Below are 72,089 nucleotides of genomic sequence, written 5' to 3' on the forward strand. Positions count from 1 at the left end.
TGTATTTATACCAGACAAACCCTCACCTCAAGGGTGAGGATGGAAGAGGAGATTTCTCTCCAACCCAGGCCATCCGATGGCCATCAAAATGGTATCGTTTTCACGCTGCTGCATGCGGCTATATTTCCCCTTTTTTTTTTAAGTAATTTAACAAAATGATAATAAAATAAAAAAATAAGTAAAAAAAAACAACAATTTAAGTAAATCATTTAACAACAATTTAAATCATTTTTCATTTTCATCATTTTTCTTTTTTTTTTCAAGAAAACATTGAATTAAAAAAAAACGACTAAATCATATTTTTTGAATGCTTTTCCTTTTTTCTTTTTCTTTTTCCTCTTTTTTTTCCTTTTTCGAGAAATTCTATGCTAAAAACTTACAAATAAAAAACTAAAAAAAACTAAAAGTAAATAAAAACTAACACGACAAATAAAAATAAAAAATAAATAGTAAATGAAATTACTCTAAAAATTTGGTGTCTACAATATGCTCTCTAAACAACAAGGAATACAACTGAACCATGCAAACCCTAACTCAAAATCCACCAAAAATCATCAAAACTACTTAGATAACTATCATTAGCCAAGAATTTAAGTTGCTATACAAACTTAAACAAGCTTAAGGGAAAGCAAAATGGAAAAACCAGCCTTAGTACCTTGCCAAAGATGCTTTCAAGAGCAAAATCAATTAGAATGTTTCTCACATTTGCATGTTTCAAGGACTTCAAATTATTCCAAATGGATGTTAAAAGTGCTTTCTTAAATGGATTTATTGATCAAGAGGTTTATGTTGACCAACCTCCCGATTTTGAAAATGAGACATATCCAAATCATGCTTTTAAACTTTCAAAAGTTTTGTATGGGTTAAAGCAAGTTCCAAGAGTTTGGTATGAACGTTTAATTGGTTTTTTGGTTGAGAATGGTTTTAAAAAAGGTATTGTGGATACCACTCTTTTCACTAAACAAAGCTTCAATGATCTTCTAATTGTGCAAATATATGTGGATGATATTATTTTCGGTGCTACTAATGAGTGTATATGCAAGAATTTTTCCACTACTACGCAAAATGAGTTTGAGATGAGTATGATGGGAGAGTTAAATTTCTTCCTTGAGCTCCAAGTGGTTCAAACTCAAGAGTGTACATTCATTAATCAAGCAAAGTATAAAAAAGAATTTCTCAAAAGATTCGGAATGGAGGATTCGAAGCAAGTTGGAATGCATATGTGTACATCCACCAAACTTGACAAAGACAAATAAGGTATGAAGGTTGATGAGAAGAAATATAGAGGTATGATTGGAAGCTTACTTTATTTAACCGCAAGTATGTGACAGCCCCACCTTCCCCTAAGGCGAACCAAAGGGGTTAGCGGACTACCTGCCCAACTCTCGCCAGGACTAACGGTTCAGTTCAAAGCGATCTAATACGTTCCAGAACTTACAAACGCGCGTAAACAAATCAAAATCACAAAAATAAAAAAAATGAAACCGGAGTCGGCCATGAATAGTAACCGACACGTCAAAATCCAACCAAACATCAAACAAATATTTACATGTTGAAATTAAGCATATACAATCCCAAGTGGCATACAAAAGTTATTCAAAAGTGGATACATGTACGGTTTGCCAAATCAAAAGAGAAACGGACCCAAAAGTACATTTAGGGTTTCAATCAAGGAGCTATACAAAAGATATGTCCATCTAGCTCAATTCGGCAACCAACTATCAAATCCAGTCCAAAAGTATTTATTTTCCTGTAAGGAAAACAAAAGGGAATAGAGTGAGCTTACGCCCAGTGAGATAATACCACTCAAGCAGCAAAGTTCACATAAGCATCAAGCTTTTCATTTCAATTCATCAAAAGTAAGCAAAGGCACACATCAATAGTGGTGATAAAAGGATACGGGCGGCTCTCAAGACCCCTTTTCCTCGTTTGCATTCTTGATCGGATCTCATTGACCCTCCGTCAATGTTTAAGAGTAACCAACCGTAGGCTCCACTTTACTTCCATTCCTTCCACCCAACATACCCCTACCGGGCCCGAACTCCAAACAGTAGAAATTTGGTAATACTCGAGTATACCGGAATCAAGAGTCTCACTACTACAAGATTCCATATAACAGTCCCCACGGCTCATCAATTTTCACGACCAAGCCCTCGCCGGCTCGATCCAATCGACTACCAATGGGGTTGAGCTCAGTCGTATCAGTAATGGTCGTTGGATACTCGTCCAAGCGACACCAAATTCATGAACCAATTCAGTATTTCATGTATCATTCAATCATTGCAGTAAAACAGTAGACAGTCATATGAGGTACTGTGCCGGGCAGAATGTAGGACATGAAACCCTAGTTTTCCAATTTTCCTTCCAAAACAGAAATTTCCTGCAATTAACTACTTTTTCCGCCTTCTAGCTTCCTTAAATATCATTTCCAATCATCATACATGACCACATAATAATAATCATATGAAAACAGAAAAATCACCAATAATTATAAAACTTCACCAATTCAACCAATATCAAGATATAATCCATAAAATTACATCTTAAACTATCACCAATCATGAATTAAACATCATTAGATGGAGGAGAGGGGTTCCTTCGCAACTCACCTTAGCAACACAAGAGAGAGAGCAACTAGTCACCTTAGCTTTCCAAACAACTTCACCAATCACCTCACCAACACTAAGTGAAGAGGTTTTATGGAACAAAAGCAAGTTTAAGTGGTTGTTTTGATGGATTTGAGCTAAATGGAAGCAAGAACTTGGTGAGTTTTCTTTCTTTCTTTCTTGGAGAGGGCCGGCTTCAAGGAGCTAATTTTTGAGTGATTTTTTGTCAATTTTTGAGTTATTTTAACCAAATGGTAAAAGGGTGAATAGTGTTCAAAAAGTGAAAACTAATCATATGGTGACACTTGTCACCCTAGTTAATGCATCCATATCTCTTTGTTCCCTCTCACATCAATCCACTTGGTAACTTCTAATTATCTCTTAGCACCCGATAATTTAAACCCAGTATCCGAAACTTAACCTAGTTGGCCGAATTTTTCCGAACTTTTCGCCTTAGTGGGTCCCACGTCCGGTATACGCTCTTAATTTCTTAAAACCTAACTAATACTAGAAAACTCACCTAAAAACTATATTTACTCATAAAAATTATCTAGACTTTTTGAATAAAGAAAATGCAGAAAACATGCCAGTAACCCGAATAAAACCTAGAAACTGGGAAAAATTACGGGTTCTCACACTCTCTCCCCCTTAAAAGAATTTCGCCCTCGAAATTTCTCACCTTAACTCACGAAAAGTTCAGGGTATTTCTTTCGCATTTCTTCTTCCACTTCCCAGGTAGCTTCCTCTACCCCATGGTTTCTCCACAGTATCTTAACCAACGGAATCTGCTTGTTTCTTAGCTCTTTGACTTTTCGGTCAAGCACTTGGACAGGTTTCTCTTCGTAAGCTAGCGATTCGTCTACGTCGATCTCCTCTGGTTGTAAGATATGGGATGGGTCGGGATAGTACTTCTTGAACATCGAGACGTGGAAAACGTCGTGAATTCTCGAGAGACTTGACGGCAGCTCTAGCCTATATGCTACCGCACCTATCCTCTGCAGGATCTTGTAAGGTCTGACGAACCTCGGTTGCAGCTTCTTTCCTTTGCCTGCTGTGACACTCCGTAAGGGTGTGATCTTGAGAAACACATGGTCTCCAACTTCAAATTCCAAGTCTTTTCTTCGATTATCTGCGTAGCTCTTTTGTCGGCTTTGAGCTGTTTGGAGTCGTTGCCGTATCAACTTGACCTTTTCTCGAGCCTCTTCCATCCATGGAATAGTGGTTGGATCTAAGGCCTTTCTCTCACCAACTTCGTCCCAGTAGATTGGTGATCGGCATTTTCGTCCATATAGTGCCTCGTATGGAGCCATTTGAATCGGTGAATGGTAGCTGTTGTTGTACGCAAACTCTACTAAGGTCATGTGTTAACCCCAGTTGCCTCCAAAATCCAGAATGCAAGTTCGTAGCATGTCCTCGAGAGTTTGGATGGTTCGCTCTGATTGTCCATCCGTCTGAGGGTGATAGGTCGTGCTCAAGTTGAGTTTCGTCCATAGCGTTTCCTGGAATTTCTGCCAAAACCTAGATACGAAACGTGGATCTCGATCGGAGACGATACTGACTGGAATGCCGTGTAGCCTTACAATCTCGTCCATGTACAGTTGGGCCAACTTGTCCATGGAATACTTCATGTTTACCGGCAGGAAGTGAGCCGATTTGGTTAACCGGTCGACGATTACCCAAACGGCATCGTGTCCTCATTGCGTTCGTGGTAAACCTGAAACAAAGTCCATTGTGATGTTCTCCCACTTCCATTCGGGTATCTCAAGGGGTTGTAACAAGCCCGATGGTTTTTGATGCTCTGCTTTAACCTGTTGGCAAACGAGACATTTTTGCACGTACAGAGCGATTTTCTTCTTCATATTATCCCACCAATAGGTTCCTTTCAGGTCCTGATACATCTTACTACTACCCGGATGGATTGTATACTTGGATCGATGGGCTTCCTCTAGAATCTCCGTTTTCAACGCTTCATCCTTCGGCACCACTATTCGGTTTCGGTATTTTAAAATACCCTCAGGACTGAAATTGAAATCAGTCGTTTCCCCTTTTTCCACTTTCTCTCCCCACTTCCGTACCATAGCATCCTCTTTTTGCGCTTCTTTAATCCGCTCCAAGAGGGTAGAGGTTACCTTAATGTTACCAAAAATCACTTTATGACTCCCAAGGTAGGGTTTCCACTCGCAAACCGACTCGAGCAAATTCCACTCTTTAATCATTAACCCTGCTACTTGCGCCTTGCGACTCAAAGCATCGGCCACTACGTTCGCCTTTCCTGGATGGTAGTTGATGGTACAGTCGTAATCCTCCAAAAATTCCATCCACCGTCGCTGCCTCATGTTTAATTCCTTCTGTGAGAAGAGGTACCTAAGGCTTTTGTGATCGGAGTAAACCTCGAAGGTTACCCCATATAAGTAGTGTCTCCACTTTTTAAGAGCGAAAACTACAGCAGCTAGCTCCAGATCATGCGTTGGGTAATTCTGCTCGTGAAGTTTCAACTTCCTAGAGGCAAAGGAGATCACATTACGGTTCTGCATTAACACGCAACCCAGGCCTTCTCGTGACGCGTCAGTATACACAGCAAATCCGTCCACTCCGTTTGGCAAGACGAGCACTGGAGCCATGGTCAACCTTTTCTTTAGTTCTTGAAAACTCGTCTCACATCGGGCATTCCATACGAACCGACCATGTTTCTTCGTCAGGTCAGTTAAAGGTCCTGCTAGTTTGGAGAAGTCTTTAATAAAACGTCGGTAATACCCAGCCAGCCCTAGAAAGCTGCGGACCTCGGTGGGATTTTCTGGCCTCTTCCAATTAGTCACAGCCTCTACTTTCGCCGGGTCAACTGAAATACCCTCTCGAGAAATTACGTGTCCCAGAAAAGAAATTTTCTCCAGCCAAAATTCACACTTGCTGAACTTAGCGTACAGTTGATGGTCTCTTAGGGTTTGTAAGACAACCCTCAAGTGCTGCTCATGCTCTTCACGTGTCTTGGAATAGACCAGAATGTCGTCGATGAAGACTACGACAAATCGATCCAGGTAGGGCTTAAAAATCCTATGCATTAAATCCATGAAGGCGGCAGGAGCATTGGTTAATCCCAAGGGCATAACTGCGAACTCGTAATGCACATATCTCGAGTTGAAGGCGGTTTTCGGAATATCTTCCTTCCTGATTAATAACTGGTAATACCCTTGGCGGAGATCCAGTTTCGAGAAGACCACCGCTCCCTGCAACTGGTCAAACAACTCATCTATGTGGGGCAGTGGATACTTATTCTTAACCGTAATATTATTCAGGCCCCGATAATCGATACACATCCTCAAACCACCGTCATTTTTCTTCACAAACAGTACAGGAGCTCCCCAAGGAGACCCACTCTCTTGAATGAATCCCCGCTCCAGAAGGTCCTGTAATTGCAACTTTAGCTCCTTGAGCTCTGCAGGGGCCATTCGGTATGGTGTTTTTGAGATGGGTGAAGTTCCAGGTAGCAGGTCTATCTTGAATTCTATCTCTCTTTCCGGAGGTAGGGCTACTAACTCATCAGGAAATACATCCGAAAATTCCTTTACTATGGCCAGGTCCTCCACTTTTAACTTCTCCGAGGGGGTGTTAATCAGAAAGGCTAAAAATCCTTATTCCCCTCTATTTAGCAGTTTCCTAGCCCGAATGCCCGAAATCAAAGCAGATGAGGCTAACCTACCCCTTATATCCAACCTTAAGGTTGCCTCACCCGGAATACGGAATTCTACCACTTTCGTTTTACAATCCAGTTGGGCATTATACTTGGCTAGCCAGTCCATACCCAAAATCACATCATACCCCTTAATGACCAAGCTTATCAAGTCCCCTAACAATCTCTTCTCTCCTACCCACACTTCACAATCCCTATAAACCATACTAGTAACCAAACGTTGATTCCCCGTAGGTGTACTAACTTCTAGGTCGTATGGTAAACTAGCAGGTTTTATATCGATGCCACACATGAAATCAGGGTTAACAAAGGAATGAGTGGCACCAGAATCAATTAAAACTTTGGCAAAACGGTGAAAAATAGGGATCGTACCTTCTACGACCTCTGAGGAATCTGGGACCTGTTGGGGCTCTAACGAATACACTCTAGCTGGCACCTTAGGTTTGGACCCATCTCCCTTAGCTGGTCCAGCATTGGTCCTCGACGGTGGTTGACTCCCTTTTCCGTCTTGTTTTAGGACTGGGCAAGTAGCCAACTGGTGGTTTGCGCTTCCACATCGCAGACATTTGCCCTCCTTCCTCCAGCAGTTATCTTCCATGTGGTTTGGCTTCCCACAATACCCACAGGGACCGCGAGGTGCAGAAGCTGAGCCTCCCTGAAAATTTCCTCTTTGGCCTCGCCCAGCTTGGCCACCCCTAGACGGAGTCCCTCTGCCTGTACCCGACTGTCGTCCACCTCCCATTCCTCGTCCAAACTTGGAGGGGGTACTCTTCTCACCCTATCCTGAACTACTCCCAGGAAAACCCCGCTTCTTTGCCTGGAAGTTCCGGACTTGCAATCTAGCACTCTATACTCGTTGGGCCTTTTCCACGACCTCGCCAAAAGCATTGATTTGAGCCACTACGAGGTCCTTCTGGATTTCGTCATTCAAGCCTTGGATAAAGTGCCTGATCCGCCGTTGCTCGTTCATGATCAGCTCAGGCGCAAATTTGGACAGGCGGGTAAATTGACTCTCGTATTCCGCCACAGATTGAGTCCCTTGGCGGAGTCGGATGAACTCATCTTCCTTCCTCTCCTGAACTAGAGGAGGGAAAAATTTCGCGTTGAATTCTCTTATGAAATTCACCCAAGTCCTGGGCGTTTGTTCTCGTTCCCATTTTTGCCGTATTACGTTCCACCAGGAACGGGCCGCCCCTTCCAACTGGAAAACGGCAAAAGTCACCTGCCGTTCTTCGGTGTAGTGCAAGGCCGTAAAAATATCGACCATCTTCTCGAGCCACCTTTCGGCGACATCCGAAATCGGGCCCCCCAAGGAACTTGGGTGGAGCAAACTTTTGAAATCGTTCGAGAGCTCTGTCTTCGCTCACGACGTGGTTGCCAGGGTTTCCAGGATTAGGATTTGGGTTTTGGCCCTGTTGCTGCACCACTTGTGCCAGCAAATTGGTCATTTGCTGCATAGCGGCAGCGATTTGCACGTTGGGGTCAGGATTAGGTCCAGATGAGGGTTCCCTAATACCCCTGTCCGGTGTGGGTTGTCTATTTCCGCGCCCACGTCCCCGTCCACTCCGTATACCTTCCATGAAGTCTACTTGGTCTAGGCAAATGTACTAAACCAATATAATATCAATGCATGTAAGTAAAACCCAAAAACTTTTCCAATAACATATATATACATTCCAAACAAGGCAATAACACACATATCAACAACCAGTCAAGTCAAGTACAGTCAAGTCAAGTACAAACATGGACAATCCACGAGGGAAAGGCCCCATCAAAAGAAATATACACGTAGCTAAGCCAAACATACCAAACGGCTAGCTTAGGCTCTTTCCATATCCCTATATACAAGAAACAAAACTATCCCAAAAACCTAGGAGTCGAGACCTAGTCCGTTGATGGGCTAGTAGACCCACCCGACGGGGTGGATCCAACCCCAGCCTCGGGCCCCGCACACGAGTCCTCGTCACTCACGCCCTCGACCACGTCGGCGCAGAGGTTCAGGATCGATGCGGCTCGAACCTTAACCTTTCGAGCTCGCTTAGACTCGCACTCACGAACGTCCCTAAGTTGAGTGCAGAGGTCATCAACCCTATCCTCTACCTCAAGCACGTCATACTCCAACCCCTTAATGCGCTCGGCCTGTTTCTCATTGGCCGCCCTAAGCTGGTTCACCTCGGCCTCAAGCCTAGCCTTATCTTCGGCCAACTCCTTACGCTCCTCGGCCACGGCCAACACCAGAGCGTTAGGGTAAGCGTACTTGTGTCGACACTCGCAACGTCGGAGGCGGTTAGCCGGGCTCCAACGCACAATAGCCCCTCTGGGCCGGATCTGGTACGGAATCACCGGAAGCACCCCACGGGGTAGCTCTCCAGTAGGGGGACTATTAGGCTCACCATGACCGTCTATCCTACATCAAAAGAAGAAATAAGTATAATAAGCTTAAATGACGTAACCAAAATAATCCTCAAATCAAGCATTTCTAATACACCCAGGCCAATTCAAACCTAGGCTCTGATACCACCTGTGACAGCCCCACCTTCCCCTAAGGCGAACCAAAGGGGTTAGCGGACTGCCTGCCCAACTCTCGCTAGGACTAACGGTTCAGTTCAGAGCGATCTAATACGTTTCGGAACTTACAAACGCGCGTAAACAAGTCAAAATCACAAAAATAAAAAAAAATGAAACCGGAGTCGGCCATGAATAGTAACCGACACGTCAAAATCCAACCAAACATCAAACAAATATTTACATGTTGAAATTAAGCATATACAATCCCAAGTGGCATACAAAAGTTATTCAAAAGTGGATACATGTACGGTTTGCCAAATCAAAAGAGAAACGGACCCAAAAGTACATTTAGGGTTTCAATCAAGGAGCTATACAAAAGATATGTCCATCTAGCTCAATTCGGCAACCAACTATCAAATCCAGTCCAAAAGTATTTATTTTCCTGTAAGGAAAACAAAAGGGAATAGAGTGAGCTTACGCCCAGTGAGATAATACCACTCAAGCAGCAAAGTTCACATAAACATCAAGCTTTTCATTTCAATTCATCAAAAGTAAGCAAAGGCACACATCAATAGTGGTGATAAAAGGATACGGGCGGCTCTCAAGACCCCTTTTCCTCGTTTGCATTCTTGATCGGATCTCATTGACCCTCCGTCAATGTTTAAGAGTAACCAACCGTAGGCTCCACTTTACTTCCATTCCTTCCACCCAACATACCCCTACCGGGCCCGAACTCCAAACAATAGAAATTTGGTAATACTCGAGTATACCGGAATCAAGAGTCTCACTACTACAAGATTCCATATAACAGTCCCCACGACTCGTCAATTTTCACGACCAAGCCCTCGCCGGCTCGATCCAATCGACTACAAATGGGGTTGAGCTCAGTCGTATCAGTAATGGTCGTTGGATACTCGTCCAAGCGACACCAAATTCATGAACCAATTCAGTATTTCATGTATCATTCAATCATTGCAGTAAAACAGTAGACAGTCATATGAGATACCAATGGGTGAGGGCGATCAAGTACACCCTCACTTAATTAAGTTCAACGCAGCAAACAAGCCTTCAAGGCATCCAATTCACATATACCAAAGCCACATTGTAAACAACAAGTGAGCGGTACACTCACCAATCAAGCAAATGATATTTCATGCACTTCCGCCTAAGAGCGTCTTGCACCACCGTCACGTCCTAACATATTCAAATAAGCACAATAAGACTCAATTACAAGTCATAAACCAAGTCCCAATACCACCAAAATAGGCTCCATAAGAATACATAAGCACTAGAGTAAACCAGGAAAATCCGGAAATGGAATAAGCTCTAACCCAAAAAAAATAGTTTTTGACATCATTTTGCGGTTTTGGCACCATTGACACTACGATTATCGGATGGAGATGCAAGATACACCGTTTCGAAGCTAAGAGATAGGGCTAAAATGTTGAAGAAGGCTACTCTGTCCAGTTCCAGGTGTAACCAGGTCAAAAATGCAAGATACTAACCCAGAACCGTAAAACACAGGTTCACAAACCACATTCTGGTTCAAACATCATAAGTCAGACTACCTAAGTCCAAATCAAGTAATTCCAAATCCATCCGAAAGCTACGATTCACGGCTACAATTCATCAGAAGACCTCAACAACCAATTCCGAAGTATTCCCAACCAAAATAACCAATTACAGAAGCAATTCTCAAGTTCGGGTAAAAACAGGGTAGCAGGGGTAATTCAGTCTTTTCACAAGCTACGTCACTCCGATTGACCTGAAATGTTTTAGGCATCTCTAAAATATCATTCCCTACAACTTTCATGTTTTAACCGAAGGCCAATTCGGCCTCTAACTATGAGGTACTGTGCCGGGTAGAATGTAGGACATGAAACCCTAGTTTTCCAATTTTCCTTCCAAAACAGAAATTTCCTGCAATTAACCACTTTTTCCACCTTCTAGCTTTCTTAAATATCATTTCCAATCATCATACATGACCACATAATAATAATCATATGAAAACAGAAAAATCACCAATAATTATAAAACTTCACCAATTCAACCAATATCAAGATATAATCCATAAAATTACATCTTAAACTACCACCAATCATGAATTAAACATCATTAGATGGAGGAGAAGGGTTCCTTCACAACTCACCTTAGCAACACAAGAGAGAGAGCAACTAGTCACCTTAGCTTTCCAAACAACTTCACCAATCACCTCACCAACACTAAGTGAAGAGGTTTTATGGAACAAAAGCAAGTTTAAGTGGTTGTTTTGATGGATTTGAGCTAAATGGAAGCAAGAACTTGGTGAGTTTTCTTTCTTTCTTTCTTGGAGAGGGCCGGCTTCAAGGAGCTAATTTTTGAGTGATTTTTTGTCAATTTTTGAGTTATTTTAACCAAATGGTAAAAGGGTGAATAGTGTTCAAAAAGTGAAAACTAATCATATGGTGACACTTGTCACCCTAGTTAATGCATCCATATCTCTTTGTTCCCTCTCACATCAATCCACTTGGTAACTTCTAATTATCTCTTAGCACCCGATAATTTAAACCCAGTATCCGAAACTTAACCTACTTGGCCGAATTTTTCCGAACTTTTCGCCTTAGTGGGTCCCACGTCCGGTATACGCTCTTAATTTCTTAAAACCTAACTAATACTAGAAAACTCACCTAAAAACTATATTTACTCATAAAAATTATCTAGACTTTTTGAATAAAGAAAATGCAGAAAACATGCCAGTAACCCGAATAAAACCTAGAAACTGGGAAAAATTACGGGTTCTCACAAAGTAGACCCGATATTATGTTTGTCATTTGCTTGTGTACTTGTTTCCAATCTTTCCCTAAAGAATCTCATTTAATTGCTATTAAAAGAATTATTAGATATTTAAAGGGAACCTTGAATTATGGTCTTTGGTATCTAAAATGTCATGAATTTGCCCTATATGATTTTTCAGATACTGATTTCGGTGGGTGTAGGATAGATAGAAAAAGTACTAGTGAAACATGTCACTTTCTTGGAAATTGCTTGGTATCATGGTTTAGCAAGAAACAAAATGTTATCTCTTTATCTACAGCGAAAGCGGAATATGTAGCCATCGGTGCATGTTGTGCTCAATTGTTATGGATGAAACATATCTTGAATGACTTTGGACTTATCTATGATTGTGTGCCTATGTATTGTGATAACACGACTGCCATAAATTTGACAAAGAATCCCATTCAACACTCTAGGATAAAGCACATAGACATAAAGCATCATTTCATTCGTAATCATGTCCAAAAGGGTGAAATTTGTGTAAAATATGTTTGTTCGAAAGACCAAATTGCTGATATTCTTACAAAAACTTTACCTTTGGACCAGTTTATATTTTTAAGGACAAAATTGGACGTTTTGAAGAAGATTATCTAAAATTTTCCAGTCAACCTTTATCGGACGTCCGATAGTTGATGAACGGACGTCCGACAGTGTTCTAAGCCATTTTCCAGAAAAGTTTTGCTTTGGACGGTAGTTCCAGACGACTTTCTTTGTTCGGCCGTCTGATACTCAAAATGGGCATTTTATAAAGGGTGCTTCTCTTCATTTGGCTCAGAAATATTCTCTCTCTCGGACGCACCCTTTCTTTTCCCTCTAATTTCAAAAATTCAAATTCGTTTCTTCTCAAGACAAATTAGGGGGAGTTATTCTGAAATTATAAGTTTGGTTGCAATGAGTGAGGGGGAGTCTATGCTCATATGCTCAATCTTTTTCCTTCCTTCCATCCATTGTTTTGTCATCATCAAAAAGGGGGAGAATGTTGATCTTGATCCCTATCTTTTGATGTTTACAAAACAAATGGATGATACTAATATTTTTTCAAGATATACTTTCAGTTTTGAAGTTGTTTGATGAACAAGTGCAATTGAAAGGGGACTAAGTATGCTGAAGCTGTCGGACGCTCAAATAGTCAGGATCGGACGTCCGAAAGGATGAAGAACATCAAGAAGGAAACTCTGTCGGACGCTCGTAAGGAAGCATCGGACGTCCTGAAGGATCGGACGCATGCTTCGGACGCACATCAATCTCATCGGACGTCCTAAAAATTCCACGAAGATTTGATAACTCTCTGGACGACGTTCGGACACAGAAGCTCGGACGATAAAATCCCATCGGATGTCCGAACGACAACTTGGCTGATTTTCGGACGATGGGATCGGACGGTGATTAATCTGTCGGACGTCCGACGTCCCCAACGGCTAGTTGACTGTTCAGCTACTTTCTATCCGTTGGATGCTTTAATGAGGCACTCTCTTGGTCCTATATAAATAGTGGTTGGTCAGATACTTCAGATAACTTTTGCACACTTTGTTTACAAGATCTCAAGAGATATTTTAGCTAGAAAATAGTCTCCAAAGCTAGATTTGTAGTCTTAGTGGTGTGAGGTTCATTGTAAGCTTTTCATTTGTGAGTGAATCTTTCATGAGTGTAGCTTTGTGAGGGTTGTCCTGAGGGATAGTAAAACGTCCTGGCTTGACCGAGTGGAGTTCGGGGCAAGGAGGAGGTGAACCTTCCTTTGTACACAAGAGTGATTATAATTCATCAACTTGAAGTAGCTTGTCTCAATTAATCTACAAGCTCAAGAGGAGTTGGGTAGTTAATTGGTTTGCAACTCTTTCCTTTTTATTTACTTATTGTTACGTTTATGATCTTTAATTTGTTTATCTCTTCTACTCACAAGCACTTGTGCTTTCTTATCAACTGTCTCATTGGTTGTCTTCGGGCCTTACATATATAAAATCCAGCAGAGGTCTAAGACAAGGAGACCCCCTCTCTCCTTATCTGTTCTTAATTTGTGCAGAAGGTTTGTCTCAGCTAATTAACAAGAAGGTAGACCAAAAACTGATCACCGGAATCAAAGTGTGTCAGAAAAGCCAGCAGATATCGCATTTGTTTTTTGCAGATGACTCTTTAATTTACTGCAAAGCAACAATTCAAGAGGCTAAACAGGTAAAAGACTTGCTAAAGTTTTACTCAGTGGTTTCAGGACAACTGGTGAACTTTGAGAAATCAGTAGTGTACTTCAGTAGAAACACCCCAACCCCAACCAGGACAGCTATTTGTGAAGAGTTAGGAAACTTGAAGGAGGCAGTAAATGGCAGATACTTGGGGTTACCAATGGCAATAGGAAGGACTAAGAACCAAGTTTTTGGCTACATCAAAAGTGCAATGAATAACAAATTGAAAGGATGGAGGAATAAGATGTTGAGTTTGGCGGGGAAAGAAGTGCTCATAAAGTCAATAATCCTAGCAATGCCAAATTATGCCATGGCATGCTTTAAACTTCCAAAAGGGCCGTGTAAGGATATTTGTAAGAGTATAGCCAACTTCTGGTGGGGTGGAAATCAGCAGGAAAAGAAGGTGCACTGGATAAGTTGGAAGAAACTAGCAAATGTCAAAGGGAAAGGGGGACTGGGGTTCAGAGATTTAGAAGCCTTTAATGAAACTTTACTTGCTAAGCAACTTTGGAGGATCATCTCTTCCCTAAATTTGCTTATGAGCAAAGTGATGAGGGCCAAATACTTAACAGACCTAAAAGCTCTGGAAACTCACCCTCCTCAATCAGCTTCTTGGACTTGGAGAAGTATCCAAAGTGCTTGGAACTTGATCCAAAAAGGACTATGGAAAAGAGTGGGGGATGGAGAGCAGGTGAACATATGGAAGGACAGATGGGTGTTGGGCTCTAAATCAGGAAAAGTTTCTATGATATGCCCTCCAAACTGCCATTTGCAAACAGTGGACCAACTAATACAAGAAGGAGGATGGAATAAGGAAATCCTGCAGCAAGTTTTTAATCAAAAAGACAGAGAGCAAATAGCCAATATGCCACTCAGTGTGTTTAAAAGACAAGACAGGTTCTTCTGGAGCTTTTCAAAGTCTGGAATCTACACAGCAAAAACAGGCTATGCAAATGTTGTGCAGGCAAGCAGTAGAGACGAAAGAAGATAGAATCTGGGGGAGGAAACAAGTTGGGAAATCAGGAAACACAGCATCTGGAAGCAACTTTGGAACTTGAGTTTAAAGCACAAGCTGAAACACTTCATCTGGAAGTGTTTACAAAATGGTATAGCTATTAAAGAAGCACTCCACAAAAGAACAGGAAAATGGGACATTATATGTACACTTTGTGGAGAGGGAGTAGAAACAATAGATCACATGTTTTTCCAATGTCCAATGGCACAAATAGTGTGGAAATTAGCACCAGTTAAATGGGAAGGGTTGAGGGATCTACAAAGTAATATGTGGAGATGGTGGGAGGCTGTAGCTTAGACAGGAACAAAGGAGCTAGGCATGGAACAGATCAGTCTGAATGCAAACATCCTATGGCAGCTATGGAAAGCAAGGAACAAGTCAGTGTTTGAACAGCAAAGAGGAGAAGCAAGAGACATAGTCTTAGGGCACAACAAGAATGGATAGAGTTTGAAGAGGCAATGCAACAGGAAACAAAAATGAAGCAGGGAGGAGTAGATTCAAACCAGAATGAACAGACAAGTGTAACATCACTAGAAGGAGTAATTAGAATCCACACAGATGCTGCCATCAATGCAAGGATGATCAGAACAGGGAAAGGAATAATTGCTAGGCACTGGACAGGAAAGATTATAAGAGCAAAGGTAGTAGTAGAAAAGAAGAAGGGTGAAGCTCTAATGGAAGAAACTTTAACCATTAGATTGGCTCTCCAAATGGCAAGAGAAGCAGGCTGGAGGAAAATTGCAATCCTATCAGACTGCATAACAGCCACAGACCAAATCAGAAGCAATAATGTGCATGATGGTATTATAGCAACCATTCTAGAGGACATTGAGGATCTAACACAAGGTTTTGAGTATTGCACAGTATCTTTTGTACCTAGAATGTCTAATGTAGCAAGTCATATGCTAGCACATTTTGCAACAAAACTAGTTAATGACATAGATTGGGTAAATGATTTCCCAAGCTAGTTGATAGAAGCAGCTAGGAAAGATGAGAGGGTTGTTGCCCCTTTTTGTAACTAATCCTTATATTATCAAGTGTTAATATATATAATGATATTGCCGTTTGTTGAAAAAAAATCACGAGGGAAAAGGATTGTAGAAAAGATGTTCTTAGATGGAAAAAGAAACAATTAGATAGAGCAATAAAGGCTCATAGTTTAGAAACTTTAGCTCCTGGTATTACATCTCCTTCGCCACCTATAAATTTAAGCAGTGTGCAAGCATGCGCGGCTGCATTATTTCAGTTTACAGGGAGATGAGCTTCCAACTTGACAAACTATCCCACATAAATGAGTGTGAGATAACAGACCAAAGCATCTCAAAGAAACCAAACTCTAGAGGTGGTCTCTTTAGAAAGCAGAGTGCAAACCGAGTCTTTTGTTCTTTATCTTCCTAGGCTGTCTTTGTTCGGTCCAAATTCAAATAGTATGCTAACTTCTATGAATGCATCATTTGAATTTGGAAAGACCCGATGTGTAACTGCGAGACATCATCGAAAAGTGACAGCTCTTACATTGGAGGTTTAGAGATCTCAAAAAACATTCAGGTCAACAAAAATGTATGAGATCACAGATTATAAGACCTCTTCCAAATGTCTCTAAATTTGTTCAGCCTCTTATACCAAAATTCGTTAATACATCTTCCCTACCAAATGCAGACTTGAATAGCCTGCAATCATATATGTTTACTCCAATGTAGGTGAATCTTCCCTCTATTGCAATTGAAGGAAAAAGAGAGAGCTTAAGCTGACAGTAAAACAAACTAAACAAAATCAGTTGCTTGAGCCAGAGACTATAAGGATGTGAGAGTTTGTAATCTCTCAAAACTACAACTGAACAACATAATGCTGAGATCTTTGAGGTTTCAAATCAGTCTAACCAAGTTCACCCATTACAGTCAATTGAGTGCCAATCTTCAGGTATTTAATGTAGCTTTCCCTATTAATATACTGCTTCTTATCAATTGAATGATTTCATCTAGTTTCAAAAGTCTTTCTATCTTCTTCGGGTAGTCTAACCAGCTTTTTTCTTTTCTTTACAACAGGAGTTTTTTCCATTTTTTTTAAAATGTAACTTTTGCTTTTCCTACTATAAATGGTTAGTTTTTAATGCATTAAATTTAAACCCATTTCAACAATCATGTAGTGCTATTGATTTTTCTATTTTTTAAAATGCATAAGCCTTTCACATTAACATGGAAGATATTATTCTGACATTTGTTTTGTAAATCTGTCAAGCAATATTATTGCTACCTTTTACTTCTCTGACAACAGACATTAATTGCTTTTCAATTCAATAGTCAAAGGCATTTTCTTTTGTCATTTAGTCAATTAAATATCTTTAGCTTTCAATGAATAAAGCATTTGGAAAGTTCTATATCATCTTTTTCTGTTTTAGTTTTAATTTTACTTTATAACTTATCCTATTTGTGAAATTGATATTGGAGTCTACTTGACAGGAATATTTGAACAAAACCAAGGGGATTGAGCTCTTTTCTTATGATATGTTAGTTATATGTAGTGCATAGAATTACATTTAAACTGTTTATTTGTAAAATACAAGGTATTGAAATCTTTTCTGAACTTGCATTTGCAATTCATAATCGTCTGGTCCTATGCTTTGTCCGTCATTTTGACACAGATTATCAAGGATAGAAAGATGACAAGTATAGCGTCGTCAAAGTATACACCATTGAAGAATTGGTTCAGATCAACTTGGTAATCACTAACGAAGTTGCCCTTGATCCTATAGGAGACCCTACTCCAACTGCTCTAGCAAAAAGTGAGAAGGTAGCTAACACTATTGAGGAGCTTGACTTAATTGCTAAATCCATTTCCATTGAACAACCTACTACTAAAGGGCAATTCTTCAGCCCAACAACAAAGATGATCCTTGATTCAATTGCCCAGAAGTCTGATGTTGCAAAGACGCCAACAAAAAAGCTTAACTTTTGAACCCGCAAATCCCAAAGTTAATGCACCTTCAGCTGGGAAGACAACAGTTGAGGTGGTGTTCCCTTGATTGCTGAGAAAAGCCCCATCAAAGACAACAAACCATTCTCTCCGAAATCTTATGATATTAGCCCCCTCAAGAAACAGCGTGATTCTGCAATGTGAAGCAGGCTATACAACTACATATCCACTTTTGTGTATCATATGTATTATTGAATTGCTAGGTTGCTATCTTTTGCCATCATATTAGAGTCCATTAGCATTCTCTCTATCATTAGAAGTTAACGGATTTTAATATATGATATTATTTAACTATAATAAACTTTTAAGTAGACAATTAGCATGCTAATTTATCTCTACTTAGGACCTAATTCTGGAAGGTGTGTAATCACTACTAAAATGGCTTGATAGTTATATATAAATGATTGTTATGGATTCATTATGTATCTGTTCTCTAACTAAAATTGTTATACATGCTCGTACGCATCCTGGTTTCACCTAGTATATACACACCAATGACAACATATCTATCTTAGAATTGTAGATCACGTTATTTACATTTTTTCCTTCTTTTTCTCGTTCCACCTAGGGTTCATGTCTTCATACGGATCTGAACTGAACACATCTGAGAATTCTTCATCAATTCGTTTTCCAGTTACGGATCCAATGCCTTCAGCTGGTGATTACATCTGAGAATTCTAATCAAACAAACTCTTTAACTCTTCCATCTTTCAATTACGAATCCAATGTCGTCGGCAGTTCAGCTGGACAACACATCTGAGACATCTATGATGCAGGCTGTTGATAAACATAGTTAATTGAAGCAAATATGAGCATTCATAAATGAATGGTTCATGCACACATGCACGCTTGAGTAGTTGCATTGAGCAAAGATGATCGTTTATTAAAAACTCACTTGGAAACATATCAACAGTTGTCCTTAGCTAACTTTGAGTTTAATAAGAAAATCAGAGCTAACAACGCAAAATTTGAACATTCCCCAACATAATCATCTCTAACTTCCCCTATTTAATCTCTAAACCCTAAAAGACAAAAAGGAAAATCCATTTAAAAGATGATTACAAGATTCTGCGTAAAAGTTTAATTATCAAATAGTGTACAAAAATTTGCTCATTTAGGAGCATGCACCTACTCTGACCCCTCCCACTAATCTTCTTACCACTCTAATCACAACATATCCTCTTCATCCCCGCTACTTAGAGATTCAAGCACCTCACTATCATCATCCTCCTCGTCACCTTCGGCCACAATCTCCAATATCCCAGCTGCACCTTCAAAGTCCCCATCATCCATTATAAAATCACCGTCTTCTTCCTCATCATCCTCGAGTTCACTCACGCTCTCATCATCATTGCTCATATCATCTGCATCACTATCACCATCCTCGTCAATATCTGGTCCCAATATCTCATCCTCATCCTCATCCACATCATCGTCTTCATCTTCACTCTCAGCATCATCTGGATCAGAATCATCATCAGTTGGCTTCCGACGACCAATTTCATATACCCTAGCAGAGGAATACATCTCATCCTGGTCATCCATTGTAACCAACCCAACAAAAGAATCGGTTGGCTCTGTAGCAAAGTCAAGAACACAGCGATCAACAGGAATTGTAGCAATGTCGGAGTAATTAACAGCATCCACAGTTCGAAAAGCAGCAAAGAGAGGATGTTTAACACGGCGAGTTTGAAATGCTGAAGTAACATCCTCGAGATTTCTCCTTAGAATTGCATAAATCACATCCCCACTAGCATTAAAAGTTATCACTGTTTGGTCTAAGGATGGCACACTTCGGAGAAGCCTGAAGTTCCGGAGATCCCAGACTTCAGAATTTATGATCACCTGTTAAATAATCATCAAACAATAAGAAAAAAGTAAAGGAACAAAAATGCAGATAAAGCAATCTCAGCATATACACTTCCACATTCTTCTAGATAAAAACAGGAATATGTGCATATTCACAGAATAAAAAAACAATTGAAGATTGACACCTAAGGAAAGAGAAAAGCTACTATCTCAATCATATGGGTGTATGGCTACTGACTAATTTATCTCTAAATTAGAGCTAGTCAAGAAGGTAGTCAGATACCTCATTCCCAGCAGGATGGAAGCCACCCCCACCATAATCAGAAAACTGATCAAAGCGATGCACTGGGCCAGAACCTCGGCGATCCCATAGGACCCCATTCCAGAGAAGCATGGTATCTGATGGGCTAAAGTGAATAAGAGAATACAAATGACCTCGACCTGATGGATTGTTTGACGTATCCGTAAGCTTTAGATCCAATTGGCTGGTCTGAATATCATACAAGAGAATCTCCCGATGGGATGATTCTGTTGATAAAGCAGCAAAAGCAGTTCCTGAATTGCTAAACCTCGCAGCTTTACATCCTTCGAATGAATGCTTGGGCCCAGCTGAAACTGAAGATACATCCCATAACCGCACATCATGGGCACTGGAGGAAAGAATCAACTGAGTATCTCCAGATATATATGACTGGGCAAGCGTCAAAGGATACTGGTGACTAGGGCAGCTATCAAGCACACAATTGCTGTTGGTGTCAAATATTTTGAGTTCCCCAGAATGGCTTCCGACAGCAATTTGCGAAGAGTCTCCAAGGAAAGTAACGCAAGTCAAAAGGGCACCAGCATCATCGCGGCAGGTTCGCCATGGCCTGAATCTACTATAAACAAACTGACGATCTCTACGGCTTCCGTGAATGCCACCATACATACTTCGAAACTCACGCATACTAAGGCGGGCCGTCATATTTGAGGGGGCGTCAAGGCTTCGTCTTGGTTCTGGGCACATGTGAGGATGTAGGAGAGAGAGAGGGGGCAATGTGGTAATAGGAGCCGGACACTGCCGATGTTGATGTTTTAGATACTGAACAACAAGAGAATCAAGGGTTAACCGTTCCAAGCTGGATGGTTGGGGCTCATTTGTAAGTCCATACTGGGTTGTAGGAACCATTTGCCTAAATTGAGCACCACTAAACTGGCTTTCATCCCCTTCAGCCGGTCCACAATTTGGCAATGATCTGCCATGATCTTTTAAAGAAGAACTAGTTGGTGAAAACATTGTTCCATCAGTCAGTTGGCTGCTTTTGCGAAGCATGCCAGATGTAATACAAATTGGAGACCGTAATGCATAATCACCTGTATTAAGTCGTTTTCCGGGTGACATTAACCCAGATTCCTTCAAGTCTGTCAACTTACGTTTCATTGGTAATACAATTGGAGTTTTACACTGGATATCGACATCCCCACTGGACTTAACAGCAGACACAGATGGAGTTCCAGGAGCACTTACAGCTGTAGATGATCTTTTAGAAGTCAAGTTAATTTTGGCACTCGACAATATTGGGGAGTCCTCAGCAGAAACCTGAGCTTTAGAGTGAAGACCATGTGGAGAAGATAAAGTCGTAGGCCTCTTTTTCAAACAGGAAACAGCTGAATCAGTTTTCAAGCCCAAATGCTCTTCCCGATATGTCAGTTTTAGTTTATCCGACATAAATCCACAATGAACTCTAGCAGATGGCCATTGAGTCAGAATAGATGAAGATTCCTGCACAGATGCCTGATGAACCAGGGATGCTGGTGTGGCCAAAGATGGTAAAGGTGTCAACTGAGCCTCTTTTAGAAGTACAGCTGCTGTTTCTGCCAAACCAGATGCCTGTAGGTGTTCGTGTATAAGAAGCAATAGTTCCCTGTAATTAAGAATTCAAAAGTTGCATGATAAAAACAAACAAGAAGAAGAAAAAAGAATTAACACTCATCTACAAAAAGTACTTCTTGGATAAGAGCCAGGTCAGCTACCTGGAATGGTATGTAATTGGCGTAGCAGCAGCTATAGCAGCTCTCTCTATGCGCCTCAATGTAGGAGTAGCAGCATCAGTTGCTGCTAATGCATTTGCACGGCCAGAATTTGTTACAACCTACAGGACACAGCAATGCTTCACATAACATATCTACCATGTACAAAGAACAAATCCAGCTCTACAATATCTTCTTAATCCTGTTCAACTGTCATTTCATAAACAATAATATGTACCAAGTATGGCATAAAAAGAGACCCAAGCTTGCAAGAAGACTACCAAAGGTTAAAAAGCAGTTTAATTCGCAAATATGATATCATGGAGCATACCATGAAGGGCGATCCCTTTCTACATTCTCAATAGAACAAAGGGTAAACAATTTTATTTTATGACATGGCAGAACCCTTCAATCAGGAGAGCTTATAATCCAGAAGGTTTTTCTAAGCCACTACCAGGCACTTATGGCAACAATTTTGAATCACCCTTATCACATGGAAACCAGTTTTCTAATGCTCATTAAATTGTATATAAGAGAATCAATAAAGTTGAATGGCAACAGGCCCCTCAAAAGGCATGCAATCAAAGTCTTAAAGTTATATATCCAGTTAAAGTACTATCAAAATTACCAAAGTACATCATTTACCAGCAGTGCGAAAAACTAAAAAGCTTTGTTCTTAAGAAATAATTACACATTCATGTGTACATCGATTGGAAAATACGTACAAGCTGATCCACCATGGCCCAAATCTTTCAAGGATACTGTTTTCTCTATACGCTACAGGTCTTAACGCACATGGGACATTCATTTAAAGCTCTGATCCACATGCTATCTAAGCAAGCATATTCCATTTTTAAACAAATGGACGACTAAAACACTGTCGCGGAACTGAATTGTCTACTAGCATCATGAAATGTGCAAGGTGAAGTTTCTTCACTAAATGCATGCACGAGTTTCATTCCTACATGCGTAAGCTTCGTACCATTGTCACTTCAGCCCCTTTTTTTCCCTTTTATATTTTTTTTTGGGAAGGGGGGGGGGGGGGGGGGGGGGGGGGGGGGGGGGGGGGGGTTACATAGCAGCATTTGGTATTACTTCCTCATGGAGAGTATTTTTAATGCTTACCCCAATCAACTCAATAGCCACCTGTGAAAGCTCCACCTGCCACCTACTTTGCTCACTACCAGGGGCCTGATTCCCTGAATCACGAATAAGTTCTGAAAGTTTTCTTCCAACCTGAAATACAAGTTGAAAATTAGACATCATAGAAGTAATCTACTAATCTCGCACCCAAATAGCTAAGTTTCACAATCAATATCATTGAAAGAGTTTAAAACAGATTTCAAATGATGTTTATCTACTTTGGAGAATTTTCATTTGTTGGATTGCATACTTAGGGATAGGGTTGCAAAGCCAACCGTCAAATACCTCATCAAAACCAAGTCCCTAGCATAAAAATGGAGTTTGAAACCCTGTTTAAAGTCACCAAGCTCATTGTGGCATTAAAACTTGTCTATCAAAGTTGAAGGGACAACAACCAACCAATTTGTTTTCACATAAGCAAGAGTGAAAAACAACGGCAGGGAAAAGAGGCTGCAAGGGAGTAGAGGGTGTTATGGCATACTATCTGCATTTATAAGCACTTCTCACCGAAATCTCTTGAGAAACAACTCAACTACCCAGTCTAGACTTTGCTTCTAATAAGAAAACAGTGCTCCAAAAAAAAAAAAGAGAGAGCATTCATTTATAGAAATTTCACCTACTTTATGCCAAAGACATTGTTTTCTTTCTCAACACCACAAGAATGTTATATCAATGTCACACAAAGGCGCTCACAGTACCAAAGCACATTGAGTGCAAAAAGGAGCAGGAAAGGAAACTATGCAACAAAACCATGCAAACAGGGTTCTGAAATGACAAATGCAAGAAGGAAATTTTGAATTTGCACGATGACATTCATGAAAAGGTGAAAAAAAAGAAACGAGGAAATAGGATGCAGGCACTAAGAGAAGCTACAAAACCCCACATAATTAGTAAATTTGTGATTTCAAACTTCCCCAATTTTGATATTTAAGTTTAGGCTTGAGGTATGTTCTTAATCCAATTGCAACAGATCCAAGCCCTGAACATGTGTCAATCATACTTTTTCAGTTTCATAGATTACGGACCAAATATGGACCATCTATGGACCAAAGGCTCATTTAACTTTCAAAACCGTTCGAATGCACCTAAAAAGCAGCAAAAACCAAGAAAAAGCCAAAACCTATGGCCAAAATTCAAAACTTAATTCTAAAGCAGGGCATAAGGATAAAAGATAATTTCACTTCATGGAAAAGCATTGCCAAGTATCAAGCCATTCACCTCAGGTGAAAGAAGTTTAATACATAATAGAAAACAAATAACTCAGAAGGTTAATCACGTGAGAGGCCACAATTTTCTACTTTGATGTTGATGCGACAATACTATGAAATTGGACAGTAAACACGAAATCTCAAAAATCAATTACCTTATGCTGACTCTTAAAAGAAACCTACAGAATCTGCATTATTAGCATCAAACATAAAATAAAAAGAATCTAATTATCAGATGCTACCCAGATACTCCTCTTTATGTAACAACAGCCAGTTTGAGAAGCAAATATATGCCATACCCTGACAACTCAGTAAGCTCCTTTCATCAAAAAAATAAAAAAGGAGAATCACAAGCACCAAGAAGGTGAATTCGTACCATAAAAACCAATGCACAGAGACAACCAATCTCAAATATCCACCAGTAAGTAGGACGATGTGTCCATTGCAAATGCAAATTTGCACAATTCAATAAGCATAAGGCACACTTCAAATGAAATGCTAACATATATACCAAATAAAAATCAACAAAAGATTAAAAAAAATGTTAGGACTTCATTCCCAATTTACAATGGCATTTTAAAAAACAGTGGACAAAATCACGAAGATATAAATGGCAAGCACTAAGCTTTACTACATAGGGAAAAAATAATATGACTGATTTTGACTTCATTCACAAGGCAACTTTATCTTGTATAAAGAAGGATAAAGATTAAAAGAATAGCTTCAGATAACAACTCAAAATACGAAATAAAGCTACCTGAAGCTTTGTTAGTATGTGTGCAATTGTATCATCTCTAGCCAAACCAAGCAGCACTCTGCACGCAAGAGCACGTAGACAGTCAAGGGCACCAGGAGGGGTAACTATCCGTGGTTGGAGGAGCTGAAGAAGAACCTTGATACCATTATTGGCACGAACAGCCTCTCTGGTTAGCCGATATCCTTGTTCAAGTTGAGCAGCAAGGCCAGCACACCCAGATCCAGCACCGAGGGAAATTCTACGATCTCCCACTAATCCTGAAGCTACAGTAGGAACTGGGACTTGAGAAGTATTACTCCCAGACGAAGTACCTACTATGGCAGTGGAACCTCGATCAACCAAGGTAGATTCCCCACTCCGGTCACGAGGTTCATTCTGACTAGCCACACTTAGAGCTCGATCAAGAATACTTCGTTCCAAGTTCCTGTCTCTGGTCTCCGGACCATTTAAAGATTGGACAGGTGCAGACTGATGTCCTTGTGTAGCAGCTGATGGTTTATTGCTGATTGAAGGAGGTGGGCACACAAGATTGACAAGGACATTAAGTGCTGCTTGAATAATCTGCATGATGAGATCATGGTGTTCCCATGTGAACTTCCATTAGAAACAATGCAACCAAGATAAATGCATATAATTCTATCCAGCATAAACCAAAGCCAGGGGTGAGAGGGAAGAAGAATGTGCAGAAATGTTTACCTCAGGCTCAACATAACCAGCGCCATTGGCTGCATCCAGGATAACAGCTATACCAACACGATTGTTACTTAGGGTGGCATTTACTATAAGTTTACGGCTATATGGTACTAAAGTGACGATGTGCAGAACACCCAAGGCATACTGAAGCAAGTCATGTAAGTACCGCTCAACAGGTGGAGCCTACAAAATAAGCAAATATTTTCTGCAGAATTAAGTAAAATGAAAAAGAACCAATAGAAATTGAAGGACTGACTGATATACCTGACACAGTTCCAACATGGTAATATGCCCATTAGCACTTAAGAACTTGTCCACAACAGGCCATCTGGCCCTCACTAATGCAGGACCAAGTTTCCGATCCTTCTGTATCTGCCGAAATACAGCATCCAAGGCCTCATTACTAATATCAAGGGGCTTGTACACCGCCCTAGTACTTGGAATACTTCGAGCAGCACTGCGCATGTTCTTATTAGGGCGAATTGAATCCACAAGTAAAATAAGATGCGCCCTAACATATTGTCGTAGTGCAACACAAGTGTGATAAGCTATTTGCTTCTCTGAGGAGGTAAGCACCTCCGTAGCAGGCCTGTCACTTCGAAGAGATCCAGCATTATTTATTGCCCCAGATGGAACCCCAGATCTTACTGAAGCAGCATCTTGCAACAGATTAATCATTTTTAGTAATCCTTCCTGAGCATCGAAAGTATCAATGACAGCTCTGAAAACAAATGCAGCAGCAAAAAACAAAGCTGCATTTTTTCTGGCTTGATCCTGGGAACATTCAAGAAGTTGAAGGGCCAACTCAACCACCTGATGGACAACATTCGACGGAAGTGCACAGACACGCTCCATTATTCCCTAAATGATCATTTCTCAAGTTAAATCCAACTTTCCACGAATAAGACAGTAGTTGTACGAATATTCAGAAGAGATGCACAAGTGAAAAGGGATATTAAAACAATTAGAAGGGGGAAAAAGTCATTTGATCTAACAATAGTAGATTATCACCAAAATTGAGCCAATTGTAAACAAACAGGAAGATAAACAATTACCTGGATAGAGCCAATCGTAAACAAACAGGAAGATAAACCAAAATATGTCTGAGGAACTCTTGGAGCAACGAGCAACTTTTGAATCCCACCACGATCCACAAATAATGCGGCAAATTTCCGATGAGCAGCCAGGGCACAAATTAGCTTCAACACATCAGGCAAGAGTAGAGCAATTTTTGATGCCTCTGTGTGTTTATAGCTTCGCTGCAACAATGCAAGACAGACATCTACACCTTTTTCATGCAGCACAGGTCCAAGTACTTCAACATACTCTCCCAATATGACAAGACACTGAATACAAAATTTCTCTCTGAGCTTTGCAAGAGAGTCACTGTCTAGCAAGAAGAACTCATTAACATCCTCATCAGTCTCTGTTTCTTTAGCTTTTGAGGGTGCTGAATCACCATCAGCAGCGGTTGTAGTTCTACAGATAACATGCACGATAGGGAAAAACAAATCAAGTTTATGACCGGTCAGTGTTAATTAGATGTAAAAGACCATGATAGTGTCAATAATTGGTAACTGAACATATCTTGTGTGAATTTATAACCAACCTTGAGACTTCAACCGCATTAGCAGCATCAACAACTGTGGATGCAGCTGTAGAAGCAGCCAAAACTGCAGCTTCTTCATTATTTGTCTTTTTATATTCCTAAGATCATGAGAACTAACAGACTTTAAGAAGTCCATCCTACAAAAAATGAAAATTACAGAGAACAGAGTAAAGCTTACCTCCAAAGCAGCACTCTTGACAAGTTCAGCAGCAGCATCACCAGCTGCTTTGATAGCTTCTGCTGGAGCATTGACTGCTCGGGCTTCAGATTCAGCAGCTACGACAGCTTTCCTTACCAGATCAGCAATGTTCTTGGAGCCAATTACACAGCCTTGGAAACAGTCATCACTTTCGTCTCTCCCTAAGGTAAAACCATCTGTAACAGTCCGTCCTTGGCTCTTCTTGCTGTCTGAATTTTTTTTCAAATCTTGGTTTCTTGGCACACTCCTGTCCCTGATATTCCGGTTCAATCCTCCAATTCTAATAGCAGAGCCAGGAGAAGTTAAAGATTGTTCATTATCCAAATTACCTTCACTTGCCCTTCCCTTTCCTCTTAATCTTGAAGTCCCACGATTGGTCCTGCGACGTGATAATTCATCTCTAACACTGTCATCAGATTCTTCTTCCCTTGAGGATCTGCCACCAGCCTTGGTCCTTCCATCACGTAAGTCCCAAGCATGCCATTTCTCATCACCTTCCGTTTCTGCATCATATATATCACTATCTGCAGCCAATACATCTGGTGGCTCTCCATCCACCCAATGTTCTTCATCTATTGGCCTACCCAAGCCTCTATCGAGATCCTTATCAGCAAGTTGATCATCACTGCTTCCATCCTCTAGTACTCTAGGTACATCAAAATGAGAATTCTCCAAAGCCTGCCGCACTCTTCCTCGAACATCCTCTCTGCCTCTCATGCAAGCTGTTGCAGGAAAGCTTTTGCTCTCTATCTGAGAAGTTGTGTCTTTTTGACTTGTGCCTGCCTCCCCAAGAACCCGGAGACGCAGATATCTCATGAGTTTGGCTGATAATCCTGAAGTTAACACATCTTCCACCACTTGACCACCACTACAATCATCAGCTTGGTTATAGCATGGGCTTTCATAGGGTGCAGAATAAAATACAGTAAAAAAAACAAAAAGGGGAAAAAAAACAGCCTTAAAGCATACCCAGCAAGACATACAGCAAGAAGTCCTGTAGAATAGGTTTTCAACATTTCAGAGTCCGAGCATTTCCTCGCTCCTGATTCATCTTTCCAGTTATGATCATCACCAGATAATCTAATCGTCTCATCCATCACCCAACCCTTTATGTTTTCCATAACAGTTTCCTCAAAAGCATGTGGATACTGAATTCATTGATTACCAAAAGTTAAGTAATGGACAACACAAGCTAAAACAAGAACAGCATAAGCATAACACAAACTAAAAGAAGAATAACTGAATCGATGAAACACATCAACTACATACCACAAAAGTAAGTGAACAACTAAAAAGAAGCCTTGCAGCAGCTGCCTGTACAGAAACTGAGTATCGACTTTCAGATAGAAACTTAGCTGATAATAACTCAAAGAACTCATCATTTTCCTGCAACAGGACATGAAAACTCAGCATCTTTTGCTACTTGTTCTGGGAAATAGGACAATACAACATGACACACAAAAAGCATACAACTACATAACAAACTCAATCCAAATGCAATAAATGCAAAAAGTAGATAAATTGAAAAAAGGAATCAATAAGACTAACCCGAACTAGATTCCCTAGACGTCCAATGTTGTGAGAAGATCGACCATTGTTTGCAGAGGAATGGCCTACGTCTTCCATGTATCTACAATAGCCAAAGAAAACAATGTTTGAAAAGCAATTAAAACAAATAATGAGTACGCAAACAATTCATTAACAGCTAATCTCAAAGTATCCGTATAGGCTAAACCAGTCCTTTCTGAATTTCTCTCTATCAAGAGCCCAAGTTCTGCACAAAGCAGATAAAATCCATCACACTTCATACCATGTCACTAATTTGCATCCAAACCTCAATTTCCACCATAAAATCCTGATCATGCCACTCTTCCCAAAAAGGAACTTTCCAATTTTGCTTTTGCTTTTCTTCACTTATTATTATTTCCACAATCAACTATCACAAATTTCCAATCATGATTATTTTCATAACAAATCATAAAATCAACGAACCAAACAATCTCGAACAAACATAAATGTAGTAGTCTTCCCATGGAAAAACAACCAACATTATAATCACTCTTGCTTAATAATTTCAAAAGCGTGTCACTGGATTTTGCACTTGACGAATACTAGAAAAAGCCAAAGGAGATTTTCATAATGCTTCCTGTTTCCTTCCCATTACTGAAAGAGTAACTGCACAGCCTAATATACTCTTAGTCACCTGTCAGCCAAACTTAAAATGATTTTGAAAAGTCAATTCAATCACTCTTTCTGATAAAATCAGGGAAAAAATCAAAACCAAGTTCCCATCAGCACTATCTCTACTGCATCATATATACATGCAATTGTTCTTCCATTTTGAGAGGAGTACAAAACTAAACTTCTGAAGAAAATATTAAACAGGTGGAACCAGAATGACAACTTTGATTTCAAGGTTCATCGCATTTCCCAATAGTCAAGATTAAAGTGCAATAACTCAGGGGAGACAATCTGACAACAAAAATCTGGACCTCCAAAACAATTTCAAGTTTGAAAGTTACATAGAATAATGGAGAACTAAGTGCTTGTTCCAAAAGAATGAAGTAAAATAAGGCACTGCCATACTTGAATTCAATAAATTAATCAAGTGTTATTATTTCAGCAGAGATAATTACATGATAGACTGTTCGCTAAGCAAAATTTGAGTGGAAGCTAGATTTATAGAATATAACTTTTATAGATACTGGAACCGAAAACTTGAGATACAAAGACAAAGGGGGAAGGGAAGGAGAGGACTTCCGCTTCACATCAGCAATTGGGGCATTCTCAAAATTCTTCACTCATATTGTCAGTTTAATTTGAGGAAACTAATACATGCAATAAATAGTCTCTTAAGTTACAACAAATAGTAAACCTCACTTGAGAAATAGATACTAAGATAGGCCACCATCCTTAAGTAAACTTGTAATATTCGATAAACAAGAAAATTTTCGGGTCCTCACAACACTAGATACTCATGGTTCGTTATCTAATCCTTGACTCGATTAACTAGCCAGTGGGGTTTGGGTTCCCAAGAATTCGATGAGATAACATCTCCAATCGACTGAATCAAGATAAAAGTATGGAGACAGGAATGAGAGGCACCTCCCACTCGGATTGAGTGTGGTACATGCTGCCGCTCCAGCACTTACAAATCAAGCACAAGTATATCAAGTCAATTGCACAAATAAACATGTACATATCACATTAGGGCAAGTGCGATAAAGTACACTCTTGCCCGACCATACTAATCAAATATCATTCGATCACATTAGTCAACTATTGAAAACAAGTGTCAAGTTTAATCAGGTATTTGGAAGCACTCACCAAAAGATGTAGTGCCTTTGCGGGGCACGTTCGGGTATTACTCCGTGTTTGGAGTCCAAATCTGCGATAAAACATTGTTTAAAAGCTTTTACAAGTAACTAAGGTTCGAAACTTGAATGTTTCATTTAACGAGAATCACATAATTGAAACTTATTTAGAGAATCTTTATAAACTCATGCTCGCTCTTAAAATGGTGAAACTTTAAAGTGATTAACCTTTGAAATTTCCATTTGAGTCGAAGTGACGAGAAAAATGTATTTCGAGTAGTCGTTACTTTCATGTTTTCCAAGGGTACAAGTTTTGGCCGAATTCTAACTTATATACCTCTATGAAAGAAAACTTGAATACGCTAGACGATTCAAGTAAGATTCGTTCCCGAATTCGTACTCAAGTCGTGAGTACCTCAACCTAACTCTCGAGTGTAAATTTGAGCAGCACAACCTTTGTGTTTACGTATTTTTCAGCCATTTATGGCTTCATTATTTTTCTCATTTCAGCCCCAAAACACGCACAAGTAATGTTACTAACACAGCCCTTCAATTAGTCTCCAAAATCATCCACTTACAACACAAGTGTAATAATACAATCGGAAATCAGTTTTGAAGACAAAAACTAAACAGCAGATTTGACATCCCTTAGCGTTTCGGTCACAAACAATGCTACACTTATCGGATTGGGGTGAATTTTATACCGCTTCGAAGCTAAGACAAAGGGTCACAACTTTCATGAAGACAACCTTACCCAGTTCACAATTGATCTAGGTCGAATTTGCAAAATACAGAACCAGAATGTCCTTGTCAGTATGGCTGTCTATACTGAATTCAAATGGCAATAACTCAAGCTACACAATTCCGTTTGAGGCGTTTTCAGATGCGTTGGAAATCTGAAATAGAGGGTTAAACTTTCATGTTTTAGCCAAATGCTGATTTGATACGAATCAAAGTGAAAAATGAAGCCAAACATGTGAAATCTCAAAACTGTCTGCAAAATGAGGCTTTTGGTAGTCAGGGGTATTTCGGTCATTTCACATGATACAGTGTTCGGATCGAGCTGAAATTATACATACAACTATAAAACACCATTTCCTACAACTTTCATGTTTTAACCTAAGCCTAATTCGGCCTCTAACATACACAAATAAAGCTGGTCAGAACAGGGCAGTTTCACTCCTTAAATCTGAAATTTAGTGCATTCAAGGTCTAACCGTCACATTTCTAGCTTGAACCACTACTACAACTTCCTATACAAGATTATAGACATCATATGTGTCGCGCCCCACTTTTTGATGGTGTGAGTAGTGTGTGGAATATGTATGTGAATGTGTGTGAAAATGAAAATAAAAGGCCGTGGGACTTGAAAATGCGACGATTTGGCCAAACAGAGTTCAAAAAGGGTTTTTTGCATGGAAAATGGAGTCGCCACTTGGTATAGAGTTAGGGTGTACCAAGTCACCCAAAAAATGATTTTTTGGAAAGAAAAGTAAACAAACCCTTTTTAAAGAACTTTTAGGTCTACGTAACCAAAGAAAGGGATCGGGGGTCACGTTTGATAAGGGAGAAGGCAAAGGCAAAGCCTAAGGCACTCCCTTACCCTAGCCAAAGATAGTTGCGTGACTTAGCCCTTCTTTTCCTAATTTTTCTACCCAAAGTATGTGTTGCATGTTGGATATGACTAATGGATATGAAAAGGAAAGAAAAATGCAATCCTAAATCTAAAATGTCTCTTATGAGGCTTTTTGGTCCCAATCACATGAGTTGTGGTGGCCAATAAGGAAAGTCCTCATAGAGGTCGCGAATGATGCAAATGAAGACTCAAATATGAGTGCAAGTGTGAAAATGTAAGAAAACGTGCATGTGTGCAAATGTAAGACAAGTGCATGTGTGCAAATTGAGAAAATAAAGGTGTTTGTGTGCAAATGGATGAAAATATGATAGTAGATACATATAAGTGCAATTGGGTGCGATTTGTGAGATAGAAAATAAATAAGTGATAGGAAAAAAAGAAGTGTGTGAACATGGCATGCGGGGTGAGAAAAATATAAGTAGTGAAAAAATGTAGATAAAAAATGAAAAAGTGATATGGTAAAATGGAGGTGCATGAACCTAGAGGAATGCATCAAGTCGGGTACGGGAATGACTCCTAATTTCACGACTTTAATTTTCCCTTTGACTAGAAGGAAGAACTAGCGTGCTAAGGCTATTTTTGTAGCCACACTCGCTCGTTTCCCTTATCGAAAGGGGACCCCTCAAGCAAATGTACCCTATAACTAGCATGAAGATGCAAAAGCCTAAAATGAAGGGGAAAGGGTTGGAGGGGCATGCCGAATGCTAGAAAACTAAGAAAAATGCATGAAATGTGGTGAAACATGCAAGTATGTACTAGCGAGAGAAATCCCTAAGGGTCTAGCGTTGGACTAGCCCATATCTATGAATTCCTACTAGCGTTGGACTAGTGGAAAACGGGACAAAGAGCCACAACTAGCGTTGGACTAGTGTGGTGACGTGGATTCATCCAATACATTCATTTATGCCTATAGAAAACAAGTAGACATGCCAATCACTTATAAACACGTAGCACATAACACTTAGCATGCTCGACTAAATGCAAGAGCCTAATAAAGCAAATTAACACGTAGCAACAAAAGCAAGCAATCAATCTAATGAACCTATTACACTTGCTAACTAAAACAAAAGGGGAAGGGGATAAATGGACAAAATGCTCTCCAAGCCCTATCTATTACAAGCCAAGAGGTGTACACATACCCCATAAAAGAATAACTTACTAAAAGCAAAAGGAAAATGAAATAAATGAAAGGAATTAAGGAAAGGCAAGGAAAGCAAAGTAGACATGCAATTGTCACTTAGCACGTTGGATCACATAGAGGAGAGACAAAAAAGAAAGCGAAATCATACCTCCCCATTCATGATGTTAGTAAAGTAAACAAGACTCAACTGGGGCTAGAGTCACCAAAGAAAGGGATAACTTGGGCTAAAACCATCAAAGCAAAGAATTAATGCACCAATTTAGTGGTGAAATATAAATAAGCCAATTTGAGTCCACCAAATCGTCGAATCCTTCTTCAATTGCAACTTAAAAATGATCAAATAATGCATAATTTCCAAGCAAAAGTGAAGCATTGATCAAATTTCTGAAGTAGAAAAATGACTAAGGACCCAATAGCAACCATTAATCAATCAATCAGGGCCAATTGAAACACTTCAGGAACTTCAAGGGTCAAAAAAATAATGAAAAGGTCAAGTAATAGCTCAGATTGCAAGAGATTGGAATGTAATTGGGCCTTAGTAACATGAGAAGGAACATGTGGGACTGATTTGCAACTTTTGAAACTCTTTTCATGCAAATTTCATGCAACAAGGAAACACGTAAACAAGTTTCTGCAATAAAAAACTTTCGGCAGCTTAATGAAACTTCCTTCGAAAAAACCAACTAATAACACTAACTCTCAAACACCCCTTGACAGTTAAACATTTTTATTAACACAACCCCTTCATAAACAATAAACCATTAAAATGAAATGAATGACCAAATGATAAGCAAATATTGCGGCAGAAAATAAAACTTGCTGGAAATTTCATTTCCAAACACAGATTCCCATCCAAATGCACAACTTTGATCTAAACTTTATCCACCAGACATCAAAATGAAAAACTAAGCAACCAAATCAAGAACTTTCGCATCTAAATAGGCTAAAAAACTTAGCAAGATATTATGCACAATTCTGGAAAAACATGCAAACATTTGATGTTCAAAAGCTGCTGCAACTGAAAGAGAGGTCTGCTGCATTTCCGTTTACAAATGGACTCTAGACAGCTTTGAGTATAGCCATTTCACCTGTCCAACTTTCAATTTAACCAGCAAAGCAAATAAACTCCTCACCCAACAAACCAAACATTGAAGGAAATCATGCAAATTCTGAACAAACTTTCAGGCAGACTTTATGTAAATGCTAGGAAAAAACTTTGCTGCCACAACCCGAGAGGACTTGTTTCTGGGTTATTCGAATGCAATCCCTTCCATCTAAACATTGCTAACAACTCAACCAACAACAGCTTGGGCCAAAATAACAAGCTCACCGAGCATTCTCTCTACTTTGTGACTCCAAAAACTGAAAATTTCATAGAAGGGAAAAAAGACATGCGAAATCTGGAAATTTCTGCAACTTTCAACCATGGCATTCTTCCATTTCATCACGCAAACAAGTCCAACGAATATCAAAATTTTTCGAGTCAAAGCGAACGAACAAAACAAGTCTCAATCATCATCTAAACCAAATAGTACGTTTTGTTGCAGGATTAAAGCAGAAAGTTTGAATTGACCGACAGGAAAAAAAAACGCAGCAAGGTTCCTCTGCAATTTTCTTATCCACCAAACCCCAAAGCCAAGACATTATTAACGCTGCCCATATGCAACAGCCTCTACCCAAAAGACCCAGACCGAAATCATATGAGTAAACAGGATGCCCAGGACGACACTTGCAACCTACGGGCCACCCTCATTCAGTTTTCACAGAAAAATACGAAAGCTAACAGCTTTTTGGTTGCAAAACTTCCAATCAAACACTTCAAAGCGCCACTACTGGAGTTGTAATCCACTCCCTAAGTTATGACCAAACAAACAGCAGATTCTAACTCACAAAACGAGAGGACAGATTCTTGATGAACATGGAAAAGGAGGGGGGAAAGATAAACAATGAAGAACAGTAAAATTTCCACAAGCAGAGTCACGGAATACATGCTTTGAAAGCTTAAAGGATCTACAGCTACAACGGAACTGGAACTTAAAGGAAAGAATAGCTTACAATGCTCGTGTTTTCTCTTGATGAAGACCCGCGACTGTTGACGGCGTGGAGGTTAGCAGTTTCAGGGGCTCTCTTCAAACTGCTGGCTTCCTTTTCCACTCTCAGCTCTCGGTTTTGCTCTGCTTCCTTTCGGCCCTTTTTCCCTCAAACTCAGCCGTCAGTCCTCAGCCCTCTCTTTCTGTTCCCAGACTTTTCCTTTCTCCCAGCTCTCCCCGATGAAATCCCGTAGCTTTCTGCTTTTCCTACGCCGTCCACCAAAAAATCCTCCTAGCCTTTTGTTTCTTTCTACAGCCGTCAACTGCCTTCCTCTAGATCCCTTCCGTCCTCCCTCAAAAACCTCACGGCTGAAACCCTTTCTTTCTACTCTCTCTTTTCCAGTTCTCCACACCGAAACCCCCAGCCTTTCTTTTCCCTTTGATGTTTTTCTATCTCCCCCCGATCCCCCCCCTCTTTTAGATTTTCAGCCGTCATATCTCTCCGTATGCTCCCCTCTGTTGCGGCTGCTATTCTTCTTGTATTTATACCAGACAAACCCTCACCTCAAGGGTGAGGATGGAAGAGGAGATTTCTCTCCAACCCAGGCCATCCGATGGCCATCAAAATGGTATCGTTTTCACGCTGCTGCATGCGGCTATATTTCCCCTTTTTTTTTTAAGTAATTTAACAAAATGATAATAAAATAAAAAAATAAGTAAAAAAAAACAACAATTTAAGTAAATCATTTAACAACAATTTAAATCATTTTTCATTTTCATCATTTTTCTTTTTTTTTTCAAGAAAACATTGAATTAAAAAAAAACGACTAAATCATATTTTTTGAATGCTTTTCCTTTTTTCTTTTTCTTTTTCCTCTTTTTTTTCCTTTTTCGAGAAATTCTATGCTAAAAACTTACAAATAAAAAACTAAAAAAAACTAAAAGTAAATAAAAACTAACACGACAAATAAAAATAAAAAATAAATAGTAAATGAAATTACTCTAAAAATTTGGTGTCTACAATATGCTCTCTAAACAACAAGGAATACAACTGAACCATGCAAACCCTAACTCAAAATCCACCAAAAATCATCAAAACTACTTAGATAACTATCATTAGCCAAGAATTTAAGTTGCTATACAAACTTAAACAAGCTTAAGGGAAAGCAAAATGGAAAAACCAGCCTTAGTACCTTGCCAAAGATGCTTTCAAGAGCAAAATCAATTAGAATGTTTCTCACATTTGCATGTTTCAAGGACTTCAAATTATTCCAAATGGATGTTAAAAGTGCTTTCTTAAATGGATTTATTGATCAAGAGGTTTATGTTGACCAACCTCCCGATTTTGAAAATGAGACATATCCAAATCATGCTTTTAAACTTTCAAAAGTTTTGTATGGGTTAAAGCAAGTTCCAAGAGTTTGGTATGAACGTTTAATTGGTTTTTTGGTTGAGAATGGTTTTAAAAAAGGTATTGTGGATACCACTCTTTTCACTAAACAAAGCTTCAATGATCTTCTAATTGTGCAAATATATGTGGATGATATTATTTTCGGTGCTACTAATGAGTGTATATGCAAGAATTTTTCCACTACTACGCAAAATGAGTTTGAGATGAGTATGATGGGAGAGTTAAATTTCTTCCTTGAGCTCCAAGTGGTTCAAACTCAAGAGTGTACATTCATTAATCAAGCAAAGTATAAAAAAGAATTTCTCAAAAGATTCGGAATGGAGGATTCGAAGCAAGTTGGAATGCATATGTGTACATCCACCAAACTTGACAAAGACAAATAAGGTATGAAGGTTGATGAGAAGAAATATAGAGGTATGATTGGAAGCTTACTTTATTTAACCGCAAGTATGTGACAGCCCCACCTTCCCCTAAGGCGAACCAAAGGGGTTAGCGGACTACCTGCCCAACTCTCGCCAGGACTAACGGTTCAGTTCAAAGCGATCTAATACGTTCCAGAACTTACAAACGCGCGTAAACAAATCAAAATCACAAAAATAAAAAAAATGAAACCGGAGTCGGCCATGAATAGTAACCGACACGTCAAAATCCAACCAAACATCAAACAAATATTTACATGTTGAAATTAAGCATATACAATCCCAAGTGGCATACAAAAGTTATTCAAAAGTGGATACATGTACGGTTTGCCAAATCAAAAGAGAAACGGACCCAAAAGTACATTTAGGGTTTCAATCAAGGAGCTATACAAAAGATATGTCCATCTAGCTCAATTCGGCAACCAACTATCAAATCCAGTCCAAAAGTATTTATTTTCCTGTAAGGAAAACAAAAGGGAATAGAGTGAGCTTACGCCCAGTGAGATAATACCACTCAAGCAGCAAAGTTCACATAAGCATCAAGCTTTTCATTTCAATTCATCAAAAGTAAGCAAAGGCACACATCAATAGTGGTGATAAAAGGATACGGGCGGCTCTCAAGACCCCTTTTCCTCGTTTGCATTCTTGATCGGATCTCATTGACCCTCCGTCAATGTTTAAGAGTAACCAACCGTAGGCTCCACTTTACTTCCATTCCTTCCACCCAACATACCCCTACCGGGCCCGAACTCCAAACAGTAGAAATTTGGTAATACTCGAGTATACCGGAATCAAGAGTCTCACTACTACAAGATTCCATATAACAGTCCCCACGGCTCATCAATTTTCACGACCAAGCCCTCGCCGGCTCGATCCAATCGACTACCAATGGGGTTGAGCTCAGTCGTATCAGTAATGGTCGTTGGATACTCGTCCAAGCGACACCAAATTCATGAACCAATTCAGTATTTCATGTATCATTCAATCATTGCAGTAAAACAGTAGACAGTCATATGAGGTACTGTGCCGGGCAGAATGTAGGACATGAAACCCTAGTTTTCCAATTTTCCTTCCAAAACAGAAATTTCCTGCAATTAACTACTTTTTCCGCCTTCTAGCTTCCTTAAATATCATTTCCAATCATCATACATGACCACATAATAATAATCATATGAAAACAGAAAAATCACCAATAATTATAAAACTTCACCAATTCAACCAATATCAAGATATAATCCATAAAATTACATCTTAAACTATCACCAATCATGAATTAAACATCATTAGATGGAGGAGAGGGGTTCCTTCGCAACTCACCTTAGCAACACAAGAGAGAGAGCAACTAGTCACCTTAGCTTTCCAAACAACTTCACCAATCACCTCACCAACACTAAGTGAAGAGGTTTTATGGAACAAAAGCAAGTTTAAGTGGTTGTTTTGATGGATTTGAGCTAAATGGAAGCAAGAACTTGGTGAGTTTTCTTTCTTTCTTTCTTGGAGAGGGCCGGCTTCAAGGAGCTAATTTTTGAGTGATTTTTTGTCAATTTTTGAGTTATTTTAACCAAATGGTAAAAGGGTGAATAGTGTTCAAAAAGTGAAAACTAATCATATGGTGACACTTGTCACCCTAGTTAATGCATCCATATCTCTTTGTTCCCTCTCACATCAATCCACTTGGTAACTTCTAATTATCTCTTAGCACCCGATAATTTAAACCCAGTATCCGAAACTTAACCTAGTTGGCCGAATTTTTCCGAACTTTTCGCCTTAGTGGGTCCCACGTCCGGTATACGCTCTTAATTTCTTAAAACCTAACTAATACTAGAAAACTCACCTAAAAACTATATTTACTCATAAAAATTATCTAGACTTTTTGAATAAAGAAAATGCAGAAAACATGCCAGTAACCCGAATAAAACCTAGAAACTGGGAAAAATTACGGGTTCTCACACTCTCTCCCCCTTAAAAGAATTTCGCCCTCGAAATTTCTCACCTTAACTCACGAAAAGTTCAGGGTATTTCTTTCGCATTTCTTCTTCCACTTCCCAGGTAGCTTCCTCTACCCCATGGTTTCTCCACAGTATCTTAACCAACGGAATCTGCTTGTTTCTTAGCTCTTTGACTTTTCGGTCAAGCACTTGGACAGGTTTCTCTTCGTAAGCTAGCGATTCGTCTACGTCGATCTCCTCTGGTTGTAAGATATGGGATGGGTCGGGATAGTACTTCTTGAACATCGAGACGTGGAAAACGTCGTGAATTCTCGAGAGACTTGACGGCAGCTCTAGCCTATATGCTACCGCACCTATCCTCTGCAGGATCTTGTAAGGTCTGACGAACCTCGGTTGCAGCTTCTTTCCTTTGCCTGCTGTGACACTCCGTAAGGGTGTGATCTTGAGAAACACATGGTCTCCAACTTCAAATTCCAAGTCTTTTCTTCGATTATCTGCGTAGCTCTTTTGTCGGCTTTGAGCTGTTTGGAGTCGTTGCCGTATCAACTTGACCTTTTCTCGAGCCTCTTCCATCCATGGAATAGTGGTTGGATCTAAGGCCTTTCTCTCACCAACTTCGTCCCAGTAGATTGGTGATCGGCATTTTCGTCCATATAGTGCCTCGTATGGAGCCATTTGAATCGGTGAATGGTAGCTGTTGTTGTACGCAAACTCTACTAAGGTCATGTGTTAACCCCAGTTGCCTCCAAAATCCAGAATGCAAGTTCGTAGCATGTCCTCGAGAGTTTGGATGGTTCGCTCTGATTGTCCATCCGTCTGAGGGTGATAGGTCGTGCTCAAGTTGAGTTTCGTCCATAGCGTTTCCTGGAATTTCTGCCAAAACCTAGATACGAAACGTGGATCTCGATCGGAGACGATACTGACTGGAATGCCGTGTAGCCTTACAATCTCGTCCATGTACAGTTGGGCCAACTTGTCCATGGAATACTTCATGTTTACCGGCAGGAAGTGAGCCGATTTGGTTAACCGGTCGACGATTACCCAAACGGCATCGTGTCCTCATTGCGTTCGTGGTAAACCTGAAACAAAGTCCATTGTGATGTTCTCCCACTTCCATTCGGGTATCTCAAGGGGTTGTAACAAGCCCGATGGTTTTTGATGCTCTGCTTTAACCTGTTGGCAAACGAGACATTTTTGCACGTACAGAGCGATTTTCTTCTTCATATTATCCCACCAATAGGTTCCTTTCAGGTCCTGATACATCTTACTACTACCCGGATGGATTGTATACTTGGATCGATGGGCTTCCTCTAGAATCTCCGTTTTCAACGCTTCATCCTTCGGCACCACTATTCGGTTTCGGTATTTTAAAATACCCTCAGGACTGAAATTGAAATCAGTCGTTTCCCCTTTTTCCACTTTCTCTCCCCACTTCCGTACCATAGCATCCTCTTTTTGCGCTTCTTTAATCCGCTCCAAGAGGGTAGAGGTTACCTTAATGTTACCAAAAATCACTTTATGACTCCCAAGGTAGGGTTTCCACTCGCAAACCGACTCGAGCAAATTCCACTCTTTAATCATTAACCCTGCTACTTGCGCCTTGCGACTCAAAGCATCGGCCACTACGTTCGCCTTTCCTGGATGGTAGTTGATGGTACAGTCGTAATCCTCCAAAAATTCCATCCACCGTCGCTGCCTCATGTTTAATTCCTTCTGTGAGAAGAGGTACCTAAGGCTTTTGTGATCGGAGTAAACCTCGAAGGTTACCCCATATAAGTAGTGTCTCCACTTTTTAAGAGCGAAAACTACAGCAGCTAGCTCCAGATCATGCGTTGGGTAATTCTGCTCGTGAAGTTTCAACTTCCTAGAGGCAAAGGAGATCACATTACGGTTCTGCATTAACACGCAACCCAGGCCTTCTCGTGACGCGTCAGTATACACAGCAAATCCGTCCACTCCGTTTGGCAAGACGAGCACTGGAGCCATGGTCAACCTTTTCTTTAGTTCTTGAAAACTCGTCTCACATCGGGCATTCCATACGAACCGACCATGTTTCTTCGTCAGGTCAGTTAAAGGTCCTGCTAGTTTGGAGAAGTCTTTAATAAAACGTCGGTAATACCCAGCCAGCCCTAGAAAGCTGCGGACCTCGGTGGGATTTTCTGGCCTCTTCCAATTAGTCACAGCCTCTACTTTCGCCGGGTCAACTGAAATACCCTCTCGAGAAATTACGTGTCCCAGAAAAGAAATTTTCTCCAGCCAAAATTCACACTTGCTGAACTTAGCGTACAGTTGATGGTCTCTTAGGGTTTGTAAGACAACCCTCAAGTGCTGCTCATGCTCTTCACGTGTCTTGGAATAGACCAGAATGTCGTCGATGAAGACTACGACAAATCGATCCAGGTAGGGCTTAAAAATCCTATGCATTAAATCCATGAAGGCGGCAGGAGCATTGGTTAATCCCAAGGGCATAACTGCGAACTCGTAATGCACATATCTCGAGTTGAAGGCGGTTTTCGGAATATCTTCCTTCCTGATTAATAACTGGTAATACCCTTGGCGGAGATCCAGTTTCGAGAAGACCACCGCTCCCTGCAACTGGTCAAACAACTCATCTATGTGGGGCAGTGGATACTTATTCTTAACCGTAATATTATTCAGGCCCCGATAATCGATACACATCCTCAAACCACCGTCATTTTTCTTCACAAACAGTACAGGAGCTCCCCAAGGAGACCCACTCTCTTGAATGAATCCCCGCTCCAGAAGGTCCTGTAATTGCAACTTTAGCTCCTTGAGCTCTGCAGGGGCCATTCGGTATGGTGTTTTTGAGATGGGTGAAGTTCCAGGTAGCAGGTCTATCTTGAATTCTATCTCTCTTTCCGGAGGTAGGGCTACTAACTCATCAGGAAATACATCCGAAAATTCCTTTACTATGGCCAGGTCCTCCACTTTTAACTTCTCCGAGGGGGTGTTAATCAGAAAGGCTAAAAATCCTTATTCCCCTCTATTTAGCAGTTTCCTAGCCCGAATGCCCGAAATCAAAGCAGATGAGGCTAACCTACCCCTTATATCCAACCTTAAGGTTGCCTCACCCGGAATACGGAATTCTACCACTTTCGTTTTACAATCCAGTTGGGCATTATACTTGGCTAGCCAGTCCATACCCAAAATCACATCATACCCCTTAATGACCAAGCTTATCAAGTCCCCTAACAATCTCTTCTCTCCTACCCACACTTCACAATCCCTATAAACCATACTAGTAACCAAACGTTGATTCCCCGTAGGTGTACTAACTTCTAGGTCGTATGGTAAACTAGCAGGTTTTATATCGATGCCACACATGAAATCAGGGTTAACAAAGGAATGAGTGGCACCAGAATCAATTAAAACTTTGGCAAAACGGTGAAAAATAGGGATCGTACCTTCTACGACCTCTGAGGAATCTGGGACCTGTTGGGGCTCTAACGAATACACTCTAGCTGGCACCTTAGGTTTGGACCCATCTCCCTTAGCTGGTCCAGCATTGGTCCTCGACGGTGGTTGACTCCCTTTTCCGTCTTGTTTTAGGACTGGGCAAGTAGCCAACTGGTGGTTTGCGCTTCCACATCGCAGACATTTGCCCTCCTTCCTCCAGCAGTTATCTTCCATGTGGTTTGGCTTCCCACAATACCCACAGGGACCGCGAGGTGCAGAAGCTGAGCCTCCCTGAAAATTTCCTCTTTGGCCTCGCCCAGCTTGGCCACCCCTAGACGGAGTCCCTCTGCCTGTACCCGACTGTCGTCCACCTCCCATTCCTCGTCCAAACTTGGAGGGGGTACTCTTCTCACCCTATCCTGAACTACTCCCAGGAAAACCCCGCTTCTTTGCCTGGAAGTTCCGGACTTGCAATCTAGCACTCTATACTCGTTGGGCCTTTTCCACGACCTCGCCAAAAGCATTGATTTGAGCCACTACGAGGTCCTTCTGGATTTCGTCATTCAAGCCTTGGATAAAGTGCCTGATCCGCCGTTGCTCGTTCATGATCAGCTCAGGCGCAAATTTGGACAGGCGGGTAAATTGACTCTCGTATTCCGCCACAGATTGAGTCCCTTGGCGGAGTCGGATGAACTCATCTTCCTTCCTCTCCTGAACTAGAGGAGGGAAAAATTTCGCGTTGAATTCTCTTATGAAATTCACCCAAGTCCTGGGCGTTTGTTCTCGTTCCCATTTTTGCCGTATTACGTTCCACCAGGAACGGGCCGCCCCTTCCAACTGGAAAACGGCAAAAGTCACCTGCCGTTCTTCGGTGTAGTGCAAGGCCGTAAAAATATCGACCATCTTCTCGAGCCACCTTTCGGCGACATCCGAAATCGGGCCCCCCAAGGAACTTGGGTGGAGCAAACTTTTGAAATCGTTCGAGAGCTCTGTCTTCGCTCACGACGTGGTTGCCAGGGTTTCCAGGATTAGGATTTGGGTTTTGGCCCTGTTGCTGCACCACTTGTGCCAGCAAATTGGTCATTTGCTGCATAGCGGCAGCGATTTGCACGTTGGGGTCAGGATTAGGTCCAGATGAGGGTTCCCTAATACCCCTGTCCGGTGTGGGTTGTCTATTTCCGCGCCCACGTCCCCGTCCACTCCGTATACCTTCCATGAAGTCTACTTGGTCTAGGCAAATGTACTAAACCAATATAATATCAATGCATGTAAGTAAAACCCAAAAACTTTTCCAATAACATATATATACATTCCAAACAAGGCAATAACACACATATCAACAACCAGTCAAGTCAAGTACAGTCAAGTCAAGTACAAACATGGACAATCCACGAGGGAAAGGCCCCATCAAAAGAAATATACACGTAGCTAAGCCAAACATACCAAACGGCTAGCTTAGGCTCTTTCCATATCCCTATATACAAGAAACAAAACTATCCCAAAAACCTAGGAGTCGAGACCTAGTCCGTTGATGGGCTAGTAGACCCACCCGACGGGGTGGATCCAACCCCAGCCTCGGGCCCCGCACACGAGTCCTCGTCACTCACGCCCTCGACCACGTCGGCGCAGAGGTTCAGGATCGATGCGGCTCGAACCTTAACCTTTCGAGCTCGCTTAGACTCGCACTCACGAACGTCCCTAAGTTGAGTGCAGAGGTCATCAACCCTATCCTCTACCTCAAGCACGTCATACTCCAACCCCTTAATGCGCTCGGCCTGTTTCTCATTGGCCGCCCTAAGCTGGTTCACCTCGGCCTCAAGCCTAGCCTTATCTTCGGCCAACTCCTTACGCTCCTCGGCCACGGCCAACACCAGAGCGTTAGGGTAAGCGTACTTGTGTCGACACTCGCAACGTCGGAGGCGGTTAGCCGGGCTCCAACGCACAATAGCCCCTCTGGGCCGGATCTGGTACGGAATCACCGGAAGCACCCCACGGGGTAGCTCTCCAGTAGGGGGACTATTAGGCTCACCATGACCGTCTATCCTACATCAAAAGAAGAAATAAGTATAATAAGCTTAAATGACGTAACCAAAATAATCCTCAAATCAAGCATTTCTAATACACCCAGGCCAATTCAAACCTAGGCTCTGATACCACCTGTGACAGCCCCACCTTCCCCTAAGGCGAACCAAAGGGGTTAGCGGACTGCCTGCCCAACTCTCGCTAGGACTAACGGTTCAGTTCAGAGCGATCTAATACGTTTCGGAACTTACAAACGCGCGTAAACAAGTCAAAATCACAAAAATAAAAAAAAATGAAACCGGAGTCGGCCATGAATAGTAACCGACACGTCAAAATCCAACCAAACATCAAACAAATATTTACATGTTGAAATTAAGCATATACAATCCCAAGTGGCATACAAAAGTTATTCAAAAGTGGATACATGTACGGTTTGCCAAATCAAAAGAGAAACGGACCCAAAAGTACATTTAGGGTTTCAATCAAGGAGCTATACAAAAGATATGTCCATCTAGCTCAATTCGGCAACCAACTATCAAATCCAGTCCAAAAGTATTTATTTTCCTGTAAGGAAAACAAAAGGGAATAGAGTGAGCTTACGCCCAGTGAGATAATACCACTCAAGCAGCAAAGTTCACATAAACATCAAGCTTTTCATTTCAATTCATCAAAAGTAAGCAAAGGCACACATCAATAGTGGTGATAAAAGGATACGGGCGGCTCTCAAGACCCCTTTTCCTCGTTTGCATTCTTGATCGGATCTCATTGACCCTCCGTCAATGTTTAAGAGTAACCAACCGTAGGCTCCACTTTACTTCCATTCCTTCCACCCAACATACCCCTACCGGGCCCGAACTCCAAACAATAGAAATTTGGTAATACTCGAGTATACCGGAATCAAGAGTCTCACTACTACAAGATTCCATATAACAGTCCCCACGACTCGTCAATTTTCACGACCAAGCCCTCGCCGGCTCGATCCAATCGACTACAAATGGGGTTGAGCTCAGTCGTATCAGTAATGGTCGTTGGATACTCGTCCAAGCGACACCAAATTCATGAACCAATTCAGTATTTCATGTATCATTCAATCATTGCAGTAAAACAGTAGACAGTCATATGAGATACCAATGGGTGAGGGCGATCAAGTACACCCTCACTTAATTAAGTTCAACGCAGCAAACAAGCCTTCAAGGCATCCAATTCACATATACCAAAGCCACATTGTAAACAACAAGTGAGCGGTACACTCACCAATCAAGCAAATGATATTTCATGCACTTCCGCCTAAGAGCGTCTTGCACCACCGTCACGTCCTAACATATTCAAATAAGCACAATAAGACTCAATTACAAGTCATAAACCAAGTCCCAATACCACCAAAATAGGCTCCATAAGAATACATAAGCACTAGAGTAAACCAGGAAAATCCGGAAATGGAATAAGCTCTAACCCAAAAAAAATAGTTTTTGACATCATTTTGCGGTTTTGGCACCATTGACACTACGATTATCGGATGGAGATGCAAGATACACCGTTTCGAAGCTAAGAGATAGGGCTAAAATGTTGAAGAAGGCTACTCTGTCCAGTTCCAGGTGTAACCAGGTCAAAAATGCAAGATACTAACCCAGAACCGTAAAACACAGGTTCACAAACCACATTCTGGTTCAAACATCATAAGTCAGACTACCTAAGTCCAAATCAAGTAATTCCAAATCCATCCGAAAGCTACGATTCACGGCTACAATTCATCAGAAGACCTCAACAACCAATTCCGAAGTATTCCCAACCAAAATAACCAATTACAGAAGCAATTCTCAAGTTCGGGTAAAAACAGGGTAGCAGGGGTAATTCAGTCTTTTCACAAGCTACGTCACTCCGATTGACCTGAAATGTTTTAGGCATCTCTAAAATATCATTCCCTACAACTTTCATGTTTTAACCGAAGGCCAATTCGGCCTCTAACTATGAGGTACTGTGCCGGGTAGAATGTAGGACATGAAACCCTAGTTTTCCAATTTTCCTTCCAAAACAGAAATTTCCTGCAATTAACCACTTTTTCCACCTTCTAGCTTTCTTAAATATCATTTCCAATCATCATACATGACCACATAATAATAATCATATGAAAACAGAAAAATCACCAATAATTATAAAACTTCACCAATTCAACCAATATCAAGATATAATCCATAAAATTACATCTTAAACTACCACCAATCATGAATTAAACATCATTAGATGGAGGAGAAGGGTTCCTTCACAACTCACCTTAGCAACACAAGAGAGAGAGCAACTAGTCACCTTAGCTTTCCAAACAACTTCACCAATCACCTCACCAACACTAAGTGAAGAGGTTTTATGGAACAAAAGCAAGTTTAAGTGGTTGTTTTGATGGATTTGAGCTAAATGGAAGCAAGAACTTGGTGAGTTTTCTTTCTTTCTTTCTTGGAGAGGGCCGGCTTCAAGGAGCTAATTTTTGAGTGATTTTTTGTCAATTTTTGAGTTATTTTAACCAAATGGTAAAAGGGTGAATAGTGTTCAAAAAGTGAAAACTAATCATATGGTGACACTTGTCACCCTAGTTAATGCATCCATATCTCTTTGTTCCCTCTCACATCAATCCACTTGGTAACTTCTAATTATCTCTTAGCACCCGATAATTTAAACCCAGTATCCGAAACTTAACCTACTTGGCCGAATTTTTCCGAACTTTTCGCCTTAGTGGGTCCCACGTCCGGTATACGCTCTTAATTTCTTAAAACCTAACTAATACTAGAAAACTCACCTAAAAACTATATTTACTCATAAAAATTATCTAGACTTTTTGAATAAAGAAAATGCAGAAAACATGCCAGTAACCCGAATAAAACCTAGAAACTGGGAAAAATTACGGGTTCTCACAAAGTAGACCCGATATTATGTTTGTCATTTGCTTGTGTACTTGTTTCCAATCTTTCCCTAAAGAATCTCATTTAATTGCTATTAAAAGAATTATTAGATATTTAAAGGGAACCTTGAATTATGGTCTTTGGTATCTAAAATGTCATGAATTTGCCCTATATGATTTTTCAGATACTGATTTCGGTGGGTGTAGGATAGATAGAAAAAGTACTAGTGAAACATGTCACTTTCTTGGAAATTGCTTGGTATCATGGTTTAGCAAGAAACAAAATGTTATCTCTTTATCTACAGCGAAAGCGGAATATGTAGCCATCGGTGCATGTTGTGCTCAATTGTTATGGATGAAACATATCTTGAATGACTTTGGACTTATCTATGATTGTGTGCCTATGTATTGTGATAACACGACTGCCATAAATTTGACAAAGAATCCCATTCAACACTCTAGGATAAAGCACATAGACATAAAGCATCATTTCATTCGTAATCATGTCCAAAAGGGTGAAATTTGTGTAAAATATGTTTGTTCGAAAGACCAAATTGCTGATATTCTTACAAAAACTTTACCTTTGGACCAGTTTATATTTTTAAGGACAAAATTGGACGTTTTGAAGAAGATTATCTAAAATTTTCCAGTCAACCTTTATCGGACGTCCGATAGTTGATGAACGGACGTCCGACAGTGTTCTAAGCCATTTTCCAGAAAAGTTTTGCTTTGGACGGTAGTTCCAGACGACTTTCTTTGTTCGGCCGTCTGATACTCAAAATGGGCATTTTATAAAGGGTGCTTCTCTTCATTTGGCTCAGAAATATTCTCTCTCTCGGACGCACCCTTTCTTTTCCCTCTAATTTCAAAAATTCAAATTCGTTTCTTCTCAAGACAAATTAGGGGGAGTTATTCTGAAATTATAAGTTTGGTTGCAATGAGTGAGGGGGAGTCTATGCTCATATGCTCAATCTTTTTCCTTCCTTCCATCCATTGTTTTGTCATCATCAAAAAGGGGGAGAATGTTGATCTTGATCCCTATCTTTTGATGTTTACAAAACAAATGGATGATACTAATATTTTTTCAAGATATACTTTCAGTTTTGAAGTTGTTTGATGAACAAGTGCAATTGAAAGGGGACTAAGTATGCTGAAGCTGTCGGACGCTCAAATAGTCAGGATCGGACGTCCGAAAGGATGAAGAACATCAAGAAGGAAACTCTGTCGGACGCTCGTAAGGAAGCATCGGACGTCCTGAAGGATCGGACGCATGCTTCGGACGCACATCAATCTCATCGGACGTCCTAAAAATTCCACGAAGATTTGATAACTCTCTGGACGACGTTCGGACACAGAAGCTCGGACGATAAAATCCCATCGGATGTCCGAACGACAACTTGGCTGATTTTCGGACGATGGGATCGGACGGTGATTAATCTGTCGGACGTCCGACGTCCCCAACGGCTAGTTGACTGTTCAGCTACTTTCTATCCGTTGGATGCTTTAATGAGGCACTCTCTTGGTCCTATATAAATAGTGGTTGGTCAGATACTTCAGATAACTTTTGCACACTTTGTTTACAAGATCTCAAGAGATATTTTAGCTAGAAAATAGTCTCCAAAGCTAGATTTGTAGTCTTAGTGGTGTGAGGTTCATTGTAAGCTTTTCATTTGTGAGTGAATCTTTCATGAGTGTAGCTTTGTGAGGGTTGTCCTGAGGGATAGTAAAACGTCCTGGCTTGACCGAGTGGAGTTCGGGGCAAGGAGGAGGTGAACCTTCCTTTGTACACAAGAGTGATTATAATTCATCAACTTGAAGTAGCTTGTCTCAATTAATCTACAAGCTCAAGAGGAGTTGGGTAGTTAATTGGTTTGCAACTCTTTCCTTTTTATTTACTTATTGTTACGTTTATGATCTTTAATTTGTTTATCTCTTCTACTCACAAGCACTTGTGCTTTCTTATCAACTGTCTCATTGGTTGTCTTCGGGCCTTACATATATAAAATCCAGCAGAGGTCTAAGACAAGGAGACCCCCTCTCTCCTTATCTGTTCTTAATTTGTGCAGAAGGTTTGTCTCAGCTAATTAACAAGAAGGTAGACCAAAAACTGATCACCGGAATCAAAGTGTGTCAGAAAAGCCAGCAGATATCGCATTTGTTTTTTGCAGATGACTCTTTAATTTACTGCAAAGCAACAATTCAAGAGGCTAAACAGGTAAAAGACTTGCTAAAGTTTTACTCAGTGGTTTCAGGACAACTGGTGAACTTTGAGAAATCAGTAGTGTACTTCAGTAGAAACACCCCAACCCCAACCAGGACAGCTATTTGTGAAGAGTTAGGAAACTTGAAGGAGGCAGTAAATGGCAGATACTTGGGGTTACCAATGGCAATAGGAAGGACTAAGAACCAAGTTTTTGGCTACATCAAAAGTGCAATGAATAACAAATTGAAAGGATGGAGGAATAAGATGTTGAGTTTGGCGGGGAAAGAAGTGCTCATAAAGTCAATAATCCTAGCAATGCCAAATTATGCCATGGCATGCTTTAAACTTCCAAAAGGGCCGTGTAAGGATATTTGTAAGAGTATAGCCAACTTCTGGTGGGGTGGAAATCAGCAGGAAAAGAAGGTGCACTGGATAAGTTGGAAGAAACTAGCAAATGTCAAAGGGAAAGGGGGACTGGGGTTCAGAGATTTAGAAGCCTTTAATGAAACTTTACTTGCTAAGCAACTTTGGAGGATCATCTCTTCCCTAAATTTGCTTATGAGCAAAGTGATGAGGGCCAAATACTTAACAGACCTAAAAGCTCTGGAAACTCACCCTCCTCAATCAGCTTCTTGGACTTGGAGAAGTATCCAAAGTGCTTGGAACTTGATCCAAAAAGGACTATGGAAAAGAGTGGGGGATGGAGAGCAGGTGAACATATGGAAGGACAGATGGGTGTTGGGCTCTAAATCAGGAAAAGTTTCTATGATATGCCCTCCAAACTGCCATTTGCAAACAGTGGACCAACTAATACAAGAAGGAGGATGGAATAAGGAAATCCTGCAGCAAGTTTTTAATCAAAAAGACAGAGAGCAAATAGCCAATATGCCACTCAGTGTGTTTAAAAGACAAGACAGGTTCTTCTGGAGCTTTTCAAAGTCTGGAATCTACACAGCAAAAACAGGCTATGCAAATGTTGTGCAGGCAAGCAGTAGAGACGAAAGAAGATAGAATCTGGGGGAGGAAACAAGTTGGGAAATCAGGAAACACAGCATCTGGAAGCAACTTTGGAACTTGAGTTTAAAGCACAAGCTGAAACACTTCATCTGGAAGTGTTTACAAAATGGTATAGCTATTAAAGAAGCACTCCACAAAAGAACAGGAAAATGGGACATTATATGTACACTTTGTGGAGAGGGAGTAGAAACAATAGATCACATGTTTTTCCAATGTCCAATGGCACAAATAGTGTGGAAATTAGCACCAGTTAAATGGGAAGGGTTGAGGGATCTACAAAGTAATATGTGGAGATGGTGGGAGGCTGTAGCTTAGACAGGAACAAAGGAGCTAGGCATGGAACAGATCAGTCTGAATGCAAACATCCTATGGCAGCTATGGAAAGCAAGGAACAAGTCAGTGTTTGAACAGCAAAGAGGAGAAGCAAGAGACATAGTCTTAGGGCACAACAAGAATGGATAGAGTTTGAAGAGGCAATGCAACAGGAAACAAAAATGAAGCAGGGAGGAGTAGATTCAAACCAGAATGAACAGACAAGTGTAACATCACTAGAAGGAGTAATTAGAATCCACACAGATGCTGCCATCAATGCAAGGATGATCAGAACAGGGAAAGGAATAATTGCTAGGCACTGGACAGGAAAGATTATAAGAGCAAAGGTAGTAGTAGAAAAGAAGAAGGGTGAAGCTCTAATGGAAGAAACTTTAACCATTAGATTGGCTCTCCAAATGGCAAGAGAAGCAGGCTGGAGGAAAATTGCAATCCTATCAGACTGCATAACAGCCACAGACCAAATCAGAAGCAATAATGTGCATGATGGTATTATAGCAACCATTCTAGAGGACATTGAGGATCTAACACAAGGTTTTGAGTATTGCACAGTATCTTTTGTACCTAGAATGTCTAATGTAGCAAGTCATATGCTAGCACATTTTGCAACAAAACTAGTTAATGACATAGATTGGGTAAATGATTTCCCAAGCTAGTTGATAGAAGCAGCTAGGAAAGATGAGAGGGTTGTTGCCCCTTTTTGTAACTAATCCTTATATTATCAAGTGTTAATATATATAATGATATTGCCGTTTGTTGAAAAAAAATCACGAGGGAAAAGGATTGTAGAAAAGATGTTCTTAGATGGAAAAAGAAACAATTAGATAGAGCAATAAAGGCTCATAGTTTAGAAACTTTAGCTCCTGGTATTACATCTCCTTCGCCACCTATAAATTTAAGCAGTGTGCAAGCATGCGCGGCTGCATTATTTCAGTTTACAGGGAGATGAGCTTCCAACTTGACAAACTATCCCACATAAATGAGTGTGAGATAACAGACCAAAGCATCTCAAAGAAACCAAACTCTAGAGGTGGTCTCTTTAGAAAGCAGAGTGCAAACCGAGTCTTTTGTTCTTTATCTTCCTAGGCTGTCTTTGTTCGGTCCAAATTCAAATAGTATGCTAACTTCTATGAATGCATCATTTGAATTTGGAAAGACCCGATGTGTAACTGCGAGACATCATCGAAAAGTGACAGCTCTTACATTGGAGGTTTAGAGATCTCAAAAAACATTCAGGTCAACAAAAATGTATGAGATCACAGATTATAAGACCTCTTCCAAATGTCTCTAAATTTGTTCAGCCTCTTATACCAAAATTCGTTAATACATCTTCCCTACCAAATGCAGACTTGAATAGCCTGCAATCATATATGTTTACTCCAATGTAGGTGAATCTTCCCTCTATTGCAATTGAAGGAAAAAGAGAGAGCTTAAGCTGACAGTAAAACAAACTAAACAAAATCAGTTGCTTGAGCCAGAGACTATAAGGATGTGAGAGTTTGTAATCTCTCAAAACTACAACTGAACAACATAATGCTGAGATCTTTGAGGTTTCAAATCAGTCTAACCAAGTTCACCCATTACAGTCAATTGAGTGCCAATCTTCAGGTATTTAATGTAGCTTTCCCTATTAATATACTGCTTCTTATCAATTGAATGATTTCATCTAGTTTCAAAAGTCTTTCTATCTTCTTCGGGTAGTCTAACCAGCTTTTTTCTTTTCTTTACAACAGGAGTTTTTTCCATTTTTTTTAAAATGTAACTTTTGCTTTTCCTACTATAAATGGTTAGTTTTTAATGCATTAAATTTAAACCCATTTCAACAATCATGTAGTGCTATTGATTTTTCTATTTTTTAAAATGCATAAGCCTTTCACATTAACATGGAAGATATTATTCTGACATTTGTTTTGTAAATCTGTCAAGCAATATTATTGCTACCTTTTACTTCTCTGACAACAGACATTAATTGCTTTTCAATTCAATAGTCAAAGGCATTTTCTTTTGTCATTTAGTCAATTAAATATCTTTAGCTTTCAATGAATAAAGCATTTGGAAAGTTCTATATCATCTTTTTCTGTTTTAGTTTTAATTTTACTTTATAACTTATCCTATTTGTGAAATTGATATTGGAGTCTACTTGACAGGAATATTTGAACAAAACCAAGGGGATTGAGCTCTTTTCTTATGATATGTTAGTTATATGTAGTGCATAGAATTACATTTAAACTGTTTATTTGTAAAATACAAGGTATTGAAATCTTTTCTGAACTTGCATTTGCAATTCATAATCGTCTGGTCCTATGCTTTGTCCGTCATTTTGACACAGATTATCAAGGATAGAAAGATGACAAGTATAGCGTCGTCAAAGTATACACCATTGAAGAATTGGTTCAGATCAACTTGGTAATCACTAACGAAGTTGCCCTTGATCCTATAGGAGACCCTACTCCAACTGCTCTAGCAAAAAGTGAGAAGGTAGCTAACACTATTGAGGAGCTTGACTTAATTGCTAAATCCATTTCCATTGAACAACCTACTACTAAAGGGCAATTCTTCAGCCCAACAACAAAGATGATCCTTGATTCAATTGCCCAGAAGTCTGATGTTGCAAAGACGCCAACAAAAAAGCTTAACTTTTGAACCCGCAAATCCCAAAGTTAATGCACCTTCAGCTGGGAAGACAACAGTTGAGGTGGTGTTCCCTTGATTGCTGAGAAAAGCCCCATCAAAGACAACAAACCATTCTCTCCGAAATCTTATGATATTAGCCCCCTCAAGAAACAGCGTGATTCTGCAATGTGAAGCAGGCTATACAACTACATATCCACTTTTGTGTATCATATGTATTATTGAATTGCTAGGTTGCTATCTTTTGCCATCATATTAGAGTCCATTAGCATTCTCTCTATCATTAGAAGTTAACGGATTTTAATATATGATATTATTTAACTATAATAAACTTTTAAGTAGACAATTAGCATGCTAATTTATCTCTACTTAGGACCTAATTCTGGAAGGTGTGTAATCACTACTAAAATGGCTTGATAGTTATATATAAATGATTGTTATGGATTCATTATGTATCTGTTCTCTAACTAAAATTGTTATACATGCTCGTACGCATCCTGGTTTCACCTAGTATATACACACCAATGACAACATATCTATCTTAGAATTGTAGATCACGTTATTTACATTTTTTCCTTCTTTTTCTCGTTCCACCTAGGGTTCATGTCTTCATACGGATCTGAACTGAACACATCTGAGAATTCTTCATCAATTCGTTTTCCAGTTACGGATCCAATGCCTTCAGCTGGTGATTACATCTGAGAATTCTAATCAAACAAACTCTTTAACTCTTCCATCTTTCAATTACGAATCCAATGTCGTCGGCAGTTCAGCTGGACAACACATCTGAGACATCTATGATGCAGGCTGTTGATAAACATAGTTAATTGAAGCAAATATGAGCATTCATAAATGAATGGTTCATGCACACATGCACGCTTGAGTAGTTGCATTGAGCAAAGATGATCGTTTATTAAAAACTCACTTGGAAACATATCAACAGTTGTCCTTAGCTAACTTTGAGTTTAATAAGAAAATCAGAGCTAACAACGCAAAATTTGAACATTCCCCAACATAATCATCTCTAACTTCCCCTATTTAATCTCTAAACCCTAAAAGACAAAAAGGAAAATCCATTTAAAAGATGATTACAAGATTCTGCGTAAAAGTTTAATTATCAAATAGTGTACAAAAATTTGCTCATTTAGGAGCATGCACCTACTCTGACCCCTCCCACTAATCTTCTTACCACTCTAATCACAACATATCCTCTTCATCCCCGCTACTTAGAGATTCAAGCACCTCACTATCATCATCCTCCTCGTCACCTTCGGCCACAATCTCCAATATCCCAGCTGCACCTTCAAAGTCCCCATCATCCATTATAAAATCACCGTCTTCTTCCTCATCATCCTCGAGTTCACTCACGCTCTCATCATCATTGCTCATATCATCTGCATCACTATCACCATCCTCGTCAATATCTGGTCCCAATATCTCATCCTCATCCTCATCCACATCATCGTCTTCATCTTCACTCTCAGCATCATCTGGATCAGAATCATCATCAGTTGGCTTCCGACGACCAATTTCATATACCCTAGCAGAGGAATACATCTCATCCTGGTCATCCATTGTAACCAACCCAACAAAAGAATCGGTTGGCTCTGTAGCAAAGTCAAGAACACAGCGATCAACAGGAATTGTAGCAATGTCGGAGTAATTAACAGCATCCACAGTTCGAAAAGCAGCAAAGAGAGGATGTTTAACACGGCGAGTTTGAAATGCTGAAGTAACATCCTCGAGATTTCTCCTTAGAATTGCATAAATCACATCCCCACTAGCATTAAAAGTTATCACTGTTTGGTCTAAGGATGGCACACTTCGGAGAAGCCTGAAGTTCCGGAGATCCCAGACTTCAGAATTTATGATCACCTGTTAAATAATCATCAAACAATAAGAAAAAAGTAAAGGAACAAAAATGCAGATAAAGCAATCTCAGCATATACACTTCCACATTCTTCTAGATAAAAACAGGAATATGTGCATATTCACAGAATAAAAAAACAATTGAAGATTGACACCTAAGGAAAGAGAAAAGCTACTATCTCAATCATATGGGTGTATGGCTACTGACTAATTTATCTCTAAATTAGAGCTAGTCAAGAAGGTAGTCAGATACCTCATTCCCAGCAGGATGGAAGCCACCCCCACCATAATCAGAAAACTGATCAAAGCGATGCACTGGGCCAGAACCTCGGCGATCCCATAGGACCCCATTCCAGAGAAGCATGGTATCTGATGGGCTAAAGTGAATAAGAGAATACAAATGACCTCGACCTGATGGATTGTTTGACGTATCCGTAAGCTTTAGATCCAATTGGCTGGTCTGAATATCATACAAGAGAATCTCCCGATGGGATGATTCTGTTGATAAAGCAGCAAAAGCAGTTCCTGAATTGCTAAACCTCGCAGCTTTACATCCTTCGAATGAATGCTTGGGCCCAGCTGAAACTGAAGATACATCCCATAACCGCACATCATGGGCACTGGAGGAAAGAATCAACTGAGTATCTCCAGATATATATGACTGGGCAAGCGTCAAAGGATACTGGTGACTAGGGCAGCTATCAAGCACACAATTGCTGTTGGTGTCAAATATTTTGAGTTCCCCAGAATGGCTTCCGACAGCAATTTGCGAAGAGTCTCCAAGGAAAGTAACGCAAGTCAAAAGGGCACCAGCATCATCGCGGCAGGTTCGCCATGGCCTGAATCTACTATAAACAAACTGACGATCTCTACGGCTTCCGTGAATGCCACCATACATACTTCGAAACTCACGCATACTAAGGCGGGCCGTCATATTTGAGGGGGCGTCAAGGCTTCGTCTTGGTTCTGGGCACATGTGAGGATGTAGGAGAGAGAGAGGGGGCAATGTGGTAATAGGAGCCGGACACTGCCGATGTTGATGTTTTAGATACTGAACAACAAGAGAATCAAGGGTTAACCGTTCCAAGCTGGATGGTTGGGGCTCATTTGTAAGTCCATACTGGGTTGTAGGAACCATTTGCCTAAATTGAGCACCACTAAACTGGCTTTCATCCCCTTCAGCCGGTCCACAATTTGGCAATGATCTGCCATGATCTTTTAAAGAAGAACTAGTTGGTGAAAACATTGTTCCATCAGTCAGTTGGCTGCTTTTGCGAAGCATGCCAGATGTAATACAAATTGGAGACCGTAATGCATAATCACCTGTATTAAGTCGTTTTCCGGGTGACATTAACCCAGATTCCTTCAAGTCTGTCAACTTACGTTTCATTGGTAATACAATTGGAGTTTTACACTGGATATCGACATCCCCACTGGACTTAACAGCAGACACAGATGGAGTTCCAGGAGCACTTACAGCTGTAGATGATCTTTTAGAAGTCAAGTTAATTTTGGCACTCGACAATATTGGGGAGTCCTCAGCAGAAACCTGAGCTTTAGAGTGAAGACCATGTGGAGAAGATAAAGTCGTAGGCCTCTTTTTCAAACAGGAAACAGCTGAATCAGTTTTCAAGCCCAAATGCTCTTCCCGATATGTCAGTTTTAGTTTATCCGACATAAATCCACAATGAACTCTAGCAGATGGCCATTGAGTCAGAATAGATGAAGATTCCTGCACAGATGCCTGATGAACCAGGGATGCTGGTGTGGCCAAAGATGGTAAAGGTGTCAACTGAGCCTCTTTTAGAAGTACAGCTGCTGTTTCTGCCAAACCAGATGCCTGTAGGTGTTCGTGTATAAGAAGCAATAGTTCCCTGTAATTAAGAATTCAAAAGTTGCATGATAAAAACAAACAAGAAGAAGAAAAAAGAATTAACACTCATCTACAAAAAGTACTTCTTGGATAAGAGCCAGGTCAGCTACCTGGAATGGTATGTAATTGGCGTAGCAGCAGCTATAGCAGCTCTCTCTATGCGCCTCAATGTAGGAGTAGCAGCATCAGTTGCTGCTAATGCATTTGCACGGCCAGAATTTGTTACAACCTACAGGACACAGCAATGCTTCACATAACATATCTACCATGTACAAAGAACAAATCCAGCTCTACAATATCTTCTTAATCCTGTTCAACTGTCATTTCATAAACAATAATATGTACCAAGTATGGCATAAAAAGAGACCCAAGCTTGCAAGAAGACTACCAAAGGTTAAAAAGCAGTTTAATTCGCAAATATGATATCATGGAGCATACCATGAAGGGCGATCCCTTTCTACATTCTCAATAGAACAAAGGGTAAACAATTTTATTTTATGACATGGCAGAACCCTTCAATCAGGAGAGCTTATAATCCAGAAGGTTTTTCTAAGCCACTACCAGGCACTTATGGCAACAATTTTGAATCACCCTTATCACATGGAAACCAGTTTTCTAATGCTCATTAAATTGTATATAAGAGAATCAATAAAGTTGAATGGCAACAGGCCCCTCAAAAGGCATGCAATCAAAGTCTTAAAGTTATATATCCAGTTAAAGTACTATCAAAATTACCAAAGTACATCATTTACCAGCAGTGCGAAAAACTAAAAAGCTTTGTTCTTAAGAAATAATTACACATTCATGTGTACATCGATTGGAAAATACGTACAAGCTGATCCACCATGGCCCAAATCTTTCAAGGATACTGTTTTCTCTATACGCTACAGGTCTTAACGCACATGGGACATTCATTTAAAGCTCTGATCCACATGCTATCTAAGCAAGCATATTCCATTTTTAAACAAATGGACGACTAAAACACTGTCGCGGAACTGAATTGTCTACTAGCATCATGAAATGTGCAAGGTGAAGTTTCTTCACTAAATGCATGCACGAGTTTCATTCCTACATGCGTAAGCTTCGTACCATTGTCACTTCAGCCCCTTTTTTTCCCTTTTATATTTTTTTTTGGGAAGGGGGGGGGGGGGGGGGGGGGGGGGGGGGGGGGGGGGGGGTTACATAGCAGCATTTGGTATTACTTCCTCATGGAGAGTATTTTTAATGCTTACCCCAATCAACTCAATAGCCACCTGTGAAAGCTCCACCTGCCACCTACTTTGCTCACTACCAGGGGCCTGATTCCCTGAATCACGAATAAGTTCTGAAAGTTTTCTTCCAACCTGAAATACAAGTTGAAAATTAGACATCATAGAAGTAATCTACTAATCTCGCACCCAAATAGCTAAGTTTCACAATCAATATCATTGAAAGAGTTTAAAACAGATTTCAAATGATGTTTATCTACTTTGGAGAATTTTCATTTGTTGGATTGCATACTTAGGGATAGGGTTGCAAAGCCAACCGTCAAATACCTCATCAAAACCAAGTCCCTAGCATAAAAATGGAGTTTGAAACCCTGTTTAAAGTCACCAAGCTCATTGTGGCATTAAAACTTGTCTATCAAAGTTGAAGGGACAACAACCAACCAATTTGTTTTCACATAAGCAAGAGTGAAAAACAACGGCAGGGAAAAGAGGCTGCAAGGGAGTAGAGGGTGTTATGGCATACTATCTGCATTTATAAGCACTTCTCACCGAAATCTCTTGAGAAACAACTCAACTACCCAGTCTAGACTTTGCTTCTAATAAGAAAACAGTGCTCCAAAAAAAAAAAAGAGAGAGCATTCATTTATAGAAATTTCACCTACTTTATGCCAAAGACATTGTTTTCTTTCTCAACACCACAAGAATGTTATATCAATGTCACACAAAGGCGCTCACAGTACCAAAGCACATTGAGTGCAAAAAGGAGCAGGAAAGGAAACTATGCAACAAAACCATGCAAACAGGGTTCTGAAATGACAAATGCAAGAAGGAAATTTTGAATTTGCACGATGACATTCATGAAAAGGTGAAAAAAAAGAAACGAGGAAATAGGATGCAGGCACTAAGAGAAGCTACAAAACCCCACATAATTAGTAAATTTGTGATTTCAAACTTCCCCAATTTTGATATTTAAGTTTAGGCTTGAGGTATGTTCTTAATCCAATTGCAACAGATCCAAGCCCTGAACATGTGTCAATCATACTTTTTCAGTTTCATAGATTACGGACCAAATATGGACCATCTATGGACCAAAGGCTCATTTAACTTTCAAAACCGTTCGAATGCACCTAAAAAGCAGCAAAAACCAAGAAAAAGCCAAAACCTATGGCCAAAATTCAAAACTTAATTCTAAAGCAGGGCATAAGGATAAAAGATAATTTCACTTCATGGAAAAGCATTGCCAAGTATCAAGCCATTCACCTCAGGTGAAAGAAGTTTAATACATAATAGAAAACAAATAACTCAGAAGGTTAATCACGTGAGAGGCCACAATTTTCTACTTTGATGTTGATGCGACAATACTATGAAATTGGACAGTAAACACGAAATCTCAAAAATCAATTACCTTATGCTGACTCTTAAAAGAAACCTACAGAATCTGCATTATTAGCATCAAACATAAAATAAAAAGAATCTAATTATCAGATGCTACCCAGATACTCCTCTTTATGTAACAACAGCCAGTTTGAGAAGCAAATATATGCCATACCCTGACAACTCAGTAAGCTCCTTTCATCAAAAAAATAAAAAAGGAGAATCACAAGCACCAAGAAGGTGAATTCGTACCATAAAAACCAATGCACAGAGACAACCAATCTCAAATATCCACCAGTAAGTAGGACGATGTGTCCATTGCAAATGCAAATTTGCACAATTCAATAAGCATAAGGCACACTTCAAATGAAATGCTAACATATATACCAAATAAAAATCAACAAAAGATTAAAAAAAATGTTAGGACTTCATTCCCAATTTACAATGGCATTTTAAAAAACAGTGGACAAAATCACGAAGATATAAATGGCAAGCACTAAGCTTTACTACATAGGGAAAAAATAATATGACTGATTTTGACTTCATTCACAAGGCAACTTTATCTTGTATAAAGAAGGATAAAGATTAAAAGAATAGCTTCAGATAACAACTCAAAATACGAAATAAAGCTACCTGAAGCTTTGTTAGTATGTGTGCAATTGTATCATCTCTAGCCAAACCAAGCAGCACTCTGCACGCAAGAGCACGTAGACAGTCAAGGGCACCAGGAGGGGTAACTATCCGTGGTTGGAGGAGCTGAAGAAGAACCTTGATACCATTATTGGCACGAACAGCCTCTCTGGTTAGCCGATATCCTTGTTCAAGTTGAGCAGCAAGGCCAGCACACCCAGATCCAGCACCGAGGGAAATTCTACGATCTCCCACTAATCCTGAAGCTACAGTAGGAACTGGGACTTGAGAAGTATTACTCCCAGACGAAGTACCTACTATGGCAGTGGAACCTCGATCAACCAAGGTAGATTCCCCACTCCGGTCACGAGGTTCATTCTGACTAGCCACACTTAGAGCTCGATCAAGAATACTTCGTTCCAAGTTCCTGTCTCTGGTCTCCGGACCATTTAAAGATTGGACAGGTGCAGACTGATGTCCTTGTGTAGCAGCTGATGGTTTATTGCTGATTGAAGGAGGTGGGCACACAAGATTGACAAGGACATTAAGTGCTGCTTGAATAATCTGCATGATGAGATCATGGTGTTCCCATGTGAACTTCCATTAGAAACAATGCAACCAAGATAAATGCATATAATTCTATCCAGCATAAACCAAAGCCAGGGGTGAGAGGGAAGAAGAATGTGCAGAAATGTTTACCTCAGGCTCAACATAACCAGCGCCATTGGCTGCATCCAGGATAACAGCTATACCAACACGATTGTTACTTAGGGTGGCATTTACTATAAGTTTACGGCTATATGGTACTAAAGTGACGATGTGCAGAACACCCAAGGCATACTGAAGCAAGTCATGTAAGTACCGCTCAACAGGTGGAGCCTACAAAATAAGCAAATATTTTCTGCAGAATTAAGTAAAATGAAAAAGAACCAATAGAAATTGAAGGACTGACTGATATACCTGACACAGTTCCAACATGGTAATATGCCCATTAGCACTTAAGAACTTGTCCACAACAGGCCATCTGGCCCTCACTAATGCAGGACCAAGTTTCCGATCCTTCTGTATCTGCCGAAATACAGCATCCAAGGCCTCATTACTAATATCAAGGGGCTTGTACACCGCCCTAGTACTTGGAATACTTCGAGCAGCACTGCGCATGTTCTTATTAGGGCGAATTGAATCCACAAGTAAAATAAGATGCGCCCTAACATATTGTCGTAGTGCAACACAAGTGTGATAAGCTATTTGCTTCTCTGAGGAGGTAAGCACCTCCGTAGCAGGCCTGTCACTTCGAAGAGATCCAGCATTATTTATTGCCCCAGATGGAACCCCAGATCTTACTGAAGCAGCATCTTGCAACAGATTAATCATTTTTAGTAATCCTTCCTGAGCATCGAAAGTATCAATGACAGCTCTGAAAACAAATGCAGCAGCAAAAAACAAAGCTGCATTTTTTCTGGCTTGATCCTGGGAACATTCAAGAAGTTGAAGGGCCAACTCAACCACCTGATGGACAACATTCGACGGAAGTGCACAGACACGCTCCATTATTCCCTAAATGATCATTTCTCAAGTTAAATCCAACTTTCCACGAATAAGACAGTAGTTGTACGAATATTCAGAAGAGATGCACAAGTGAAAAGGGATATTAAAACAATTAGAAGGGGGAAAAAGTCATTTGATCTAACAATAGTAGATTATCACCAAAATTGAGCCAATTGTAAACAAACAGGAAGATAAACAATTACCTGGATAGAGCCAATCGTAAACAAACAGGAAGATAAACCAAAATATGTCTGAGGAACTCTTGGAGCAACGAGCAACTTTTGAATCCCACCACGATCCACAAATAATGCGGCAAATTTCCGATGAGCAGCCAGGGCACAAATTAGCTTCAACACATCAGGCAAGAGTAGAGCAATTTTTGATGCCTCTGTGTGTTTATAGCTTCGCTGCAACAATGCAAGACAGACATCTACACCTTTTTCATGCAGCACAGGTCCAAGTACTTCAACATACTCTCCCAATATGACAAGACACTGAATACAAAATTTCTCTCTGAGCTTTGCAAGAGAGTCACTGTCTAGCAAGAAGAACTCATTAACATCCTCATCAGTCTCTGTTTCTTTAGCTTTTGAGGGTGCTGAATCACCATCAGCAGCGGTTGTAGTTCTACAGATAACATGCACGATAGGGAAAAACAAATCAAGTTTATGACCGGTCAGTGTTAATTAGATGTAAAAGACCATGATAGTGTCAATAATTGGTAACTGAACATATCTTGTGTGAATTTATAACCAACCTTGAGACTTCAACCGCATTAGCAGCATCAACAACTGTGGATGCAGCTGTAGAAGCAGCCAAAACTGCAGCTTCTTCATTATTTGTCTTTTTATATTCCTAAGATCATGAGAACTAACAGACTTTAAGAAGTCCATCCTACAAAAAATGAAAATTACAGAGAACAGAGTAAAGCTTACCTCCAAAGCAGCACTCTTGACAAGTTCAGCAGCAGCATCACCAGCTGCTTTGATAGCTTCTGCTGGAGCATTGACTGCTCGGGCTTCAGATTCAGCAGCTACGACAGCTTTCCTTACCAGATCAGCAATGTTCTTGGAGCCAATTACACAGCCTTGGAAACAGTCATCACTTTCGTCTCTCCCTAAGGTAAAACCATCTGTAACAGTCCGTCCTTGGCTCTTCTTGCTGTCTGAATTTTTTTTCAAATCTTGGTTTCTTGGCACACTCCTGTCCCTGATATTCCGGTTCAATCCTCCAATTCTAATAGCAGAGCCAGGAGAAGTTAAAGATTGTTCATTATCCAAATTACCTTCACTTGCCCTTCCCTTTCCTCTTAATCTTGAAGTCCCACGATTGGTCCTGCGACGTGATAATTCATCTCTAACACTGTCATCAGATTCTTCTTCCCTTGAGGATCTGCCACCAGCCTTGGTCCTTCCATCACGTAAGTCCCAAGCATGCCATTTCTCATCACCTTCCGTTTCTGCATCATATATATCACTATCTGCAGCCAATACATCTGGTGGCTCTCCATCCACCCAATGTTCTTCATCTATTGGCCTACCCAAGCCTCTATCGAGATCCTTATCAGCAAGTTGATCATCACTGCTTCCATCCTCTAGTACTCTAGGTACATCAAAATGAGAATTCTCCAAAGCCTGCCGCACTCTTCCTCGAACATCCTCTCTGCCTCTCATGCAAGCTGTTGCAGGAAAGCTTTTGCTCTCTATCTGAGAAGTTGTGTCTTTTTGACTTGTGCCTGCCTCCCCAAGAACCCGGAGACGCAGATATCTCATGAGTTTGGCTGATAATCCTGAAGTTAACACATCTTCCACCACTTGACCACCACTACAATCATCAGCTTGGTTATAGCATGGGCTTTCATAGGGTGCAGAATAAAATACAGTAAAAAAAACAAAAAGGGGAAAAAAAACAGCCTTAAAGCATACCCAGCAAGACATACAGCAAGAAGTCCTGTAGAATAGGTTTTCAACATTTCAGAGTCCGAGCATTTCCTCGCTCCTGATTCATCTTTCCAGTTATGATCATCACCAGATAATCTAATCGTCTCATCCATCACCCAACCCTTTATGTTTTCCATAACAGTTTCCTCAAAAGCATGTGGATACTGAATTCATTGATTACCAAAAGTTAAGTAATGGACAACACAAGCTAAAACAAGAACAGCATAAGCATAACACAAACTAAAAGAAGAATAACTGAATCGATGAAACACATCAACTACATACCACAAAAGTAAGTGAACAACTAAAAAGAAGCCTTGCAGCAGCTGCCTGTACAGAAACTGAGTATCGACTTTCAGATAGAAACTTAGCTGATAATAACTCAAAGAACTCATCATTTTCCTGCAACAGGACATGAAAACTCAGCATCTTTTGCTACTTGTTCTGGGAAATAGGACAATACAACATGACACACAAAAAGCATACAACTACATAACAAACTCAATCCAAATGCAATAAATGCAAAAAGTAGATAAATTGAAAAAAGGAATCAATAAGACTAACCCGAACTAGATTCCCTAGACGTCCAATGTTGTGAGAAGATCGACCATTGTTTGCAGAGGAATGGCCTACGTCTTCCATGTATCTACAATAGCCAAAGAAAACAATGTTTGAAAAGCAATTAAAACAAATAATGAGTACGCAAACAATTCATTAACAGCTAATCTCAAAGTATCCGTATAGGCTAAACCAGTCCTTTCTGAATTTCTCTCTATCAAGAGCCCAAGTTCTGCACAAAGCAGATAAAATCCATCACACTTCATACCATGTCACTAATTTGCATCCAAACCTCAATTTCCACCATAAAATCCTGATCATGCCACTCTTCCCAAAAAGGAACTTTCCAATTTTGCTTTTGCTTTTCTTCACTTATTATTATTTCCACAATCAACTATCACAAATTTCCAATCATGATTATTTTCATAACAAATCATAAAATCAACGAACCAAACAATCTCGAACAAACATAAATGTAGTAGTCTTCCCATGGAAAAACAACCAACATTATAATCACTCTTGCTTAATAATTTCAAAAGCGTGTCACTGGATTTTGCACTTGACGAATACTAGAAAAAGCCAAAGGAGATTTTCATAATGCTTCCTGTTTCCTTCCCATTACTGAAAGAGTAACTGCACAGCCTAATATACTCTTAGTCACCTGTCAGCCAAACTTAAAATGATTTTGAAAAGTCAATTCAATCACTCTTTCTGATAAAATCAGGGAAAAAATCAAAACCAAGTTCCCATCAGCACTATCTCTACTGCATCATATATACATGCAATTGTTCTTCCATTTTGAGAGGAGTACAAAACTAAACTTCTGAAGAAAATATTAAACAGGTGGAACCAGAATGACAACTTTGATTTCAAGGTTCATCGCATTTCCCAATAGTCAAGATTAAAGTGCAATAACTCAGGGGAGACAATCTGACAACAAAAATCTGGACCTCCAAAACAATTTCAAGTTTGAAAGTTACATAGAATAATGGAGAACTAAGTGCTTGTTCCAAAAGAATGAAGTAAAATAAGGCACTGCCATACTTGAATTCAATAAATTAATCAAGTGTTATTATTTCAGCAGAGATAATTACATGATAGACTGTTCGCTAAGCAAAATTTGAGTGGAAGCTAGATTTATAGAATATAACTTTTATAGATACTGGAACCGAAAACTTGAGATACAAAGACAAAGGGGGAAGGGAAGGAGAGGACTTCCGCTTCACATCAGCAATTGGGGCATTCTCAAAATTCTTCACTCATATTGTCAGTTTAATTTGAGGAAACTAATACATGCAATAAATAGTCTCTTAAGTTACAACAAATAGTAAACCTCACTTGAGAAATAGATACTAAGATAGGCCACCATCCGTTGGACTTCCAACATGCCTGACCCTTAAACTTCCAAGTGCCGCTGCTATATAGAGCTGCTACTGTGTATCATTATTAGGCAGGCAACAATTACCAAGCAAGGCAGCTAGAGACAAGGCACATTAAAACACACCAGAGATATCAGAATCTCAGTCCTGAATCCATTAAATTTTTGTCAGTCTCAAATATCTTCTCATCCATTAGTGTCCTTAATTTTTTGTCCGGGTTTGCATCATTCTGCTTTCTTAACATATTTGATGCCACATGTCAAAATGAATAAGCAATTAATTTCTCACATAAAAGAGAAAAGATGAGTAAGAAATTGACAAGAAAGATGCATGCCAACACAGAGGAGATATCCCTTTCTGGCAGCCATTACTACAATCACGGATTTAATTGTCAATGATCCTACAAACTAGTAAACCAACAATCAAAATCAAATGCACGCCAACACAGAGGAGCTATTCCTTTCTAGCAGCCATTACTACAATTATGGAATTAATTGTCAATGATCCTACAGGCTAGTAAACCAACAATCAAAATCGACTAACTTAACAATCAAAACCAACTAACTTTTTTCCCATCACCATACAACCAATAAAGGACGAAAAATCCCAGAATAATATTCCTTTCCAATAAAGTAATCAACCAAAATGCCAACTCCCTTTGCCATAATACAGAGCATTTTCTCTTTAAATATCAAACATCATATACCACCAATCATGAAATATCTCCTCTAAGTTGTTTCTATTCAAATTCTTTTATAAATCACTAACACAAAATCCATCATATCATTTTATGCACTATTCCAAATCTCATTTTTAGAAGCCACGAAAAGAGGAAGTATTGTTCACTGGGTAAAATTTGTCAAATAGACATGCTCTGTTGCCCAGTTACTCAAAGGCGCGACTTTGAGTTATTTATAGCCCAAACATATATTACCTTTTGTACGCATTCACAGATAGTAGAGTTAAATTCCAAAAAAAATGGAGTTCTTTATGATCACATTTCACTAAATTACTGCCCTGTAACAACTCAAAAGAAAATTTCCAATCTAAGATATGCGTACAAGCTTCAGAGCGAAAGGTCCACCTACTTGGCTTCTTGAGTTTCAAGTATAGAAGCGAGAGCGTGGAGAATAGAAGGGCTAGGGTTTTCAGCGTTGGCCGTGATTCTGTCCATCAACTCGTGCGTCTTCAATATCAACACTTCATTCTCATCTTCTCCTCTCTCCTCCTGCTGCGATTCCCCGTCTCCTTCACCAAGCTGTTCTATTCGTCCCAGCACCGATGATTGCGGCTCCGATTCCGATCGAGCCTCATCCCTGGACGCCGAGCCCTCCATTTCCGACCTCTGTATTTGTTCAATTATAAGAAGAAAACAGAGAAATCCCTAATTTTGAAAGAAGAATTTCGCGCCCCCGATGAAAGAAAAGAGAAAAATTTTGCTCTGATTATTGGTTTTAGTTTTCTTGAAAGTATAAATAAATATTGAGAGACAGAAACAGAGCTGCGAGTGTGTGTGGAAAAAGAAAGAGAGGAAGGAGGGAGAAAAGGAAAGGGAAATGTATGGCTTTCATTTTGGGTTAATTGCGATATCACCCCTGTAACTATCACAAATGTGTATGACGTGCTTTTACTTTTTCAATATTTTGTATGCAAGGATTCCATGACTTGCAAAGTGAGGAAAGGCGTTGTGCAAGTATTTGTCCTTTAGGCCTTCAAGAAAAAAAGGTATTTGCCCTTGAGGGATTAAAAATACAAAAGCAAAAAATGAATACTCATTGTTGTTAATTAAATAAGAAAATTTTATTTAACAGAAAGAAAATAAAATGTAAAAAATATTACACGTTTCAGTAGTTTCTCAATAGCTAAAAGCTAAACTTGTATAAGATTATTAAAGCATTTACCATTGCACCATGTCTTTTCAAAATTATAAATTATATTCACGATTTTTTTTTATATTTGAAGTTTACCAACTTTCAAATTCATAGATTTTTTTTACCACCTTGTTTGCAAAAAGAAAGGGAAGGCTTGACATTCAAATTAATAAGATTATGATTATATATCTAGCATTTTAACAACTAAATTAGGTCATTAAAACGTTGTTATCCAAAAAACAAAATTTAAAATCATGGGACTGACCCGAACAAAATTTAAATCATGAGACTGACCCGAATAAAATTTAAATCATGGGACTGGCCCGAACAAAATTTAAAATCATGGGACTGGCCCGAACAAAATTTAAATCATGGGACTGGCCCGAACAAAATTTAAATCATGGGACTGGCCTGAACAAACTTTAAAATCATGGGACTGACCCGAACAAAATTTAAAATCATGGGACTGACCCGATCCAGGCCCAACGGAATGTTTGTGAAGTTGGCGGCACTAAATCCAGGCCCAACGGGATGTTGGCGGCACAAAGTCCAGGCCCAACGTGATCTCTGTGATGTTGGCGGCACAAAATCCAGGGCCAACGGAATGTTTGTGAATGGCGGCACTAAGTCCAGGCCCAACGGGATGTTGGCGGCACAAAGTCCAGGCCCAACGTGATAAAGTGAAGTTGGCGGCACAAAATCCAGGCCCAACGTGATCTTTGTGAAGTTGGCGGCACAAAATCCAGGCCCAACGTGATCTTTGTGATGTTGGCGGCACAAAATCCAAACCCAACGTGATGTTTGTGAAGTTGGCGGCACAAAATCCAGGCCCAACGTGATGTTTGTGAATGGTCAGTGGGATAAGACCCAATCCTGCCATCCAATTGGTCAAGAAATTAAGTGTGATTATCAAGAAAGGGGGGATAGAAGGGTGCGCGGCATACGCTGAAACTTCGCCCACAAGAAATTAAATTTGATTTTTTTCTTTTTTATGATTTTTGATCTTTTCGAGAGAACCTTTTCCAAAATAATTTGCCCCAGTGTAAGGCCTTTTTCCCTTCTTTCTTCTCTTTCTTCGGCATCGGCCTCCCACATCACCAGATGCTCTTTCGGCGATTTCAGCCATAAATACCTGCACAGGTGGCTTACCAAAGTATGACATGCACTTAAATTTTATGAAAAGAGCAGCGTGATTGATTTGAAAAATGTATTATTTGATTCTTGGACGAAAACCTCAAATGTATTACAAAAAATTTGCCCCAATGTGGGCCCATTTTACGAAATCTCATAAACAAAAATTTGCCCCAATGTGGACCCATTTAATTGTAAAAATTTTTTTGGATGACTCTCCATTTATTTGAACACTGTAAGAAACTATGTTTCCTAACAGACAATTTCATGATGAATTTCTCGAAATAATACCAAATTACAGAAGATTTATTCCTCATCTCAACATCGATGTTTAGAGTAATGGGTCACCACTTCTTATTAACTCGTCTTTCAGGACCAATCAAATGATCTTATTTCTGATTTTGATGTGGCTAAGGAAAATGAGAAGTCAAGATTTGTCTTGTTCTTGTGCCCAAAATTGTATGTAATCCATTCAACATCACATCTTAGTGAAAGCAAAGAGTTTGTCACCCATATTTCTTAAGAAAACGTAGTCAACATATAAGCTTTATAAGCTTGCAACATATGGGTAGAAACGATAGCTAAACATGTGAAAACTGGTTATACCCTTATGATCACAAATGATTGATGGATTTCTTATGAGCATAATCCTCACTTTGGGTTGTCATGAAGGATAAGTCAGCGATGGACTTTATGAACTTGTAATGTGGCTTGAAAACGATAGTTAAAGAATAAAACTTTCAAGGACATTGCACCGAAGATCGCATTTCTCCAAAATTTCCCCAATTTTTTGACTCAAAGATCTCGCCCTTTGTTTGACTTTTATAATCACTCACCAGGGACTTCAGCGTCGAATTTTTATGTATTTTTCTTGCATTTACTTTTTTTGCTTTGCTTTTGCTTATTTTTTTTCCTTTTCCTCGACCTGGTGGATTTTCACATGGTGAGTAGCGTCAACCCCATACCCAAGCAATTCAGAAATACAGCTAAAATTTTCCGGCATCAGAAATTTTTTTGACAGGGCCATTACAAAGAACAGAAGTCAGGACTTTCGGCTTTTGTAATAGGGTCAGGTGGGGTGCTTAGAAAAGTTAAGGCTTGAAAGCGGATTTCAAAAGCGGTTTGAAGAATCCGAGATCGCATTGTTACGCCAACCCTATTTTAGGGCTAAATCAGAATTTGCCCTAGTTTATGCTCAATTGAGGCTTGTTCTCTTTCATTTGATTTTTCAGCCTTCTGCCCTTCTTTTGATTTTTTCACAAAATTTGCCCTAGTTTATTTTTGAACTGAGGTTCTCTTTTCTTCTTTTGTCTTTTGAATATCACTTTTTCACATTCTTGAAACTTTTTCCTTTTCAACTCAAACTTGCCCCAGTGTGGGGTTTGCGATTCTCAGGGGTTGCCAAACGAAATAATTTATTCTGAAGGTGTAAGGCCTGGTGCAACCCAATGAGTACAAACAATTTCACAATGATGCACAAAGATATATCAAATTTAAGCACAATAAAGAAAACTTAATTAAAGAGAAAAGATAAGAAATGCAAACCAAATATCAATCCAATAGCCTCTTCAATAGATGGCGATGCTAACCAAGATGTACAAGTGAAGGCTTACTCCTTCCTCACCCCAAACACACTTTGGTTGAGCCAAGGAGTTTTACAACTATTCTAGTTAACCCTCAACAACCTACACTTGAAAGATCACTCACCCAATTAAGAACTATTTTAAACAAATGAGGCAACCTTCACCAAGGTTTTACCACTTCAAGTGATAGGTTCACCTTCACCAAGGTTTTACTCCTCCTAGAGAGTAACCTTCACTTGAGCAACCTCACAACCCAACTTCCCCAACCCCTTATACAACCAACAAAGAATCTTTCTACTCAAAAATCTCACTTGTAAGCTTGTATTTTGTGTTGGCAAAAGTCCTTTCACTTCTTGTGCTTTGGGGTGTTTATAGAAGGTGAGAAATGGCTCCAAAAGGCTCTCCAACGGTCAAATATTAAATGCTGTCAAAACTAGCCGTTGGCCTGTCGGACGTCCGAACCACCTGTCGGACGTCCGAACCCTGCGTCCAAACCACCTGTCGGACGTCCGAACCCTGCGTCCGAACGTCGTCCAGAGAGTTATCAAATCTTCGTGGAATTTTTAGGACGTCCGACACGATCGATGTGCGTCCGAAGAGTGTGTCCGATCCATCCGGACGTCCGATGCTTCCTCACGAGCGTCCGACAGAATATCCTTCCTGATGTTCTTCATCCTTTCGGACGTCCGATTTCGGACGTCCCACATGAGTGCCCTGTTTTTGCTTCTTCTTTTGTGCCACAAGAATCTGTTCTAACAAATTGCTCACATAAAAACATTAGCCCAAATCTACATTTTGGTTTGTTAATCATCAAAACCAAGGATTGATCGACCAAGGTCAACAAAAGGCTCCAAAGGGATAACTAGGGATAGAATGTCTGATTGGAAAAGAAGAGGGCCTGACTTTTATTCCGTTCCTTACATTAACTCTGAAAGGAAACTTTCATTAATGCGAAATTTCTTGCATGTATCTGAATTAACTGACTGAGGAAAACCCTTGTTCATCCATATCTGTGAAACATAGGCGATCCGTGCGGAAAAAAAAACCTTCCTTTTTCTTTTCTCTTTCTCTCTTTTCTCCTTTTTCAAAATTGAAACCCAGGTAGAATCAAATTTCTCCAATTTGTGATTCCCTCTTTTCTTCTAATTTTAGCATTTTTGCTTTTATCCTTTTTGGAAAATTCTCCAATCTCCCTCCCCAATGTGGGGGTGCGATCGTAAGTGCTTTTGAAAAGAACCACCAATTTTAGCTCAAATGAGGATGCAAGAGATAAATGGTGTTTAGGTTGTAGAAACGATGGCCAAAGTATCATTCTTACACCTCATGACAACCAAAGTAACGAAATGCTCATTGAGAATCCATTCCCTTTTTGATATTTGAAAATTTTCCAATTAAGGGTAGTGATCATCAAGGCGCTTATTTGAAACGAAATTATTCTTTTATAGGCTCAAATGGGAGAGCAAATGATAAAATCTGTATAGGTAGAGAAACGAACGCTCGAAGTAT

General features: G+C 40.0%; 4 protein-coding genes across 6 annotated transcripts; 2 read left to right on the plus strand and 2 right to left on the minus strand.

Annotated features, from left to right (window-relative positions):
- The first annotated feature begins 13,953 nt into the window (after nt 1-13,953).
- LOC140012683 (uncharacterized mitochondrial protein AtMg00310-like) lies at nt 13,954-14,784 on the plus strand. The gene has a single exon (XM_072060964.1). The coding sequence runs from the start codon at nt 13,954-13,956 to the stop codon at nt 14,782-14,784; it is 831 nt and encodes a 276-aa protein (XP_071917065.1).
- A 3,859-nt stretch (nt 14,785-18,643) lies between these two features.
- Nucleotides 18,644-30,076, minus strand: LOC140013041 (DDB1- and CUL4-associated factor homolog 1-like). Of its 2 annotated transcripts, XM_072062021.1 has the most exons (14): nt 28,758-30,076; nt 28,479-28,595; nt 28,179-28,357; nt 27,189-28,077; nt 27,011-27,108; nt 26,457-26,880; nt 25,666-26,262; nt 25,405-25,584; nt 24,709-25,269; nt 22,726-22,836; nt 21,604-21,722; nt 20,944-21,494; nt 19,874-20,835; nt 18,644-19,626 (listed from the first exon to the last, which is right to left on the minus strand). In XM_072062021.1, the coding sequence occupies exons 1-14, from the start codon at nt 28,833-28,835 to the stop codon at nt 18,949-18,951; spliced, it is 5,544 nt and encodes a 1,847-aa protein (XP_071918122.1). In that variant the 5' UTR covers nt 28,836-30,076; the 3' UTR covers nt 18,644-18,948. The 2 variants fall into 2 exon arrangements, with proteins under 2 accessions (XP_071918122.1, XP_071918121.1); XM_072062020.1 differs by having other exon boundaries at nt 19,874-21,494; nt 28,758-30,075.
- A 19,745-nt stretch (nt 30,077-49,821) lies between these two features.
- LOC140012684 (uncharacterized mitochondrial protein AtMg00310-like) lies at nt 49,822-50,652 on the plus strand. Its single transcript, XM_072060965.1, has one exon. The coding sequence runs from the start codon at nt 49,822-49,824 to the stop codon at nt 50,650-50,652; it is 831 nt and encodes a 276-aa protein (XP_071917066.1).
- Nucleotides 50,653-54,511: 3,859 nt separating this feature from the next.
- Nucleotides 54,512-67,513, minus strand: LOC140013005 (DDB1- and CUL4-associated factor homolog 1-like). 2 transcript variants are annotated; one of them, XM_072061867.1, is made up of 15 exons: nt 67,087-67,513; nt 64,626-64,707; nt 64,347-64,463; nt 64,047-64,225; nt 63,057-63,945; nt 62,879-62,976; nt 62,325-62,748; nt 61,534-62,130; nt 61,273-61,452; nt 60,577-61,137; nt 58,594-58,704; nt 57,472-57,590; nt 56,812-57,362; nt 55,742-56,703; nt 54,512-55,494 (listed from the first exon to the last, which is right to left on the minus strand). In XM_072061867.1, the coding sequence occupies exons 1-15, from the start codon at nt 67,332-67,334 to the stop codon at nt 54,817-54,819; spliced, it is 5,796 nt and encodes a 1,931-aa protein (XP_071917968.1). In that variant the 5' UTR covers nt 67,335-67,513; the 3' UTR covers nt 54,512-54,816. The 2 variants fall into 2 exon arrangements, with proteins under 2 accessions (XP_071917968.1, XP_071917967.1); XM_072061866.1 differs by having other exon boundaries at nt 55,742-57,362.
- Nucleotides 67,514-72,089: the final 4,576 nt, after the last annotated feature.

This window comes from Coffea arabica, chromosome 8e, assembly GCF_036785885.1.
Source record: "Coffea arabica cultivar ET-39 chromosome 8e, Coffea Arabica ET-39 HiFi, whole genome shotgun sequence".
In the NCBI taxonomy this organism is placed as follows: Eukaryota; Viridiplantae; Streptophyta; class Magnoliopsida; order Gentianales; family Rubiaceae; genus Coffea; species Coffea arabica.

Excerpts from the sequence above, each read along its gene's own strand:
- LOC140012683 (XM_072060964.1), top strand. The coding sequence starts at position 13,954 with ATGGCAATAGGAAGGACTAAGAACCAAGTTTTTGGCTACATCAAAAGT.
- LOC140013041 (XM_072062020.1), bottom strand. The coding sequence starts at position 28,835 with ATGGAAGACGTAGGCCATTCCTCTGCAAACAATGGTCGATCTTCTCAC. Across the intron at positions 25,270-25,404 it reads CTGGTTATGTTGAGCCTGAG|ATTATTCAAGCAGCACTTAA; the intron begins GTAAACATTTCT and ends CTCATCATGCAG. Across the intron at positions 22,837-24,708 it reads ACATACTAACAAAGCTTCAG|GTTGGAAGAAAACTTTCAGA; the intron begins GTAGCTTTATTT and ends CTTGTATTTCAG.
- LOC140012684 (XM_072060965.1), top strand. The coding sequence starts at position 49,822 with ATGGCAATAGGAAGGACTAAGAACCAAGTTTTTGGCTACATCAAAAGT.
- LOC140013005 (XM_072061866.1), bottom strand. The coding sequence starts at position 67,334 with ATGGAGGGCTCGGCGTCCAGGGATGAGGCTCGATCGGAATCGGAGCCG. Across the intron at positions 63,946-64,046 it reads CTTGCTGTATGTCTTGCTGG|TGGTGGTCAAGTGGTGGAAG; the intron begins GTATGCTTTAAG and ends TGATGATTGTAG. Across the intron at positions 62,131-62,324 it reads TTACGATTGGCTCTATCCAG|GGAATAATGGAGCGTGTCTG; the intron begins GTAATTGTTTAT and ends ATGATCATTTAG.